The following is a 72,089-nucleotide window of genomic DNA, read 5'->3' as shown; positions in this document are numbered from 1 at the left end:
AGGAGACTCATGAAGAAGGCAAGTTTCTATCTCTTCCTAGAAGGCTCCCTCTATCAAAGAGGGAAGGATCAAGTGTGCAAAAGAGTACCAATTATCGAGGAAATACCAACCATTCTAAAAGGTTTGCATGAAGAGGCATGTGGTGGTCATTTTGCCCAAGAGTTAACCGTGAAGAATATTTTGCTTGCAGGGTATGTTTGGCCAAGCCTTCATGTGGATGTTCAACATTGGTGTAAAAGTTATCACAATTGTCAGATAAATGGAAATAGAAGATTGGTACATGGTCCAAGGAAGATTGTGCTAGCAAATGGATCCTTTGAAAAGTAGGACATTGATACTATGGGTCCTTTGCCTAGGACAAAAAATGGTAAACTCTAGATCTAGTGGCTGTAGACTATATGATAGATGGGTGGAAGCACAAAGTGTGGCAAGTGAGCAAATTTGTTTACACTCATATTTGTTGTAGATTTAGCACACCTTTGGATATTGTCTCTGATAATGGTCCAGGGTTTAGAAAGGGCTTGCTCATAGAGTTCTGTGAAGAACTTCACATTCTACATCGTCACAGTACACCCTACTATCCCAAATCAAATGGTTTGGTAGAAAAATCTAATGGTGTCATTGCAGGCATCATAAAAAAGATGGTGAAAAATAAAACAAATTTTTGGGATGACTTCTTGGATGGTGCCTTGTGGGCATATCGAACGACATATAGGGAAGACACAGAGTTCACGCCATTTCACTTGGTTTATGGCCAAGAGGCTTTGCAGCCTATCGAGCTCAACATCCCAATGATACGGCTTCATGGTGGCAGAGGTGCACAAGATGATCAAGAGGTATGGACGGATCAACTTCTTACATTAGTGGAGCTTGAGTGGAAAAGAGAAGCATCTTACGAGTGCTACAAGAAGAAAGCTATACAAGCAAAAGAAAAACTCGACAAGAAACTGAAGGACAAAGGCATCAAGGAAGAAGATCTTGTGCTAAGGTATGACAATTGACTTGATAATAGTTTTGATGCCAAGTTTGAAACTAGATGGCAGGGGCAATACATAGTCAAGAAGACTTTCAATTCAAGTTACTATCAGCTAATGGACTTGAATTATAAAGAGCACTCCAGGAAAATAAACGGGTATCATCTGAAGCCCTATTTGAGTTGCCTTCTACCAAAGGATCTACCAAAGATCTGTCAAGAGGAAGCTTTCTCATGTAAGTTTTGTTGCATGAAGCATGAGTGTAACTTGAGCCAAAATGCAACGGGGCCAAACGATTCAAAATCTTGTCAAGGACTCAGAAGCACTCTCTATGGAAAAGATGCTTTATGATGGTACATGAATATACCATCATCCTGGGGGAGGTCTAATGATAGACGTTTTTGGCTATCCAAATTGCCAAAGTGAGCTACCTCACCCTACCAAAATCACCCAAACACTGTGGCTATCCGTACCATTTCATTGTACATAGGCGTGTGTGAGTTAGGGGACTTTCCCCATATCTTCTTAAAACCCTCAACTAACTAGTCACTGGGCTAGTTGAGTCAAAAAATATATATATATATATATAAATATATATATATATATTATGGTCCATTTTTGTGTAAATAGTTCATTGTATATAGAGCATAAATTTAGAGATTTTTTATTATAATTATTTTGGTATTTATTTAAATATTCTACCTAGGTGTGCGTTATTTGTCTATGTATGCTATGTACATTGACTCACAATTACCACAATTTTCTTACCATTTTGCATACTCTTTATTCCATATAGAAATATTTTTATGCAATCTTCTCTTATTTTTGGTGTGAATCCACTCCAAGGAAAAACCTCAAAAAATACCTTTCATTATCAGTCTGTAAGGTTTCCACTTTCTGAAACCTTAAAGGTTGTATAAAGCTTAATCAAACTGATATGATTATTGAAAAAGCAATGTAGAATTGTCCGACCATGGCAAATATTGGTATTTTTGGAATCTTAAGCACGGCAAACCCCGGGCTAGAAATTTTCAAAATTGAATTCCGATAAAAACTGGCATAGTTATGACCCCTGGAAGTTTACACTGTGAATTGAGTAAAATAGGTAAAATTGAAGGGTTGCAGTAATCATTTAAGCATAGACTTTATTAAAGTCCTCCTAGATATTTACAAGATATTTAACAATTAAGCAAAAATAGGTCAAAATATAGTATAATTGATATTTTAAAAGCTGGCAGGTAATGGGAGGGTCATCACTGACCTGCCAGGGACTCATTTAGCAGCAGGGGTCGTTTTTTGACTTGTAGGGGGCCGCTTGAATTGCAAGCAACTGCTTTTTTAAGCCTGTGAGAGCTTAAGAGTGCCAGAAAACTATAAATAAAACCCCTAGCTTCACATTTTACACAGACTGGGAGCCTTGATACTCTCTCTCTCTCATCTAGAGAGGACACTACGTAGAAATCATTAGAGATTAATCTCTAATTGATTAACCTAAACGGTAATTAGTCTAATCTTTCTTAATTAGCAAGGTTAGATTAAGATATTTGTTAATAAATCAAAGATTAGGCATATGTATGCTCCTCAAACCTCTCTTAATTAATTAATCTCTGCTGATTATTAGAATTAAGCTTAGTAATACTAAGCTAATTAATTATCCTATTATAATAGGACTGAAATTAGCCAAATTAACCATGAATTAATGGTAAATATATTAATTAAAATTAGATTAAGTTGAAGTAATTATCAGAGATGCATTAGACAGTTATTAATCTAGAAAAATTATCCTATAATTTTTTGAGAAGTTTTCCTAATTAATTAGACATAATTACTCTGTTTTTTGAGCAATTTTAATAAGAAAAATTAGTAAATGGATTTCATTTGTTGTGATATATTTATCAATAGTTAATTAGGTATTCAAGAACCCATGATAATTAGGAGAAGCTCAGAAAAATAATCTAGCTAATTAATTTAGCAGAAATACTGTGTCTTCTGAGTAATTTAAATAGGAGAAATTAGTAAATGGATTTCAAATGTTCTGATATATTTATCAGTAGTGAATTAGGTGTTATAGAACCCGTGATAATTAGGAGAAGCTCAGAAAATTAATCTAGATTATTAATTTAGCAGAAATACTCTGTTTTTTGAGTAACTTAAATAGGGAAAATTAGTAAATGGATTTCAAATGTTGTGATATATTTTTTAGTAGTTAATTTTGTGTTAAACAACCCGTGATAATTAAGAGAAGCTCAGAAAATTAATCTTGCTAATTAATTTAGCAGAAATACTCTATTTTGTGAGTAATTTAAATATGGAAAATTATTAAATGGATTTCAAATGTTATGATATATTTACTAGTAGTTAATTAGGTGTTCAAAAACCTGTGATAATTAAGAGAAGCTCAGAAAATTAATCTAGCTAATTAAGTTAGCAAAAATACTCTGTTTTGTGAGTAATTTAAATAGGAGAAATTAGTAAATGGATTTCAAATGTTATGATATATTTATCAGTAGTTAATTAGGTGTTCAAGAACCCGTGATAATTAGGGGAAGCTCAGAAAGTTAATCTAGATAATTATGTTAGTAGGAAAATTTTGATTTTTAGACAATTTAAATATGGAAAATTAGTAAATTGATTTCAATTGCTGTGATATATTTATCAGTAGTTAATTTGGTGTTAAGGAACCCGTGATAATTAGGAGAAGCTCAGATAAGTAGTTTAACTAATTATCTTAGTGGAATTACGCTATTTTTAGTGGTAAATTAAAGAGGAAAATTATTAAATCATACACTATAATTACATGCTATTTATTAGAGATGTATTGTGCCAAGGTTAGAAAAGTAGTATAGATATTTATCTAAGTCAAATTACTCTATTTTTAGCTAAAAACTAAAGAGGGAAATTAGTAAATTATGCTATATGATTACATGCTATTTATCAGAGATATATTATAGGGTAAAGAGGCCGTGATAATTATGCCAAGGTTAGAAAAGTAGTATAGATATTTATCTAAGTCAAATTACTCTATTTTTAGCTAAAAACTAAAGAGGGAAATTAGTAAATCATGCTATATGATTACATGCTATTTTTCAGATATATATATATATAGGGTAAAGAGGCCGTAATAATTATGTCAAGGTTAGAAAAGTAGTATAGATATTTGTCTAAGTCAAATTACACTAATTTTAGCTAAAAATTGAAGATAGAAATTATATAATTATGTTATAAAAAAATAAGATAATTACCAGAGGTAAAAAATATCCTTATCCACTTGTGGTAATTATACCATAGTTTATTGGTGAGGTTAGAAAATTATAATTGACCAAAAGTCCTATTTTTAGCGAATGATTAATTAAAATAAATAGACTTTGTGGTCAAAAGTTTTTAGGAAAATTATAGTAAGTGTAAACCTATGATATCAAGTTAAGGAAATGAAATCTTTAAGAGAAATTAATTACAATAAATATTAAGCCCAAAATAAGTAGATTATTAGCTTAAAAGTTGATGGGAAAATTAGGAAAAAGATATAGAAAATTATAAGAAAGTTAGGAGAGCTTAGAAAACCCTTAGGGAAGCGGTGAAAAAAGTTATCATGCCTATATAGACAAATAAAAAATTACTAGGTCAAGAATTTATCAATTAAGACTATAAATTTAACCTTGGATGGGTTACGATTGAATACAAAGGTTAAGTTTAGATTTTGAACTATTTACCTAATGATTAGATGACATTTTTATAAGGATAAAAAGTTATGATACCAAAAAGAACCCGAGCAAATCCTACATCTGATGATGAGGACGTAGCTTCAAAACGAACTAGAGCGTCGCACGACGACGAAGCCAGGCCTAGTAGTAGGCCTACAGAGGAAAGTCTTCAGGCGCCAGCGCAGCAGCAGATGGCCAATCAATCCCAGGTGGGTGTCCCATTGTTCAATTAAATCTGATAATAGGTAAGAAGGATAAACTGATTGAAAACGGAAGGTAACTTCCAACGTGCATTTGTTTATAATATAGGAAAGAATTTTTTGGGTTAAAACTGGTTGAATTAGGAAAGATATGTTTGATCATCCTTAAGACAGCTTGTCTCAAGACACCTCCGACTCCTTGATATAAATTGATGATAATGATTGGCTTTCTAGCCACGGTTAAGTCGGTTACCCCCACGAACGATGAGTTTCTACTCCGTGTCATGTCTTGATGTTTCTACATAAGTTAGGATACCGTTTTTATCCTAGGGGAGCCGCCCGGTTGTATGGGCAACTGGTTTGGTGTATGGGCACCCGGAACCTTGGGTGGGGGTTTATCCACTCCGGATTTGAATAAGGAATGGGTGTCGTTTTTCACCCTTAGGTGGTCTTGAGACAAGAAGAGTACTGGTCATGGTTATTATGGATAATGTTTTGATTGACAGTACCCTGTCTTAAGTTTAAAGATGTCTGTTTTCTAAAAGAATGCTTTCAATACTGTCTTCAAGGAATTACCGTGATGAAACGTTAAAAGAAACCATTAATTTTAAATGTTAAAACAATGTGATAGTAAGATAAATGAATTGTGTGAGTGCGGGGTGGTAAGTGGGGATTGACTAAGGTTGTCAATCATGGACGGGTGGACATGATTAGTTAGGTAACTATCCATTCCCGCGCACTAAAACGTTTTAGAAACTTCTCACTTGGAAGAGGAATCCACCAACGACTGTGCCCTCACATATGTTAGAGAAAAAAGCGTTGGCTAAGGAAACCTGGCTAAGGAAACCATAATCTGAATAATGAAGTTATAGGGCCGGAATAAGAATTTGTTTATAGGCCGTATTGAATACGTTGTCCCGTTTTCGTTGCGAGACAGGACTAGGTCTTCTTCTAAGGCTATAGACCCAAGCCATTGTCAATGGCAAAGGTTTATTCCTTGGATTTTTCTTGTCTAGAGACTCCGATTTTTATAAGACCTAGAGACCTGTCAAGGATCCCATCCCGATCTTGGTGTAGGCGGGTAGGGGACCTTACACAGTCGTTTCCTTTCACTGAATTCCTATTTCCTACAGGTATTCTTTCTTACCTCTTGTCAATAAATATACATCAATAAAACCAAATGAGGGCCCTCCTCATTTGATTATCTATATTTTTATATATTTATTATATATATATATATAGCGAATACTATTCTAGATTCCATGTATTGTTTATATATACTAGCTTGTTTTTTTCCATCATATCCATATACTATATTTATGCATTTTAGGTCATGCTCTCATGCAAGCAGGGGCTTACCTTTGGAGCCTTATGCAAATTCAACAAAAGGGGGTCCACTGAAGACTTTTTTGTGAGAAAATTGGCTATTTTTTTGGGATTCTTATATCCTTCTCCACTCCGAATTTGAAGTGGTACTTTGAAGAGAAAATGTGGACCAAGAGCTGAATAATCACCTCAAACTTTTTGATAACTTTTGGAGCTACCACTGGTGAGATAGAATTTTTTGTGTTGACCCCAGTAGTCTGCCCACTTTTCTCACAAAGTAACCTATAGTCTTCTCTCACCTCCTTTCCTACTTCCACACACACACACACACATACACACACACACACACACACACACACACATATTTCTCTCTATTCCTCACTCAAACTTAAAACTTCCATGTTTTTCTCTCACCCTCTTCACCATTAGCCTCCCCTCTCACACCCGTAGCTCTCTTTTGAAGCTCTACCTACATCCACCATCTCCATATCTCTCTCTATTACTCCCCTATTACAATTTTATTCTACCCTTTCAAGAATGCATAGAAAATAAGCAATCTAACCATACTTAATCTCTGTAAAATGGGGTTTTTCAATCAAAAAAACCCTCGTTATCTTTGTGGTGATTCAACTATGGCGACGGCATGAAAAGAAGAAGAAAAAGAACGGCGGTCACTTTTGACAATCTACGCACGAGTGAGTCCAAGATTCCTCAAGGATTCACCATCTCAAGGGTACACCCATCTCATTCACCCCTCTTTTCTCATCCTTCAAGTTATTTTACCTATTGTAAATATATTACTAACTTTTTCTAATGATTACTAACACTAACTACTAACCTAATAACACAAATACCCATTAACCCAACTCTAAAAAGCACATTCCCTCAAGACATGTACATATAGTAAAAACTCTTTTTGTCTCTCTCTCCCTCTCTCCTTTCTTAAAACTCTACTTTCACCTTCTCTACCAAAAATAATACGCTCTATTGAGCCCACATCCATGACTCAAGCAGACAAAGAAGGCCCGCAAAGTTTTGATATTCAGAAAAAATCGTAATTTTGATTTGTTAGCTTGTAAATAAAGATTTCCAATAATCTTTATGAGGGGTCTCCAACCTATAAATAGGCCCCTCTCCTTCTTGTAAAACCATCTTCAACATCCCACATAGCACCCCAACACTCTATGCGTGAGGAAAGACTTAGGCATAGCAACCACTTTGTGAGTCTCACCTTTGGTGTGAGAGAAGCTTTCAAGCTACACATTGCAAGTGAGAGAGCGTGATTTCAAAATATCAAAACCACTATTCTATATGTTCCTCCATCATCAATAATTGAGGTTTGGTGCATCAAAGACTTGATTCGACGTTCAAATCTTTGTCCTTCCACTTGTGCAATACGGTTTGGTGAATTCAAAGTGACTTGTGTATTTTAAGTTTCTATCATTTGATCTTGTTTGAGAAAGTGTTTTAGTGTGTTTTCATTGCCAATTTTGTGTCCATTGTAAGAGGGTATTGTGGTGAGAGGCCTCCCACATCCTAAGATAGTGTGTGTGTGTTGGCAATGTTTAGCATTCACTAAGCATTGAGTTAGCTTTGTACAAGCTCTACGATAGCATCCTAACGAACCATCTCCATTTGCAAGTCACAAAAAAGGTATTATGCAAGTTCCATTCCTCTCTTTCTTCCCTTTGCTCTGACTCTCGCTTGCGCCATTTGGTGTGTGTTTTTGTGTGAGATTGCTTGTGTGTGTTTTGTTGCACCTCCTCTTGGTTGTGACAAAATCTCTCTTGCCTCCTAGTTCGCATCCAATAACTAGGTGGTGCCCCTATCTTGCTTGGGTTTGGTTGTGGGTTTGCTATTGTGTTGTGCTTGTGGTTGTCCCAACCCCAATTGAGCAGCACGGGAGCCTTGAGGGGTGTCTAGAGGTGGCCTCTCTTATTGCCCGCCCCGGACCGCCTCACTAGAAGCATCCTATTTAGCTACCCATTGATCTTTACTTGGTTGGAATAAGATGTTTTCCTGTGATGAGGCCTCATAGAGCTCCACGTAACATAAATCTCTACCGTCATTCAAAAAAGCATCCTATTTAGCTACCCATTGATCTTTACTTGGTTGGAATAAGATGTTTTCCTGTGACGAGGCCTCATAGAGCTCCACGTAACATAAATCTCTACCGTCATTCAAAAGAGCATCCTATTTAGCTACCCATTTATCTTTACTTGGTTGGAATAAGATGTTTTCCTGTGACGAGGCTTCATGGAGATCCACGTAACATAAATCTCTACCGTCATTCAAAAAAGCTAATTGTACGCCACAACAACTCCTTCGTTGCAGACAGCACAATGTTTTTTTTTATCGTGCCATGTCATTGGAAGCTTATCTTGGTTTTCTTCCTATGTTGGACACTTCAAATCCATCAGCATTGCAGCAATATCTCACAATTAGGCAGACCACAAAATCCCACGGCCAGGGACTGTTGAACCACCTCAAGAGAGACCATGAACTCCATGCTGGTGCTACAAATGGCGCCTTAACGAAGGTGATGCCGTTTTCAAATTGTGGGCAAAGGCTAAGTATCAGTGTGAGCTTGATGCTCTACAACAGTTGTATCTTCTATTGCACATTGGCTAGGCCACAAAAGCCCACGGTGAGGGACTCTCCAGAATAGATGTTGCATTTGACGAAGTTGATGCTGCCGACAAAATTGTGGGTAGAGGCTAAGTATCAGACTACGACATGTTGGCCAAGCCACAAAAGCCCACGGCTAGGGACTACCTCCATACAGGAGCATGATTGACTGCATAGAAAAAGATTTGAATCGTCCTTAGGAAGATACCATGCCAGAAACAAGAGGTCAATCAAGTAAACACATAATTGAGCATCAACCTTCAACCTTCCCTAGATTTCTTGCACAACACAGAAGCAGTGGTGATGGTAGACATGATAGAAAGAGTGAATGCTATAGTCAAGACAATGTCATAAGTCATAGAAAAGATGATGGAGATTGCAATAGACATGATCAACACAATGATGGAGATCATGCTAGTCATAAAAGTAAATCTAGCCTTTCCTCCATGAGGAAAATAGACCAAAAGACAGGTCAAGATCTTTTATTGATGAAAAGAAGCTCATTGCATGAATGAGTAATCTAATCCCACTTGTACAAATCAACCTTCATCATTGCTCTCCTAGGCAACCACTACAGAGAATGTAATCATAATGGCCTATTAACTTTGAGAGTAGCGGAAATTAGAGAAGTACTTTTATAAAATTACTTTGTAAGCATAGCGGGTGAACTTAATTGATGGTAGCAACATAAACATAGCGTTTGGTTAACTTGGCATGGACAATACTTTTGCAAGAGAGAGGGTTTAGAGAACATGACAATAGTTGAGGACCGGATTTATGTGGAGCCAGTCCCCCGTCCACGGTCCCTCGTCCAATAGGCATTTGTATTATAGTTTCTCCCATCAAGAGAGACTTGTTACAATACAATATTTGTGTTCCTTGTGACCTAGGTGATGCAATGAAGATGGAAAGCTTCATGCATCACGAGCATAGCATAAACTTTGTGGAAAGCATTAACTATCCCAAGCCTCAGTCCCAAGACCTCAAACACCTTCAAAGGTGGAGAGAGCTAGCAGGGAATGAGGGTAGGGAAGAGGAAGAAGAAACATTTCATAGGAGAAATAATTAGTTCCTCACTTATCATCACTCTTCTTGCTAGCATACATAATAGCATAGTAGTGAAGATGGCAAGATTAAGCATTGAGGCATGGCTCTTGGTTGTATTTGCATTCCATAGACAAGAGTGTTGGTGTAGGCTCTCAACCTCTCTACTTGCTTGGAGAAGAAGAGGGAGCTCTTGCACTTTCCACAATACACAATGAGAGAGAGAGAGAGAGAGAGAGAGAGAGAGAGAGAGAGAGAGAGAGAGAGAGAGAGAGAGAGAGAGATTATGTGTGTGTGTGTGTGTGTGTGTGTGTTGGGGGGGGGGGGGGGGGGGGGGAGGGAGTATATCCCTCAAGAAACCCCCTAGTTTGATTTGGCCGACCCCCCCATGTAGCTCATGCTTGAAGCTCATTGGACCCCTCCTGGCCTAGCCAATCACAAGCAAGGGCATATCAAGCAACAAGGGTAGCCTTGGGACAAGTGTCCCCCTTTCCCCTTTGAGAGATAGGACTTGATAAATTCTTAAACAATTAATTTAATCCACTAAATCATTATTGGACCCCTTGGAAGGACAACCAATAAGCTTTAGGCACACCATGAGGGTAACCTAGCTAGGGGCTTGTCATGTGTCCCTACTTGCCTCTTGGGCAAGGGGTGCCCTTTGGAAGAGAGAGTGGTCAAGAAACCACCCCCCCTTCTTGCATTGCTTGCCCCCTCCTTGTAGGGATTTGGTTTGACTTTTGTGACACCTCAAGCCCCTCAACCTTGGGCCCAGTTCTCACCACAAGCTTGGCACTTGAGCCCCTCAAGCTTGGGTTGGGTTCCCACCTCAAGTACAACCCTAGCATCTCAAGAATGACAAGAGCCTCAAGCATCAAGTAGTTCAAGAATCTCAAGCATCTCAGTCATCAAGCATGACAAGCACCTCAAGCTTGGGCTGGGTTCCCACCTCTAGCATAGTCCTAACTTACCTAAGGTCAAAGGACTTTTAACACTAACTATTGGAGGTAGTCAATGAAGCTAACCCTAAGGTCTTTAAGCCCCATTGGTTAGCCTTGCTCTTTGACGTACCATATCTCATTTGGATCCCTTTACCATTGGCCCCGTGTTGAGATAGATCTATAATCACATGTCTATATCCTAACCCTTGTTTCGTCTATTCTCCCACATTAAATTATTAGTTTAATATGAGAAAATAATTTTTATTGGTTAGATATTATATTTTATGACATTACCTCTCTCTGGAAATCATAGTCATCCTTGAAGCCTTAGTCATTAGTTAATCTTTCTTAGCGGGTAGAGGATCCCTTTTTACCCTACAACATCTTTCCAAGATGGATGACTGATCCATTTGGTGCTTGGGAGACATAGTTGCCACAAGCATGTCTGTTCTTTAGTCCATTTCATTCTCCCAAGTAAAGTGACAAATTCTACTTGGTGTTTGAGAGACGTCGTCGTCACAAACATGATTCTAAGCATGCATACTATTTAAATTTGTGCACAATGAAAAGAGAACTAGTCTTATAAGATAAAAACATTGGTCATTTAAAAGATATTTGTATGTTTGCTTACTCTAATGTGGCACTGTAAGCATTGACAAGGTTGATACTATCCTTAAGCTGTATTTCCTTGCATCCATCTAGCATCTTCAAAAGGATAATTTTTGAACTTAATAAGATATCGTCAGATAATCTTACCATGTCATAGTACCTTGTCTTCATGCCGAAGGATAGCTTTGGATTGTGGCACCTCTTCTTGGTGTCCCTGAAAGCTGTGTCAGCCATTACAGTATCTCCCATCTCAAATGTTTGAATGCCCAACTTGGTGGCCAACTCCATTGATATGAAGTTGTGAGTAGAGCCAGGGTCAACAAACACGATGAAGGCATCATGCTCCCTTACCTTTCCCCAAGCATAGGGGAGAGATGATCCTTTGCAATGAGCATCCTCTTTTGGAGCTTCCATGGTGGAAGTCCTAGGAGTCTCATTGCGAGCATTTTTCTTGGGGCAAGAACGATAGCCATGTCCTTGCTCCCCACACTTTGAAACCACTTATGGTCCTTGCGAAAAGCTTCAAGCTCTTCAAGAGAGAGTTTGTTTTGCCTTTGTAAACCCCCTTTTCCTTGGACCGTTTGTTGTTGTGTTGTTGTTGGAAGTGCCTTGGGATGAATTTTGGGCATTGGTTTTCCCCTTTGCAAATTCCCTGATACCAATGTAATGGTAATGGTCTATTAACTTTGAGAGTATTGAAAATTACATAAGTACTTTTACAAAATTATTTTGTGAGCATAGCGGGTGAACTTACTTGATGGTAGCAACATAAACATGGTATTTAGTTAACTTGGCATGGAAAATACTTTTGCAAGAGAGAGAGAGTTTAAAGAACATGACAACAATTGAGGACCGGATTTATGTGGAGCCAGTCCCCCCTCCAATAAGAATTTGTATTATAGTTTCTCCCATCAAGAGAGACTTGTTACAATACAATCTTTGTGTTCCTTATGACCTAAGTGATGCAATGAAGATGGAAAGCTTCATGCATCACAAGCATAACATAAATTTTTTGGAAAGCATTAACTATCCCAAGCCTCCGTCCCAAGACCTCAAACACCTTTGAAGGTGGAGAGAGCTAGCAGGGAATGAGGATAGGGAAGAGGATGAAGAGACATTTCATAAGAGAAAGAATTAGTTCCTCACTTATCATCACTCTTCTTGCTAGTGATGGCCGGAAATGACATGCCATATGGGGTGGACTCTACACCACACATAGCCTAAACATCCCCAAGCATCATCTCAAGGTGGGAGTGATCCATTGGGTAGGAAGGGGCACCACCTAGCATAAATGCGGCTAGGACGCATACATACATGACCTAGGGTAGCAAACGTGAAATGCTCTCTAGGTAAACAACATGAAATGGTGGTGTAACAACCGTTCACATGTAGAGAATTGCCTGATCATTAACCATTAGCGTGTGCACAAGAGACGTACGTGAAAAGCTCGCGACAGGGCATACTGACTGGCGAAAGAGGTTGCACATGATGGAGCACAAGTAGAGTGATATACAAGAGACGAAACATCCCGTAACCATGGGAAATGAAATAGAAAAGGACCCCAAAGATCAAGACAACATTACACCGTTTATTGGTGATGAAGATACTTACAAGTGGTGGTCTTGATGACTACAAACCTGGCTCTTTGCATTAGGGATGTAACATGGAATGCGAGCGCCATATGGTGCATGGCGAGGTTTAGAGTTAGCGGGAGGGTTAGTTGAGGGGAAACAGTAAGACGATGCAGCCACCAATGACATCACTCACCAATGTTGAGAGCGGGCCAAGGTGGCATGGCGTTGATACCTTCAATCCAAGCATGCTCATGTTGCTTGGTGGGAGAGTAGCGACTACTTCATGTGCATAGAGTGGTCGTGATTAGTAACTCAACGTGGTGTGGTGAATCACGGGGAGAATGGTGATGTTGCCAATGCTAAAGTGCCCAAGAAAAACTTACAACCAAATATGATGCCATTAGCTCTCGAGCATGGGTGCACACGTGCTTAGTGGTGCTTACAATGTGGAGTGCATGGAGCTAGTATGCTCCTCCGTCACTTGAGTGTTCTCTCTTTTGTGTCTCTTGTGTCTGTCTGGTGTCCCTTATACTAAGTGGAGGCCTCTTTATATAGGCTTAAGAGGTGTTCCTTAACTTACTGGTTACTGCAAGTATCCCTTGGTCGTTGTAGGAGATCTAGATGCCTCTCTAGAGAGAGAGGAAAGAGTAGGATGGGAAGATTTTTTTACAATCCACTAGCCATGGCTTGGTCATTAGGGAAGAGTGGGAGTTTTAGGGTATTTACACGGGTTTTGTCGATGGTTCGGGTGGTCGGTGTGAAAGATGTTGGTTGAAGCTAAGTCGTCTGTGCTCTGCTTGTGCCGCATAATAATTTATTGCTTCTTCTCTATCCAGCTGTAGTCTTTCCAAGTCAATGATGTGATCTCTCAAATGCACGTTAGGCTGTTGGAGTTGGCTTGCCATTACTCTGAGGCTTTGTAGCTGCACTACAATGGGCAAGATTGCTTCCTTACCAAATACCAGATGATACGGTGTGAATCCCAAGGATGTACGGAATGAGGTTCTGTAGGCCCACAAAGCTGGTAGTAGGTACTTATCCCAGTCTCCCGGATGATTTTTTACATGCTTGGGAATAATTTTAGAAACCATTCCATTCACCTTTTCAACTAGGCCATTACATTGAGGGTAATATGGTGAAGAGTGCCTCCTTGTAATGCGAAGTTTTTGCATTAATTCTCCTACCAAGTCTGCTCTGGAACCTGGCCCTCTATCAGAGAGATGATCTCTAATGGTGTGCCAAACCTACAACATATGTGCTCGTAGATAAACTTAGCTACCTCTACTGCTGTGATTCTAGTAGTGGCTACAGCTTTTGCCCATCTAGTCATATAGTCGACCCATGATGATGATGTAAAATTTTCCTGAGTTGGCCCTAGGAAATGGTCCTATGGTATTGATACCCCACTTTTCAAACAGTCCATATGAGAGAATAGGTGTCTGTGGTTCAGGCATAAGTGACCTAGTGCCGGTCTTTTGACACAACTTACACGTCTTGCACCAGTGGTGTACATCTCGGTTGAAGCTAGTCCATATGAATCCAGCCTGCAAGATTTTCCTACTTGTTATGTCTAGGGCAAAGTGACCACCATAGACCCCGTCATGAAAACTAGCAATTACTCCCTTGATTTCATGAGAGAGAGAGGGACCTTCCTGAGTATTTGGTCCTTACCCTTACAGTACAAACTGTCGTTGATGAGCCGATACCTTGTGGCCTTCCGCGTGAGCCATTGCTTTCGTCCCTTTGTTAAATCCGATGGCATTCCCCTGTTTCCAAAAAATGCATGAAATCAGGTAAGGCATCACTACCTTGAAATAGAGGGAGCTTTAGCTTTATAGCCCCAACCACCACTTCTTGCAGTCTCTCACTTGCTAGGGCATCTGCTTCATGGTTTTAAGTCCTTGGGATATGGTGTATTTGAACTTCTTCAAACTTACCCAACAAGGTTTTTACACCACTTAAGTGATTCCTCAAGCTAGGATTCCTGCATGTCCATACTCCATTTACTTGCCTTACCAAAAGTAGAGCATCCCCAAATACATTAAGGCGTTGGACCCCTTGCGAAACGCACCATTGTAGACCCTTGGTTAGTGCTGTGTCTCAGCTTCATTGTGAGAATGTGAATCTAATAATTGGCCCAACAAAAATACCTTTGTCCCTTTGTCATCAAAGACCACTATGCCTGCAGCTGCTTTGTCGAATGCTTGCTTGTAGGCTCCATCAAAGTAGAGAGAGTGTGCTCCTTCTACCATCGGTGGTATTGGAAGTAATCGAATTTCTTCCCCTTTAGATTTCTTCTCCTTCCTTTCAAAGCCTTGGTAGGTCATGAGTCCTCCCAAGCTTGCCCTTGTCGTGCTTTCAACTTGTACCGTGTAGTCAAATTCTTGCAGACGAACTAGCCATTTAGTAATCCTAGCAGACACATCCATGTGTTGTACAACATAGGGAAACATCTCATCCGTGGTTAGAATCACAAATTGATTAGGCAGTAAATATGACCTAAACTTTGATTAGGCAGTAAATATGACCTAAACTTTGTAGTTGCAAATCTAAGAGCTAGGACTAAGTGTTCCACATGGGTGAAACCTTTCTCTGCTGCTGCTGTCATCATTCGACTAGAGAAGTAGATTGGCCTCATGAAAGATGTCGTTGTATCCTTTTGGAGTAGCATAGCCCCCAATGAGTCATCACCCACACTTGAGGCGACATAGAATTTTTCATCCCACTTAGGTGGTGAGATAGTTGGCAGGGTGGCTAAGACCTCCTTTACCTTGTTGTAATGATGTTCACTTTCCTCGTCCCAAGTGAAAGTTGATTTTTGAGTGAGCTGTTGTAGTGGTAGAACAAGTTGTGATAGTAGATGTATGAATCTACTCAAGTACCTCACTTTTTGTAAAAAAGAGACCAGTTGACGTGCGATTGTTGGTGAAGGTAGGGCTATGAGTGCAGATACCTTACTTGGATCAGCGTTGATACCTTTTGCTGAAATTTCATGGCCTAGTAGAATGACTTTACTCTCCCCAATGTGGCATTTATCCACATTTAATTGCCCGCCTAAGCTTTGCAACCTGGCCAAACCTTTAGTTACCTTTTCTAAGTGTGAAATGCGAGAGCTATATATACAAAAGTCATCAATGAACACTCTTATGGATGTTCCAAAGAACGGTTGAAAGACATATGTGACATATCTTTGGAATGTGGCAGGTGCATTTGTGAGACCAAATGGCATAACTCTACATGCAAAACAACCCCATGGCATAATAAAAGTGGTTTTTAGCTGATCTTCCAAGGCTATGCGTATTTGAAAATATCCACAATAACCATCACACAGGGTGTAGCATTCAAAACCCGCTACTTCATTCAAAATTTCATCCAAGAAAGGGAGAGGGAAGTGGTCTCTTTTTGTAGCTTCATTTAGAGGTTTGTAGTCAACGTAGACCCTCCACTTACCATTCTTTTTAGGCGTCACTACTACAGGTGAAACCCACTCTGATTTTTCTACAGGATAGATGAACACTGCTTCTAGCAGTTTCCTTACTTTGGCCAAGAGTGCCTTTTCTTGTATGACCCTCAGTCGTCGTAGCTTTTGCACAACTGGTTTGACCCCTTCCTTCAGCTTAATATGATGTTCCACCACTTTAATGTGTGTGATTCTTTCATAGTTTTGTCAATGAACAGGTCAAGAAATCTCATCAACATGTGCAAAAAACTATCTTTCTCCTCAAGTGTTAATTCCATGGAAAACATACCCTTCAGCCTACCTTCTCCTAGGCCAGGTGATTTGCTCTCCTTTTCATTGCGTTGCCCTTCTGTTGACGGATTACCAATTGTGCTTTCCCTTTGTGGATCCTTTATGATGATACCCATCACATCAATGGAACTGTCGTTTTTGTTGGTGGATGTGGTCTCCTCCTCAGAAGTGGAAGACTCGCTAGTCTGCTGATGTTTCCAGATTCATTTGCTTCTGCTTGCCAATCTTCATGTCTTAGTAGATTGTCTCCCCTTTCTTACCGTCATGCGTAGAAGGTCAATGCCCCAGTCCTATTTTGCCTTCATGGCCATCAACCATGGCCTTCCCGAGATTAGTGGATAGCCCTCCCCCTTAGTAGGCATTACAAAAACATCTACCTCTACCTCAGTGTTGAAAGCTTTTATCTTCACAGCACTTACCACACCTACACATTTTACTTTTGCGTTGTCTGCCATTTTTGCCTTGCATGGAGAAGGCCTGTCAACCTCGAGCCCTAACTAAAGCATCATAGCTTTGCTCATCACACAGATTTGTGCACCTCCATCAATGTAGGTATTTCCAATCCTCTTTCCTTTTATGTTGACATCGATAGTTGGAAGGATGTCGTCCATGTTGCAACCCGAAATTGCTCCGGCTACCTTTGCTTTGGAGCGTCTTGTACTTACCATTTTGGACCATTGCCATCTTACCTTTGGTGCGAGATGTAGCATCTGTGGCCATGTAATCTTTGGTCCTTGCTCTGCCACATCCAATGTTAGATCATAGGGCTTAGAACTTTCTCCTAACTGGAAGTCGGTGATGCCCAATTTTCATCGTGGCGTGGATAGCCTCTTGCTAGTCTCTCCTCTCATGCTTCTCTCATCATCTGATTGTGTAGCTTTTTCCATCCTAGCTCTTTTCACAGTCATGGCTTCAAATGGTTCTAAAAAGGTTACCTTCTCCTTAACCTTGTCCCTCTCCTTTGCTCTGGGTGGATCCACTAGTACGGCCTTTCCTTTCTCTTCTAGCTTTATGATGTTTACATGGCGATCAGGTGGTGGTGGTGGTGGTGGTGGTGGAAGAGGTGGAATGGATGCTTGTGATGGTGTTTGGGGTGGACGTAGAATTTTTGTTGGTGGGGCTGGTGCTCAGGGTGGGGGTGTTCTTTCTCTAGGGGGTGACAGTTGGTTCCTCCTACCTCCTTTATTATAGTTTTGTCGTGGTTTGGGGCAGTAGTACATACCGTGACCATCTGCTCCGTAGTTATAGCAGTGATACTCCCTGTTTTGTCGTCGTGCTCTTCTTGGGTCTTGATTCCTTCCTTGCTGTATCAAGTGGACATACAAATTCTGCAATTGGTCAGTAATATGGGCCAACATATCTTGTTGGTCATCTCTTACCCCAAGATCTGGTGGTGGTGGTGGTGGAATGGTGGTTGTCGTGGTTGTTGGTCTGCGCGATGTTCCTGCTTCTGTTGATTTGGTTTCTTTGGCTTTCATTCGCAGCTTCTTGTCCTTAAGGCGACCAATCTCAACGGCTAACTCATACGTAGCCGGGAACCTACCCTTCACCTTCTCCTTGAGAAGCGGCCATAAGCCATGCGTGAAAGTGTCTTTCTTTAGGAAATCGGGTGCAGCTTCCCCCCTTGCCAGTGACTCAACCCACCGTTCCCACAAATCCACAAATTTGGACTCATAGGTGGCATATTCTAAAAGACCCTCCTACTTCAAGTCTCTCAACTTGTCCCACTTCTCTGAAGTGGTACCTCCCCCAAAGCACCTCTTAAAAGTGGTTTTTAAGGGCTCCCAGTCATCCTTGGTTGCTTGTGGAAGTGCATTGTACCATGATCTAGCTTCTAGCTTCATGAGATGCTTAAAGATTCTAACCCGGGATTCATCCGTATCTTTGTTGTTCACTACACATGCTACTTCAAAGTCATCTAGGAAGTCTGTAACCAAGTCCTCCCCCTTCTTTCCTTTAAATGTTGGAAATGCTACACTTGCCATGATTACTGAGAGAGAGCTAGAAAGACACACTGCTTAGCTTGCCAAAAAAAAGTTTTTTTCTTTTTCCTTCTTTTACAAGGAGGCGTGCATACCCTCTTATACTAGGACATAGATTAAAACTTCAAACGGTACATTGCCTTGTACAAAAGGTAAGACAAATGGCTGATCTGATGCCAGAACCTCAAAAAAATGCTCCCCACCCAGCATGGTGTCGATGACGTGCTGGTACTGAGCCTTCAAGTCCAGTATTACCTTGATTGAACGTACTCATGTTGGTATGTGTGATCTATCATGAGGTAGGTTGTACTGATTCATGTGAAGCTTAGAGGTGCTTAGTCACTATCCAAGCTTGTGGAAGAGGGTGATGTTCTTTCCTGAAACAAACTCAGTAGATCCCTAGTCTCTCTAGTAAGAGCGTGAGCAAATGCTTTCGTTATTTGTGATGCAGCATCAGGTGAGACTTGGAAACTGACTATGATAATTACCTCGGTGTCTTGAGTTACCCGATTCTCGAAGTAGAATAGTGTTGATACTCTATTGTGCAGAGCTCCCTCCATCTTGTTGTTGCGGGTTGGTTGTAGGTTGCGGATATGGTTTCGACCTTCTCCTTCTTCTTCTTGGCACCTGGCCTATGTATACCCACTGAGTTTGGTGTGTTGGTTGACTCTCCCATTGTAAATCGATTACCGTTACGCTTGGTACTCAAGCTTAAATGGAGATGCGGAGTTCGTCTAGTTGTGCTTGGAGATCTTCTTCTTCTGTCGTCCAGTTAGTGAATCCTGCTATCCATTCATCCATCCACAAAAGTTTAGGGATTTCAATCTTGTAAACTGGAGGGTTTCATGAAAGGATCCTCGGTGGGGGCACCAAGAAAATGATGGCCGGAAATGACATGCCATATGGGGTGGCCTCTAATCCACACATAGCCTAAACATCCCCAAGCATCATCTCAAGGTGGGAGTGATCCTATGGGTAGGAAGGGGCACCACCTAGCATAAATGCGGCTAGGATGCATACATACATGACCTAGGGTAGCAAACATGGAATGCTCTCTAGGTAATCAACATGAAATGGTGGTGTAACAACCGTTCACATGTAGAGAACTGCCTAATCATTAACCATTAGCGTGTGCACAAGAGAGGTACGTGAAAAGCTCGGGGCATACTGACTGGCAGAAGAGATTGCACATGATAGAGCACGAGTAGGGTGATATACAAGAGATGAAACATCCCGTAACTATGGGAAATCAAAATAGAAAAGGACCCCAAAGATCAAGACAACATTACACCCATTATTGGTGATGAAGATTCTTACAAGTGGTGGTCTTGACAACTACAAACCTGGCTCTTGGAATTAGGGATGTAACATGGAATGCGAGCACCATATGGTGCATGGCGAGGTTTGGAGTTAGAGGGATGGTTAGTTGAGGGGAAACAGTAAGACGATGCAGCCATCGAAGACATCAATCACCAATGTTGAGAGCAGGCCAAGGTGGCATGGTGTTGATACCTTCAATCCAAGCGTGCTCATGTTGCCTGGTGGGAGAGTAGTGACTACTTCATGTGCATAGAGTGGTTGTGATTAGTAACTCAACGTGGTGTGGTGAATCACAAGGAGAATGGTGATGTTGCCAATGCTAAAGTGCCCAAAAAAAACTTGCCACCAAACATGATGCCATTAACTCTCGAGCATGGGTGCACTACGTGCTTAGTGGTGCTTACAATGTGGAGTGCATGGAGCTAGTATGCTCCTCTTTCACTTGAGTGTTCTCTCTTGTGTGTCTCTTGTGTCTGTCTGGTGTCCCTTATGCTAAGCGGAGGCCTCTTTATATAGGCTTGAGAGGTGGTCCTTAACTACTGGTTATTGCAAGTATCCCTTGGTCGCTGTAGGAGATCTAGATGTCTCTCTAGAGAGAGAAAAGGTAGAGATAGAGAGAGAGGAAAGAGTGGGATGGGGAGATTTTTTTACAATCCACTAGCCATGGCGAGGTTATTAGGGAAGAGTGGGGGGTTTAGGGTATTTACACGGATTTTGTCGATGGTTCGGGTGGTTGGTGTGAGGTTTCAGTGTTGTGGTAATCGGTTTTTGTCGTGAGAAGCCGAGATGTTATGTGTTACCTCCTTTCGGTGTTGGCCGGGGCATGCCTTCGGCACCACTTCTTGTTTTGGTGTTGACGACACGCGAATTGGCCGCCCTCTTTCCCTTGATGTCGATGTCGATGTCAATCGTTTTCCTTCTTCTTTTTTTGTTTTTTTTGTTGTGAGTTCGTATATGCGCGTGTGCATATATGTGTGTATGACTGGTGCTGTGTGTGTGTATGTGGATGAGCGTGTGTGTGAATATAGTGTGTTCGTATGAGTGTGTGGGAACGGGAGTAGGAGGGTTTTTTTTTTAAAAATAAGGTGCATAATATATATATATATATATATATATATATATAGTGTGTGTGTGTGTGTGTGTGTGTTTTAATGTGAAGGGAGAGAGTGCGCGCGTGTGTGTGTTGTGAGTGTGTAGTGGGAGAGTTAGTGTGTGATGGGAGAGAGAGAGAGAGAGAGAGAGAGAGAGAGAGAGAGAGAGAGAGAGAGAGAGAGAGAGAGAGAGAGAGAGAGAGATTTCAGCGCCCTATGGGCTGCGCCTACGGGCCTGTCTGCGTCCACACCGAGAGCGAGAGAGAGAGTGTGAGAGAGTGAGCGATGGCAGGACTGAGAAGGTGAGGGAGAGGATGAGGGATTTGAGGGAGAGAGAGGTCATCTCGTGCGCCCTATGGGTTGGTCCGAGGGGACGCCAAGGGGGGGGGGGGGGGGAGGTGGTAGCGGTGCTTTCGGTCGTTTGAGCGAGGAAGGGGGGGGGGGGAGTTTAACGAAGTCAATGGTGAATATGAAGGGAAAGGGAGGATGCATTATTATAGCTCCCCTTATGGGTTGTTCACACACCATGAGAGACAACGAGGGAGAGGAAGGAAAGAGAGAGAAAGAAGGGGGGGAAACAGAGGTAGTGAGAGAGGAGAGAGATGGGGAAATGAGGGGGTCAGGCTCAGCCCGTTGGTGGAAAGAAAACAAGGGGAAGGGGAGAGAGTCGTGTGTGGGGCAAAGAAGGGGGGGGGGGGGGGGGGGGGGATCAGAGAGAGAGAGTACGGATCATGATGAAAGAGAGGGAGATTTTGAAGAAAAAAACGGTGTCCGCCATTCATTCCCTAGAACCTTAGCTCTCTGGCCGGGGGGCTAAAGAGCAGTGCGGACAACCCAGAATCACTAGCATACATAATAGCATAGTAAATGAAGATGGAGAAGATGGCAAGCTTAAGCATTGAAGCATGGCTCTTGGTTGGATTTGCATTCCATAGCCAAGAGTGTTGGTGTAGGCACTCAACCTCTCTACTTGCTTAGAGAAAGAGAGGGAGATCTTGCACTTTGCACAACACACAATGTGTGTGTGTGTGTGTGTGTGTGTGTGTGTGTGTGTGTGTGTGTGTGTGTGTGTGTGTGTGTGTGCGGGAGAGTATATCTCTCAAGAAACCCCCTAGCTTGCTTTGGTCGACCCCCCCTTGTAGCTCATGCTTGAAGCTCATTGGAACCCTCCTGGCCTAGCCAATCACAAGAAAGGGCATATCAAGCAACAAGGGTAGCCTTGGGACAAGCCTTGGGATAAGTGTCCCCCTTTCCCCTTTGAGAGAGAGGACTTGATAAATGCTAAAACAATTAATTCAATACACTAAATTATCATTGGACCCCTTGGAAGGCCAACCAATAAGCTTTAGGCACACCATGAGGGTAACCTAGCTAGGGGCTTGACATGTGTCCTACTTGCCTCTTGGGCAAGAGATGCCCCTCGGGAGAGAAAGTGGTCAAGAAACCACCCCCCCTTCTTGCATGGTTTGCCCCCTCCTTGTAGGGATTTCGTTTGACTTTTGTGACACCTCAAACCCCTCAACCTTGGGCCCAGTTCTCACCACAAGTTTGGCCCTTAAGCCCCTCAACATTGGGTTGGGTTCCCATCTCAAGTACAGCCCTAGCATCTCAATCATGACAAGCACCTCCAGCATCTCCATCATCAAGAACTTCAAGCATCTGAGGAATCTCAGTCATCAGGCATGACAAGCACCTCAAGCTTGGGCCGGGTTCCCACCTCTAGCACAACCCTAGCTTACCTAAGGTCAAAGGACTTTTAATACTAACTATTGGAGGTCTTCAATGAAGTTAACCCTAGGGTAAAGGGCCCAACTTAAGAACATCTAAGGTTAAAAGCTAGTAAGAAGGTCAAAATTTTAGATTTTTAGGCAAACAGGTATCCAATGGCATTAGGAAAGAAATGGAATCATTTTGGGGCCTTTTAGCTCTAGTGAGAGAATGCTCCTTAGCCAATAGGAAGAAGTCTAACATTACGTTGAGAAAACCTTTTTTCTCATTTTGAAAATGTCCATGAAAACCATTGTGGTGAAATTGTCACTATCATCGGAAATGTAAGGCGCTTGATAATGAGGTCTTGCACAAGCCTCGAACGCCTTTTTATGACCTGTTGTTTCTATCCTATAAAATGAAGTACTTGTACTTGTGCATTTCCCACAAGTATCAATCACCTTTTTATGAAGTACTCGCAATTTAAATTCGAACAGATCATACTTGATAGTGATTGATAGGTACTATTTAAAACTATGAAGGAGTCAGAACCAAGCAAATAGAGGCCTTAAGGGGTCTCTAGGACCTCTATTCGCTTGGTTCTAACCTCATGAGGCCCTAGGCTTAAGATATAGCATTTTTCAAGCCCACAGATGCATCCGGAACGTCCAAAAACCTTAGGATAGCTCTTTAAAATGCTGAAATTTGACGTCTCTAGCTCAAGATATAGCATTTTTAAGCCTAAGGCCTCATGAGGTCAGTACCAAGCGTATAGAGGCCCTTGAGCTCATCGTACATCACATCAGTCATTAAGATTCACCGACAGAAATTTTTGTGTACACTTAAGTTGGGCTCTCGAAAAGCATTTTGTACGAGCATGCATTTAAGTGATTGAGTAAACTTTTATGTCTGTACTATGAGAAATAGAATTTCAAAAAAAACGTTTTGCATTTTTCATAATTACCTCTCTCTATGCTGAGTTGGCTTTTCTTACATGGCCCAAAATTGAGTCCAAGTTTCTCTTAATGGGAGCGCTAGGAGGCATTCTCCATGTAGCAATCTAGACACCTAGGCTGCAAGTTTTTTATCCTTTATTTTTGGTGATATTTTAATCTACAGTGTAACAAATTTGGGGGTGAATAAGAGCACTATCCCCACCCCTTCCACGTTGGAGAGAGGGAATAGGGAACACACTCAGCATACAAAATACTTGCCTCTCTATAGCCCAGGGATTCCACATCACCCCTAACCTCTCAAAAAACACCTTCAAATTGGCTTATTTGCACTAACAACTCCGCTTTAACATACAAAACAACTACCTCACACCTTGCAAAAAACACCCACAACACAAAAGCACCCACACTGCTGAACTCACCCTTTCCAAATCACAAAACACTCCTAATCTGCCCTCTTGGTAGCACCTTTCGAGCTGCAGGAAAACCCTCTGCAAGCAATGGCCAATACACTAAGAGCGAGAGAAGAGGAGGGGGATTGGGAGAAGCAACACACGAGGTAGGGGCAAGTGAGTGGTATTATTGCATAGAGAGTAGTACAACCAATGTATGCAGCTTCAATGGCAAGCTTAGCAACACAGAAGCTTCAAGCTTTCACTTACTCACACAGGCAAAAAAGCCCTCAAATTTTTGCATTTACAACCTTTTATAGGGGTACCTCTATGAGGCCCAAAAAAAGAAAAAAGGGTGAGCTTCACCTCCAGTGGCCTTCACTTAGAGCTTCTTTTAGAATTGGATTGCATTGCCAACACTTGGCATAGTTCACTTTCGGAAATATTTGCATGGTATGCACATTGGGCTTTGGTCCTCTCCCTTTGGCCGGCTGGACTTCCTCCTCTCTTGGCCTTAGAGTGCTCTTAGCCTTCCACTTGTCGGCACCTCTTTCTGCAGTGGGAACCGTTCCCCGTCAAGGCAATAGCGATGTCGCTATTGGGGGGGGGGGGGGGGGTACAACCCCCTATCCTCAAAAAATTCGGCCCCTTACGGGCACGGGCACACCCGCTTACTTCCTACCACGTCATCACTGAACGGAACCACCACACCGCCATGCGGCCACCCGCAGGCGCCACACCTCTTCCCAGCACCGCCGGTTCACACCAAAACTGCCGCCGCATCCGCCATGCGCAGCGCCATACCAGCACCCAGCGCTTTCGCCATAGCCATGGGGAGGGGAGCTCCCCTCACTCCTCTTGGATGCTTATGGGAGGGCCACGCCCTAGATTATATAGTGCGGCCTCCGGGCCCCCGACTGCGCATGTGGGTTTATACTCCAGCCACATGGCGGCTCCATAAGCCATGACCCTCAAGGGCTTCAAAAAAAACAAACCCCATTATTTTTTTCGCCCAAAACCTTTGCTACTTGCCTTTGCCTGGCTCTCTTCCACTGCTCCAATCTCCTATTGCTAAGCCGCAACAACCTTCTGAAGCCCCACTTTCTCGGCTCCAACCACATCCTTCGTCTCTGCATTTTGACTCCTCGGCATCCTCGAATGAGGGCCTTCAAAAATGGAAAAAAACATCTGCAACCTGCTTTAGACAAAGACACCCAAACTTCCGACTGCCATATCTTTCCGCTCCGGACTCCGTTTGGCATACCGTCACTTCCTTCTAGCTCCGTATGATGTACACCCTGCTCTAGAACTTCATCGAGGCTCAGAAGATGCCAGATGGCACATTCTCCAATGTAGTCAAGTGGGCTCAAACTCGACCCCAGGAAAAACTTCCAATGACCATATCTTGCAAACCAGGGCTCTGATCCGCAGTCCGAAAAGACGAGTAGGCTCCATGAATTGAGCTCTACACATCTATACCTCAAGTTCCACTTGGATCACATGTCCCCAACTGCCCTATCCGGCAAAAATCTGCAAACCACTAAAGCTTTAACTTTCAGTAACTTGGGCTCCGTAGCTCGGTTTGATGAACCATCTGGACCTGCTCCTTCAGCACTTCAAGCTCTTCATTTCTGTACCCAAAGGCTGCACTTCGCATCTCCTTCACCTGCTACCCCAATTAGCCTCTTATGGAGCCTTCCCTGGCCTATAAGCCGCATCATACACTTCCGCTGCTACCTGCCATCCCCAGATCTTTCTAGCTGCTCCAGTCCTTTTCCATGCTTCTGCTTGCCTGCACACATCTGTCCATGCCACCTTATAGAGTCGACACACTTTGGCTGCACCATCATTGCCCACCCCCCTGTTGAGCATTTATGTTGAACCACATAAAAGCTTTATTCCACTATAAAGTGCAAAACCTGGCACACACTATGAGAAAACTAAAACCATATGTACATTGTTTTATTGCACCCTATTGCCAAACCTTCAAGTGGGTTGCCCCACCCCCTGCATAATAATCTGATGCACCGCTGGCACTAACTCGCTTTCAAAGTAGAGCTTGAGAAGAAGACCATTTATCCTGTGTTTAAGAAACCGACCATCCAACCTAACTAGTGCATATGTACCATTAGGAAAAACCTGATGAACCTTGTAAGGCCCCGTCCACTTTCTCTTGAACTTCTTCTAAAAAGTGAAGTCAAGATAACTCTCGTACTTCATCACTAGATCACCCTTCTCAATCTGCTTAGCTAGCAAATGCTGGTTGAACTTTGCTACCCTCCTTTCTCGTTGCTTCATATAAAAATCCGCCGCTGCCTCACGATCCATCTTCAAGGTTTCGAGACTTGTAATCATATCCTGCAAAATATCCTGATGAGTTTTATCAATTCGCCATAAACCTTTGAGAACCCCTAGTTGCACATGCACAGGCAGGACCGCTTCCTTGCCATATACCAACTCGTATGGAGTGAAGTTGGTTGCCACTTTATATGAAGTCTTGTAAGCCCACAAACATTTATCAAGGTTAGATTCCCACTCTTCAACCTGCTGGTATATATACTTCGTAAGCATCTTGACTATCTGCCCATTTGCACTCTCCACCAAACCATTGCACTGGGTGGTATGGAGATGAAAATCGGTGTTGAATCCCCAATTTGTCCACCAGAGCATGCACCAACTTACTTCTGAATCCCTGTCCTCGATCTGATATAAGCACCCAAGGCACTCCAAAACGACAACATATGCAATCAAATACAAACTGAGCAACAGTATGCGCATTTACCTCTTTGACTACTTTAGCCTCGACCCATCGTGTAAGGTAGTCTATTGCCACTACCACATGAATTGGGCAATGGACCAATTGCATCCAAACCCCACTTTTTAAAGGCATCATGTGTGATGATATCCCCTTGTTGCTCGGCTACCAGTCATCTTTCACCCATCACTTGGCAATGATGGCACATCTTGCACCAATAGTGCACATCTCGCACCATAGAAGGCCACCAGAACCCACTTCTTAAGATACGAAACAAAACTTGACTCTTACCCTGATGACCGCCTTCCTCGCTCCAAGACCATGCCAATCTCTTCTTTGTAAAGGACACGACGTAGCACCCCATCTCGACCGTGCACCATAAGATCTTCACCAACAAGAGTGAACCTCTTAGCCTTTTGAACAACTCTCCTCTTTTGTAGCTTGGAAAGCCCGCCTCTTCCAGTCCTTGCTTGACCTCTGTCCATAACACTTAAATGCAACTCTTGCATTTGCTCAGACAAATCTTGAACTGTACGTACCCATTGTTGAGGAACCGTTGATGCCCCTTGATTGGGCTGATTCTCCGCTTGAACTTCTTCTCTCGAGCTCGAAGCCGGATTGGGAACCATCGCCTCATATCCCAGTGCACCTTGCTCGATCTTCTTCTTGATTTTACGGCTTTTAGACCGCGCAATGGCAACTGCCCCGTAGTTAATTCTCCGGGCCCTCAAAATCTACATTTTCACGAACCTTGGGATGTAAACAAGACATAAACTTTTCCAATTTAAAGTACTCACCACCATTGACCAACTGCATGGCCACTGCAAAATCTCTCCAGCACTCTTTGAAGCGGGCGAGGAAGACACTAAATTCTTCATTCACGGACGCTTCAAATTCTTCAACCTTGCATCCAAGTCGATAGGAGACACCTCTTTTTGAAAGTCTTGCAGAAAACGGGCCCGCAATGCCGGCCACATAATTCTTGGCTCTCCCTCCAACGCATAGAACCATGTCTTTGCTTTTTCGTGCATCAAGAACGGGATCGTTTGCATCTTGCTAGCTTCATCCTGTTACCATATACATGTGGTAGTGATGTGTGTGAACACACTAGGACCGCCGGGGCATTTTTTCCCTCTTTAGGAGGTTTTTTTCCCCGTGCATTGTATATACGCCCATCACTATAGGGCTATCTATCTTTCCATTGCACACTAAGTAATACACTCTCTATTGTGTGCCTTAAGCTTCCTTCGTCTTCTCCAAGCTGTGTGTGTTTCTCTGCAACCCTAATTCCAACAATTGGTATCAGGGCAGGTCACGTCCTCCCGGGGTTAGTCGCCAGCTGCTCCAACACACGCCTGCTCACTTTCTCCGATTTCAGTGAGCTTTGGCGAGCGTTCGCAGGTCGACAAATATTTTGGGCAAGCTCAAAGAGCTTGGTCTGCCCAGAATTTTGATTTGGGCTCATTTCGGCCTCCGTTTCCACTACAGGCAGTACTGCACAGGCTATTTCGTCATTTTGTGCAAAATTTCTGTCAGTGTTGTTTTCTGCATAACAGGTGCCTTATAGTCTTCTACAGTTTGTGTTATATAGCACAGGTTGTTCCCGCTCCATTTCTCCTATTTTCGGGCAGTTTTCACATCAGGTGCATCATTTACCATGGCCTACAACAGCAATACAGATGTGTTCAAGATGTTTGCTGCTGAGGACAGGTTGGATGGGGACAACTACCCTATGTGGGATTATATGATGCAACATGTTCTTGTGTCAAAAGGTGTCTGGAACATTGTGCAGGGCATTGATGTACGTCCTGGTTCTGAGGATGTAGGCGATGTTGAGGATGTTGCAGGTCTTGCTGCAAGGATTGCAGCTGTTAGAGTTGTTTTGCCTACGGCAGAACAAGCTCGTTGGGATGTTAAGGATGCGCAGGCTCATGCATTGATTGCGTTGTCTGTGAAGCGCACCATTGTTCCTCACATCCGTTCAGCAAAATCTGCAAAACAGGTTTGGGATATTCTAGCAGGTCTTTATGCAAACCGCAATGAGGTTAAAATTGCTTTGCTGCGTAAAGAGCTGGAGTCGAAGATTATGCATGAGGAGGATGATATGGACACTTTCCTTGCTAGTGTCAAGGATATCAATGAGCATCTTATTTCTGCAGGTGAAGTCATTTCAGACAGTTCCCTTGTGCAGGCTGTTCTTGATGCCTTACCAGATTCCTACCAGACTTTTGCTAGTACTTGGAGACTGATGACCCAAGGAAATCCAAAAGTTGTCAAGTTTGATGCATTATGCACATTGCTGTTGCAAGAGTCACTGTCCAGAAAAAACAGGACTAGACAGTGTGCAGTTGAACAGGCTTTTATTGCTTCTCAAAGAAAGGGTGGTAACAGCAATGCAGCCACTTCTTATGGTTCTGCTGCGAGTGGCAAAAATTATGTTCCTAATGCTTCTGCTGGCAGCAATTCGTCTGGAAATTTTGGTGATAAGGGCAAAAAGAAGATGCGTTGCCATTATTGTAAAGCCAATGATCACTTGATCAAGCCATTGTTGAGTCTTCAGTGAAAGGAGACTGTAATGGTGATGTTGATGAAGCAACCTACTGTGGCCACTTCGAGTTGTGAGGCTGAGTACAGGGCAGTCTTCACAGCTACGGTTGAGTATATATGGCTCAGACGCCTTATGGCCGATTTGGGTGTTGGACAAGACACTGCCAACACTATCTACACTGACAGTCAGAGCGCATTGGCAGTTGCGAGGAACCCAGTTTTTCATGCTCGCACAAAGCACATTGAGGTGCATTACCACTATGTCAGGGAGAGGCTCTCAGCAGGAGAGATCAGTTTGGCTTATGTGCCAACACAGGACAACCTTGCAGATCTTTTCACAAAGGCATTGTCTCGTGAGAAGCTTGAAGCTTTCTGCAAAGCTTTGGGCTTACTCCCCTTTGTGGATTGATCCTGTCGTCAGGGCATGGCACTTCCCTTTACTCATGTGCCAGCTCTCGTTCACCGCATCACTCCAGGGGGGATTTGTTACCATATACATGTGGTAGTGATGTGTGTGAACACACTAGGACCGCCGGGGCATTTTTTCCCTCTTTAGGAGGTTTTTTCCCCCGTGCATTGTATATACGCCCATCACTCTAGGGCTATCTATCTTTCCATTGCACACTAAGTAATACACTCTCTATTGTGTGCCTTGAGCTTCCTTCGTCTTCTCCAAGCTGTGTGTGTTTCTCTGCAACCCTAATTCCAACACATCCGGCATATGCAGCGACAGCATATACAACTCAAAATCGGCGATCCATTCTTTTGGATCTCCTTCTCAAGCAAAAATCGGTCCATAACTATGTGTTGCCATCTTTCCTTGATGGAAATAACTGTCTTTGATCAACACCGACGAGCAATCAGCTGCTCCTCAGTGGGGGCACCAGAAGATGGAGAGGGGGAATAGGGAACACACCCAGCACACACAATACTTGCCTCTCTATAGCCCAGGGATTCCACAGCACCCCTAACCTCTCAAAAAACACCTTCAAATTGGCTTATTTGCACTAACAACTCCGCTTTAACATACAAAACAACTACCTCACACCTTGCAAAAAACACCCACAACACAAAAGCACCCACACTGCTCAACTCACCCTTTCCGAATTACAAAACACTCCTAATCTACCCTCTTGGTAACACACGAGATTGGGGCAAGTGAGTGGTATTATTGCATAGAGAGAAGTACAACCAATGTATGCAGCTTCAATGGCAAGCTTAGCAACACACAAGCTTCAAGCTTTCACTTACTCACACAGGCAAAAAAGCCCTCAAATTTTCGCATTTACAACCTTTTATAGGGGTACCTCTAGGAGGCCCAAAAAAAGGAAAAAGAGTGAGCTTCACCTCCCGTGGCCTTCACTTAGAGCTTCTTTTAGAATTGGATTGCATTGCCAACACTTGGCATAGTTCACTTTTGGAAATATTTGCATGGTGTGCACATTGGGCTTTGGTCCCCTCCCTTTGGCCGGCTGGACTTCCTCCTCTCTTGGCCTTAGAGTGCTCTTAGCCTTCCACTTGTCGGCACCTCTTTCTGCAGTGGGACCCCTCCCCCGTCAAGGCAATAGCGATGTCACTATTGGGGGGGGGGGGGGGGGGGGGGGGGGGGGGGGGGGGGGGGGGTACAACCCCTTATCCTCAAAAAATTCGGTCCCTTATGGAAACGGGCACACCCGCTTACTTCCTGCCACGTCATCACTGAATGGAACCACCACACCTCCATGCGGCCACCCGCGGGCGCCACACCTCTTCCCAGCACCGCCGGTTCACACCAAAACCGCCATCGTGTCCGCCATGCGCAGCGCCATACCAGCGCCCGGCGCTTGCGCCATAGCCATGGGGAGGGGAGCTCCCTTCACTCCTCTTGGATGCTTATGGGAGGGCCACGCCCTAGATTATATAGTGCGGCCTCCAGGCCCCCGACTGCGCATGTGGGTTTATACTCCAGCCACGTGGCGGCTCCATAAGCCATGAGCCTCAAGGGCTTCAAAAAAAACAAACCCCATTATTTTTTTCACCCAAAACCTTTGCAGCCTGCCTCTGCCTGGCTCTCTTCCACTGCTCCAATCTCCTATTGCTGAGCCGCAACAACCTTTTGAAGCCCCACTTTCCCGGCTCCAACCACATCCTTCGTCTCTGCATTTTGACTCCTCGGCATCCTCGAACGAGGGCCTTCAAAAATGGAAAAAAACATCTGCAACCTGCTTTGGACAAAGACACCCAAACTTCCGACTGCCATATCTTTCCAAAGGACTGGAGCAGCTAGGAAGATCTTGGGATGGCAGGTAGCAGCGGAAGTGTATGCATGATGCGGCTTATAGGCTAGGGAAGGCTCCATAAGGGGCTAATTGGGGTAGCAGGTGAAGGAGATGCGAAGTGCAGCCTTTGGGTCCAGAAATGAAGAGCTTGAAGTGTTGAAGGAGCAGGTCCAAGTTTCTTCTCCTGATACAAGTTTCTTTTCATCATTGCATGGGATGATCCGAGCACATCCATTCTTTTTTCAATCTTTTTAGGAAGTGCTTCATGTTTGCCTGGATTGAAGTCGTAATCATTTCCTGCTCTCCCTCCCTGATTGCAGAACCAAGTTCTTGTGATGCCCTTGTGGTTTAGCTGCTATATTCATACCTCAAGGATGTGGGCTACTGGCATTTTTTGGAGGAGCTCTAAGGGTTCTTCGAGGGTGGGTTGATTGCTCAACCTCAACCAGGCTTTGGCATACAATAACCACGAAGAAATTGTCATAGCGCCAATCAAATAGTGCATCAGAAGGAGATTATGCCCAATTAAGCAGAAATAGGGAATGGGTGCCTCGCCCAGAAGGTGCTTTACCCCAACTACTGTCTTCATTTGTCCATGTTTCTATTCATGTCTTTAACCTGTGGATTAATTCAACATATTAAGAGGTAGGTTCAATGAACTAAACACGCATAGCTTTATAGAACAATCGATTTCTATAGCAGACATAGCCAATAGTTGCTAGAGTTAACAATCACTTACAATGAACAAGAATCTGTGTAGTAATGTACAAACACGCACGCGCAAAATGCACAGCATGTACACATCCACCCACTTACATACATGCTGGCAGGTACACATGCACACATGCACTATTTTGCGTGCACACAAGAACATATGTGAGTTGAACATATGCACATGCATGCCTGAATGCATGTGCAACAGCATGATATATGTAAAATCTTACTCTCAATTTAAAAGATTGTAAATTGGCAGCCTGTGTGCATACAAAAAAGAACATAAGATATGAGTTGACAAGAGGATGAGCTGTTGGAGAGGATAAAAGGGTCACGGTGGATTTTGTACCTTTTAGTAGGCTTGCATGTTTCTACTTCAATTTGTTAAGTTTTTGGTAGTCGAGGGTCAACAAGGCTTGATAATGACAAAGAAATGCTTTGTGGTATTGGTTCTTAACTCATACTAAGATTTTGTTGCTATTTTCCCACAATTTCAAACTAATGTATATCAATCTTGTTTGACAGCTACACTGGATGTGTTTCACGCTGGTTATGCATGCATAATCGTGCTGACTATACATGATTCAACGGTGAGTATTATCTCACTCAGCAATTGTGACAACAAATGAATGCATGTTAATTTTGTTTGACAATTGTATTGGATTTGCTTCATATTGTTTGCATACATAATCCCGCTTGTTGTATATGCTTCTGTCGAGTATTGACTTGCTCATCAAGAGGTTGTTTTGAGAGGTGTTTTAAAGAGGCGTGAGCCCTACTGGAAGTAATGAAATAATACCTGTCATCTTTGCATAGTGTATTTTGTAGTTGTTCTACCGTTACCATAGCTGAAAACTTTATTCACACTCACACACAACGAATATCAAAAACAAAACAGACTGCTATATAGACCTGTCATTGTGACATTGTTAAACTAGAATGAACATCTTATAGCTAGCAGTCTTTAATACACTCTTAATACGTTTTGAGCACTTTTTCATTACAAGATTGGGAAGTTTAAATTTGCATAGTCGCAACTTCAATGACAAAGGCTAAAGAGCATGGTGAAAATGGGTGTAGTTACACAGTTTGGTATCAAATTGGAAGTGAGCAAAAAGTATGTGACATGAGTAATGCTCTAGGCAGACATAGTTACATGGTTTGGGATTGATTAAAAAAGGTAGCAAAAATGAATACTATGTGTTGGAGATAATTCCATAAACTTTCTACACCATAAACAAAAATGATGCTTGACGCTGAGACCTACGACGCTTTAGCAATTTGGCTTTCCTTGCCAATGCATGGAAGGGTTGGTCAATGTGAAGAGGCCTAAGATAAAGACCATTGAGGGAACCCTTCTCCCAAAGGACAGATCGCATAAGTTTTTCAAACTGTTGCTGTTGTAACTCCCAGTCCCTCCTAGAAAGTCTTGCTGCTACAACATCCTCCTTTCGTTGGGGGCGACGTTCATCCTTCTCGGAAAGAGATTGATGCCTCTTTTTGTCTTTCTTCATTCTTTTCTGTTCTCTTGCTTTTGTTATCTCCTCTTTTTTTGCATTTTTTGCTCTCATACTTTCCACATATTGCGATGATGTAATGATAAGGCTGTTTCTATAGTCTACAAAGACGTAAAAGATCTAATATGCGGCCTTGCTCCTTTGATTTGTTAGCTTGTGCTACTTTGTCTAAAAGAAGATCATTAACATTATGTGTTGTTGCTGGAATTTCATTATGCTGTCTCTGATTTTTGGAATGTTGACTTGCTTGATGTGCTCCTGCTAGATTCCCTTGATGTTGGATTTGTTGATTTTTTTCTACACTCTCTTCATGCTGACTATGTTGAATGTCTGAGTGCTGCTCTATCTGATGTGCTGCTGTTGAATACCCTTCATGCTAGCTTTGTTGATTTTTTGCTAGATTCTCTTCATGCTGTCTCTGTTGATTTCTTGAATGTTGACATATTTGATGGGCTGTTGCTCGATATCCTTCATGCTATCCTTGTTGATCTTTTGAATGTTGTTGTCCACCTTGAGGAGGTAGTCAATCCATGACTTCATTTATAGGGTCAAATGAATTACAGAGCTCTTCCTCTGTCAGATTGTATCTCGTCTTGGAATTTTTTCATGTCTGGGGGTGGTGTTTGGAGTGATATTAGCCATGCTTTGTAGCGCATGCACCGCCTCACCTTCCATGGAGGGTACTTCAATGCAATGTGAAGTCAAATCATCTTCCATTGTTGGCAGCTCTTCCATTTCTCTACTTAGTGGAGTGTTGGGTACTTGCAACTCGTCTCCATCATTCGCAATATTCTCATCTACTATTGCTATATAATTGCAAGGCATACCTTCAAATTTCACTGCATTTGGATCATGTGGCCAAATTCCTGTTGCCCTGAACGCGGCCTTTATGTTATCTTTTGTTAGAGAAAGTGCTATAGCTTTGGATGCGGTTGCTAGTTGGATTTTTGAGGAAATGAAGGGTGATTGTTTTCTAGGTATTGTGCAAAGAAAAGTGGGCTTTACATGAACTCGTCCACAACAACAAACTCTTCCTCTGTTGTGATGAATAAGTGATGAGGTGCAAAGAAGGTCAGCAAGTTGTGGATGTTGCTCTATTAGACACCATTTGCATTCACATGGGGCTTTCAAGGCCATTGATTTTGCATGTTACAACTATGTAGTGGTGGGGGCTGCCTTGAATGTATAATGTGTAGGTAAACAAGGGACTGCACTTAAAAGAAGGTGGTGTGGATTTAGGACAATAGCTAGGAGGTAAATGTGCATGCAGGCTGGTTGAAACAGAGATGTGTCCAATGCGCATGACGTAGAAAGGTGCAGTTTGTATGATGCAAGCTGTTCATTTGCATATATGGTGCTGGGAGGTGTATGTGTTGGGGGGATAAGAGAACTCTCTGGGAAGTGTATATGTTGTGGGAGAAAGAGTGGACAGTCTAAAAGTATGAGTGGACAGTCTGGCGTAGTTTAAGTAATCTTGATTAAGAAAATTGCAAGTGCATCAAATATGCACCGTTGGTTGATTGTATTCTGTTGGTAAGTCAAATTCATGCGAGAGAAGCTAATTGGTTTGTAGGTTCGCGCTAAATAAATTTTGAATTAATATTTGTCTTGAATTAGGTGCAGCAATTACTTCAATCAGAACGTTCCTTCATGAGTTTGTGAGAGAAGAGGAGTGAGTTCAGTACGTTGTCATCATGATTGCTGAAACATGTGCACTCTTATTTTGTGCAGAGATGGAACTGATTCTAGAGAGACAGGGAGTCGGCTACAATGAGGATGGGCGTCTTATTTTTAAAATTAGCCATGTAAATACTTTCCTTTGACTGGTTGTATTTTGGCCTAATATTGGGCCCCGATAAAACTCTAAGAGTGTACTTCTTTTGAACCCTGTTCAAGAATTGGCCCCTTTACCCTAAGGTCTTTAAACTCCATTGGTTAGCCTTTCTCTTTCACAGACCATCTCTCATTTGGGTCCCTTTACCATTGGCCCCGTGTTGAGATAGATCTATAAGCACATGTCTATATCCTAACCCTTGTTCTCGTTTATTCTCCCACATTAAATGATCGGTTTAATATGAGAAAATCGTTTGGATTGGTTAGATATTAGATTTTATGACAAAGAACCATCTCACCTGAGAGATGGTAAGCCAACATTATTGCGATAATGACTTAAATACGAAATTAAATAGACAAACTCACATGTTCGTGGCACACACTTGAAGCATGAATATCAAATTATCAGAGAAAAATTTAGGTTCGTTATCTTGTTCTTGAATACCATGACTATGTAGTAGAAAATGGACTACGAGGCAAGGCACGGCTTTTGTTCCTTATAAATTTTGGAGAGACACAGTGTCAACTCTCCACCATACTGTTGTATGGCACTAACGTAGACCATGCACGCAACATTATCTAATTTTTTTAATATCTTAAATTTTTCATGGCGTGGAAAGTTTAACTATTGTTCTACTTTTTCTCGTAGTTCATCAAAGGCAAGCCTTTTGAAGTGCGTAATTGTTCAAGCGAAACCACTACAATTAAGGTGAGTGCTCTATCTTGATGTATACTCTGCACTAGTAGGTTACACAAAAAAAAGTATTTATTGTAACGTAACAATTACGGAAGGATTTTCACATTTAGAAATGTGTTGAATAAAATTCTTGAAATTTCATCTTGATGTGTTATTGGATAAAAAAGTTCTCCAATAGTGTTGTACTATATCTTGAGGAAATAAATGAGGCCAACCAAGCAAGACTAGTTGGGCTTGTCCATGGTGATGTGAACACCCTAGAAAGCCTTGTCTTCAAAGTTCTAGTCTCTGCTCAGTGCTTCACTATCCTCACCATGAGGAGTCTCAACTTGCAAGACAAGTTCCAGTGCCAATGACCCTACGAGGGCCCCTACTTGAAGCGCCCATGTACATCTTCCTCGTCTCCTTGCGTAGCATTAGAAATAGGTTACAACAGTAATTGCAGGACTACTCAACCTTAAGATAAGTCCTTGTGATCTTGTGAGTGAGGCAGCAAGCAATTACGATTACAGCAGGCGTTTCCAAGATGGCTCAAGACTTGCAACTCTGTAAGATCCCTTTGCTAAGATTCTAATCCGAATGGTTTCTCTCTCTCTCTCTCTCTCTCTCTCTCTCTCTCTCTCTCTCTCTCTCTCTCTCTCTCTCTCTTGCTCCTATGTCTATCTATTGGGAGAAGACTGCGTGATAATAATGCAGGGCCACAACTACTAAGGCCCATGTCACAGTGGGCCACCCCTCCCACCCTCTCTTTGTGTGCCCTAATCCACGGTGCTGTCACCTTAGTTTATTATTTAAAGCTATTTCTTCACTGCATTGAATTGTTATGGCAGAAGTATGTCCCTACGATTCATTTTTAATCCCGCTTTAAGAGGAATCTCTAAGAGATGCCTTTCTCTGTCCTCTTTATCCTTCTTTGTGTACTTTTCTCTCGTTAAGTGCCTCTGTGTGTGTGTGTGTGTGTGTGTGTGTGTGTGTGTGTGTGTGTGTGTGTGTGTGTGTGTGTGTGTGTGTGTGTGCGCCTGCGTACTTTCTATTGCATGGTTACCAATTGTGCACCTCTCTCTCTCTCTCTCTCTCTCTCTCTCTCTCTCTCTCTCTCCAGACTTTGACAAATAAGTAAAATAAATACCTAAAAGACAAAATAAATAGTGGGATCACATTGGGTAGTTCACTTGAGATATCAAAATTCTAACACCCTCTCTACAGCTCATAGTGGACATCAATAGTGAGACCACCCCAAAAGTGGCCACCAAGTAGATACACCTCAATGTTGCTACCCTACCTTAAATAATGCCATCTTGAGCATCGGTTGCCTTTATAGAAAACTTGAACTGTAGACCACACTACGTGCACTTATCTCCATTCATGAACTATGAACACATCACGTCCAAAATATAATACTCCATGAGATGTAGAACACATCATGTCCATGATCCGACCAACAACAGTGGATTGGTGCACTCATTGTCGTATCGCAGGGGACTTGCTATGCACTGCGTGTGAGCCATTAAGGCTGCAAACACGCAACCCATGTGCGGGGAAGCTTAGGAATGCAATGTGTGTCACTCACCTCTGTCTTTCTGTTGTTGCAGGAATCTAGTGTCGTCTGACGAGGGAGCCTCACGGCTCAATATCCTCGCCACTGCCGATGCCACTGCAATGCTCTCTCTCTCTCTCTCTCTCTCTCTCTCTCTCTCTCTCTCTCTCTCTCTCTCTCTCTCTCTCTCTCTCTCTCTCACACACACACACACACACACACACACACACACACACACTCCCATAAGCACACAGTGGAGAAGGAGATGGAGATGAGGCAAGAGAACTCTCTTTAGCATACACCTCTCAAAATGTGGGATTAAGGTCACAATGACCCTTTTACATGAGTTTGGCCCATTCACACATAGGCGTCCATACTGGCCAATCAAAGTAAAAATTACTGTCAATTGAGATATGTGGTCCACCTCTCATTGACAATTACCCAATCACCTATAGGACCGACAAGCCCAGTCCCTAACTCAAAACAATGTGATATCCGTGGATGTTAACTGGGCCAATGTCCAGCCTCATATTCGCCCGGTGCTGACTCCACTGCATGTCCCATAAAAACATCATCACAGGGGTCTTCGTCATTGGTTAACATGCCCCCCTTCCTGATATGTAGATTCCGTCCTCGGAAGCTGGGGAGGTGAAGCTCATTCGTCGAGGTGGTAGAGCATTTGGGATAGATTTTCTACACAACAAATTCACTGTGAGAGTATACAAGCGGAACTATATGACAATAAAGCATGAGGGAAATATAAAGTACATGAGTAATTTTGCAAAGAATTATGAAATGCTACACTGCCATTAAGGATAAATAAATTGTATTTTGATGAAAACAATCAATCAAGAGTTTTGGACTTATGATGAATCTATCAATTAAGTAGGTATGGCTAAGGTTAAAACAACTACTATAGTAGTAGAAAAGTTAGAAAGATTATTTGAATGCAAGAGTCTCCAAGTGTGCCTTTTAGCTTTGATTAGCCAACTAAATCTCACAACTCCAAACAAGAGCTTGAATTTTTCACTTTAAGCTTAATGGAAATTCTTTTTCATGTTCTTTTTTTATTCAAAATTATTTGTTGCGTGTGCTTATTTTGTATGTCTGGGACTTTTTGCTTTTCAAAGAAAAGCGCTTACATTGGGAACCTTGAGGGCTCTAGTACCATAGACAATACATATGAATGAAGTACCAAATCAAGCCGGGATTTTTCTTCTAGCTTGAGATTTTACCTTTGTGGTACTTTTTCTTTTTGCTTCCATTTCCTTTGTATTCTCACAAGTGTCTTTCGTTGTTGAACTGGGCAAGCTTCTCTATGTCTAAAACACTCATGAGGTCTCAAACACCCAGATAATTTTACCGACTAGGACTAGTGGTCAAGTAAATGAGTTAACCTAAAGTCGCAGCCTCCTAACCTCAAGGCTCCTCCATAAGACTAAACTCTAGTTCATCAACCTAAGCAAAGACAAATTTATATAGCTAGAATGAAAAATAACAAAACATAACTAAATGCACTTAATCAAACCATGGAAAGCCACAATCAACAAGTATAAATATCCACCAGCATGAATCATAGAAAGTAGTACACATGGAGGTATGGAGTTGCTCATTTTGCCGAAGCAAATGTCCTCAGTCATGTCGATGGAGATTCATATAAGTTCTACACAACAATATCAAGCAAAAAGGCACTATACCTTGAGGAGCCATGTCAGTGTGAAAAGACCAAAACTCATGGAAAAGACCATACCTCATGGAAAACAAGCTGAAACAAAATCTAGACCCCTAATCTACCTATCTATTATCACTTATGGAATCAAGGGAAGAGGATATTATATAGACCGGGTGGCATCCCTAAGGCTAGGCCTCTATCCTCATCATCTAGATAAACAAAATTATTGTCAATGAGGCCATAGTCTTCCTCAGATTCTTCATCATCTTCGTGTGCACATATGTCAATCAAGAACCTCGCTATGTGTGGATTCTCATCTTGTGCAAAAGAATATGCATGTGCCATTGGAGAAACATTTGTTACTGGGTACGGGTCACTAGTAGTCCATAGACGTATTAGCCATTCTAACTCCTCGATTTTTTTCTCACACGGGAGTCTCTCTATCAAATCCATTCACAAGAAGTACAGGGTAGCATATATGAGACACTTGATAAAAATGAAGAGGGTATCTTTCATAAAAAATAGAAGCGCGTGCCTCTGGTGAACTAGCCATCTCTCTGAGCACCGATAGATTTGGTTAGGTCTCTAAAACATGAGGGTTGTTTCTTATGTTGCTTGATGTGATATGGTACATTTGGACTATTTGTTGGGTCCGATAGGGTGCACTCTCGTTGTTAGTCGCTCTTGCTCATTTACTGTTTTTGTTTTTGTTTTTTTTGCTAGTATAAATATAAGGCTATGTATATACAGTCCCTCAATTGAAGAGTTGATAGGTCAAGGAGGAAGATTAAGAGGGAAGCGAGTGAATGATGGTTGTAGTAAACATTCCCCCCTTCCTAGAGGGAAGTATAAGTATAAGGCTATGTATATACAATCCCTCAATTGAAGAGTTGATAGGTCATGGAGGAAAGTTAAGAGGGAAGCGAGCAAATGATGGTTGTAGTAAGCACTCCCCCCTTCCTTGGGTAGATCATACTTTTTGGAAGGTTGTAATCAGCTTTTGAAACCAATCATTCCAAGCTATAACGGGTAAAGTCTTTCACCAATAGTTTTTCACCACCCTAGGCACTTCATCAAGTTGCAAGGGTGGTAAGGTACTCTCCCATGATCTTACTTGCAACGTTGTTGTAGGTGGTAAACTTACAATGGGAGGTGCAAATTATTTCTTGTTTGTATGGATATTTATAATGGTAGGTGGAGGTTTTGTCAAAGCTTGTATTTTTGTAGACGAGCTACATGAAGAGTTGGAATCTTCATTTGACTTCCCTGTTCCTAAGCTAGGTGTAACAAATTGTTCTTTCTTCGGTACCCAAACTAGCTCTAGAACGAGTGTGTAGCATTCCGTGATTTTTTTCCTTTTCGTGGTCTTCAAATCGTTTTGGAGTTACAAGATTTGGCCTACATGGATCTTTAGTAGTGACAAGAGAGAACACAAGGTACGTTTAGTTTAAGTACCCAGATTTGATCATTTCTATCATAGTAGCCTTGGGATTCTAATAGTCTCTAAGGAATTCGATGTAACGTTTCCTCACATTTCTTGGGGCGAGTGGGGCGTCTCTCACGAGGCTTCTGTTTTGAACCAGATTGACCATTGAAAGTGGTTGTCAAAGAAGATTTAGGGACCCACTCGTATGTTGCCCTTGACAAATCACACTGATTCTTGGGTGCTTCATTCTTTGTTTCAGTCACGGAAGTTGAAGCTCTAAAGGGTTGTGCCATAGGGATAGATGTTTCAACCTCTTGAATATGCAATTTTCCATTATGTGTTCCCTCAAGAGTCAATAACTCAGGGACTTGCTTGAGTGGCAGGACTGAGAATTTGTTTCTATGTCATGCTACTCCCCGTTCCGCAATTGATAGTACACTTGGTTGCAAACATCCACTTATGTCCTAGGTTTATGTTGCCCTCCATAGCACCCGCAAGAATGACCAAAAAGCTTTGAGCCACTTTCCCATTGTCATAACTGACACAAGTGTGCAAGATTTCAAAGACGATAGTTTTCTTCTTGATAATACCCTTGACTTGGATGGTACTTTTGGATAATGATGACTTTCCTGACTCACACCACACTCCATAGGATAATAGATTATGTTTAGCTCCTGTGTCCAATAAAACGTTATACAGCACTTGCCCATAGGTGCTATTTTACTCGATGGGGTATCATAGAGGTGGGTCAAAATCTTTCAATTCGTCCTGTGATTTGACTTAAAATGCATGTGTAACTCCAAGTCTGGCCTCTCGTTGGTGCCTAATACGTTGTTGTTGCTCTTGAGCCTCGGCTTGAGCTTGTATCTTTTTTAATTTTGCTTGTGCCTTGGCTATCTTTTTCTTATGAATGGCACGTAGCTCCTCTTGGCCTAAAGGATTATAGTATCTTTTAAATTTACTTCCATTGAGGAATCCAATGGTTTCCACTCCACCAAAAGTTTCCACACAGATGGTACCTTATGGGTGATTTTGAATACTCTATATGGTCATTTTCTCGCATATTCCAGCTTTTTCTTCTTGTTACACACTCCATACATAATAACTTTATCCCCAACCTTGATATCCTTGTTCTTTAAATGACGTTCAAACCATTTCTTTTTCCTATCCTTGTCCACAAATGCATTTTGCACAGCCAATTGCCTCTCTTCATCTAACTGCTCAAGGATATATGAACCTCAACTAAAGGGTTACCATCCCAACCTTCATGTGAAGCTACTTGAAGACTAGGAATGACAAACTCCCATGGCATAACTGCTTCTTGGCCATATACCATTTTGGCTGGTGTACAATTAATAGCCACATTATACAGAGAGTATGATAAGCCCATAGATCTTATGTTAGCTTCAAATCCCAATCTGTGCGATGAGCCTCTACCGTCTTGGTCAAGATAGAGATTAAATTCTTGTTAGAACTCTTAGCTTGGCCATTTGCTTGTGGATAATAAGGCTTATGGTGGGATATCATGAAGCTTGTAGTGAGTTCCTCCCAGGAGATTCACCATGGAAAACTTACCGCACCACGTAAGTGTAGGGGAGGGGGGTTATTTTACAAGCTACATAAGCGTATAAGTTAGGGGTAGGCCCCCAATAATTTATCTCCCAGGAGTTCCTCCCAGGAGATAAGGTGTCAACTTATGGTGGGATATCATGAAGCTTGAGTGAGTTCCTCCCATGAGATTCACCATGGAAAACTTACCGCACCACGTACGTACAGGGGAGGGGGGTTATTTTACAAGCTACATAAGCGTATAAGTTAGGGGTAGGCCCCCAATAATTTATCTCCCAAGCTTAAAAATAAGGGAGGGGGGTATCATATTTGGGTGGAGGGGAGACCTGACCTGAGTTGATTACTTGTAACGACTGGTCACCGGTGTGCACTAGAACTTGGATGAATTTTGGGGAAGTTTTTTATGAGGTCACACATCAAATTTTGCATCAAGCCGGTCATGGATAAGGGTTGATTTGGAGCAGGTCAAGGGTTGATTTACACTAGCTTTGGATGGGTCAAAATTGAACGAGTAGCCAAAGTGACCAGGCTGATCAGGCACATAGTTTGAAATTCAAACTAAGACACATTGAGGGTACATCTAGTTATCAATAGAAGTGGTTCCGTAGTACGTTGCCAATCACTTTGCTACACACTCTCTAACTAGTTTTCCTCAATTAGATCATGTGAGACCTAAATTTTATATGTAAGATAGGGGTATAATAGTTTTCTTCATTGATTGTTGTATAAGCGTAGAAAGGGGGGTCATATTCCCTAATATAAGTCGTATATAGGGTTTTTATAAAAGTTGTTGGCTTGCAGGTGGCATCCTATTTTGTATATAGAGTGAATCCCTTGGGGAGTTCCTTTATCACTTCATTTATAAAATGAGTGCCATCATTGCTCACAATTTCAAAGGGCAATCAAATTGCGTAATATTGTTCTCAAAGAGAAATTTAGCACTTCACCTTGCATTAGCCTTGTGTGTCGCCTTAGCTTTTGCCCACTTTGTCACATAGTCAGTCTCGCAACAATAATATATCGGAATTGAGTGTTACGGGTTGCCGGACTAACTGGGCCTACAAAGTCTAAACCTCATTTTTCAAATGGTTGGATCACTTTAATAGGATGTAAGTATTTGATCCTTCCGTTGTGTGGTCTTGTAACATTGGCATTCATCACATCTCTTTGCAAAAGTGATGTATCCTTGAATAAAGTGGGCCACCAATAGCCTGATTGCAACACCTTCTTAGAAGTTAGTTGTCTTGAAAAATGTCCTCTAGCTATGCCCATGTGTGATTCTTGTAGTATGTACAAATACTCATCTTATGAGCACATCGTCTAAGAATATCATCCTTCCCTAGCGTGTAGAGAGTACCTGCAATTAGAAAATAAGGTTCACATTCCTTTAGAAGATTTCGAGCTATATCCTTACGAAACTCCTGGGTGGCTCAGGCATAGTCTGAACTAGGAATAGGGAAGTATCGGGCTTCATCATCGATTCTAGTGGGGGGTTCACCATTGGGTATACAAGACAAATGATCATGATATTCCTTTTACCGGGCCTCACCATGACGGTAAAATCAAACTCAAGAAGTATTAATAACCATCATGTAATTCTTCCATGGAACATGGTTTGTTTACTAGATACAACAACATTTGATGATCCACATGAAAAACAAACTTGGTGGCAAGAAGGTAATAGCAAAATTTCTTTACTGCATAAATCATAGCTAAACATGTCCGCTCTGTAGTGGTGTAGTTCCTCCCGGCATCATTCAGTTGGCAACTTGCAAAGCTAATGGGGTAGTCCAATTATGTTCTCTTGGTTGAGCTAAAACACACCCAATAGCAAAGTTTGATGCATCAATATGCACATGGAAAATTATGTTCCAAGCGGGCACTCGTAAGATTGGAGCACTTGTCAGGGCCCTTTTTAATAATTCATAGGTATGGTCACACTCCTCAGTCCAGTGAAACTCGATAAGAAGCTTGTAGAAGCAAAGCTCAAAATAAACCGTCGAATGATAACCAACATGCCCCATGAATCTTTGGACTCCCTTATAATTTTTAGGTGGTGGTAAATTAGCAATGGCTTTTATTTTGCTTTCATATATGGAAATCCCATTCTTGGACACAATATGCCCTAAAATGACTCCATGATTAACCCAAAATTGGCATTTGAAAGGGTTCAATGAGATGTGATACAATGTGCACCTTTCAAACACTTTTCGTAGTCATGGTAGATGTTCTTTCCACGAAGAATAGACACAAAGATCATCTAAAAAAGCTTCTTAAAACTCCCTTGAATATTCCCTAAAAGCACTGTTTATTAATCTTTGGAATGTAGCAGGGGCATTAGTTAAGCCAAAAGCCATAACACAAAATGCGAACACTCCAAATTGAATTATAAAAGATGTTTTAGCTTAGTCCTCTAGCACAATTGTGATTTGATTGTAACTAGAGTATCCATCCAAAAATCTATAAACTTCCTTTCCTGCGACTCTCTCAAGCACATGTTCCGAATATGGCAAGGGGTAATGGTCTCTTCTAGTGGCAGCATTAACCTTCTTCATATCCATGCACACTCTGAGTTTCCCATTCTTTTTTGGCACAATGACTATTAGAGACACCCAATTCTAAGTGCTCAATAGGGTATATGAATCCACATTTGATAATATTTTGAGTTCTTCCTTAATAATCTTTGCATACTTAGGATTCATTGGGTAGGACCTTTGTTGGACTGGTTTAGCAGTGCTAATCATTGGATTGTATGTTGCACTATGGAAGGTGGAACTCCCTTCATGTCATGGTACGTCCAAGCAAATATATCCTTGAATTCCTTGAGGAGCTCCTTAAGTACAAATTCCTCAGTCTCTTTCAGGTCTTGGGCAATGAAAACAGGTTTGGAGTCCTCACATGGGTCTGTTAACTCTATTTCTTTAACTACCACCGGACCATCATAGACTCCATTACTTTCATTAGTAGGTGTTCTTTGGGCCTTTGTATACACAACCTTACGCTCCTCCATGGTGTAGGATTTGAAATGATCAGTTTGCAGGGTGTAAGTCCGTGGGATCTTGTGGTGTTGTGGACTATAATTTTTCTTCCACTTCTGTTAGTTATTGAGCTAACTCTCAATTTTGGCATCTCCTTATAGTACGGATCAACTTTGGCTTCTCTGCGGCCTCTAACTATGCAATGCCAATGGGTTGTGGGCTGCACCACATGATGCTTTGAAGGTATTCAGTTCAATTATCTACAAACTTCTGATGACATCACAGGCCCACATATAACTGAGCCATTCTGCGGTAGATTTCTTTTCATTTATCCTAGCACATACATTCACTCGATATCATAGCCTCTTATATTGCTTACTTCTCTTGTTTGGTTTTTTATTATGTCCGGTCTATACTGCAGAGTTGCTAGATGAATCGTTACTCTTGTCTTCTCCTTTCCGGGATAGATTGTCATCTAGGGTATTGCTGGACCTTGAATGGTTTGTCCCCTCATTTTCACCAATATTTAACTCAGATTCCTTGTCCATAGAGTCAATTTCAACTTCTGATTTTGACTCCAAATCATGTGGGCTATAGTCTTATGAGACTCTATTGGTTCCACTGTCAGTCAAGCCTTCATTTTGTAGGTAATCAAAAGTGATATGCATTGCTCCTATCATATTTAAAGTTACAAGTTGTGGCACTTCGTCCCCCTCAGGTGTTACTCAAGTCGTCCCTCTATTTCCCCAAGTGTCTATGGTCCGTTAGGTGGACCCAGTCCATGTTGTCAGACTCGGTCATTCCAAGTAGAACATCCATATAAGGGGAATCTTCTCCAATATCAGTGGCCTTTTTACACATGTAATAATATTGCAATGGGGCTGAGTGAATTTTGGTGTCAGATTGATGGTCAATTATAATTCTGTTTCCTAGAGGATGTGCTTGATCAGTCACAAGATCAACACGAATGATAGATTCTTGGAACAATAAATAGACATGGTTTTTAGACTAGTCATGCACCATTTTTGCTTCCCTCATGAAAGGAAGTCCTAAGATCATTTCAAATGACATAGTGTGCTTGGAAAAATCCATAACAATGAAGGTGTGCCTTACCTTGTGTCCAAGGACCTTGATCTTGAGATCTTATAGCATCCCAATAGGTTTAACGATGGTCCCATTGGCCATCTTTATCACTATGTTTGTAGTCCCAAGGTGAAGTCTCCCCATAGATACCCAATAATTTTTAGTTACAATGCTAACCCCAACACCCCACCCCCCCCCTCCCCCCCCCCCCCCCCTCCCGCGCCCCCATCATCAAGGATTCCCTTCACAGTTAATCCTTTGGTAATGATTGGTAGGGTTGCATTGGATTCATCGGCTTCAAAGTACTGTCCTAACTTCTTGACAGGTATTTCAACAACAGAGTTCTCATCCAGGTTGGGTTGTGGATGTAAGGTTTCCTCCTCTACTAGCACTTCATTAGACCTATCTACCGGTGAAAACTATGGTAACTCGCGACCTTTAGTTCTCCATTGAGGAAAGGTCAAAGAGCTAAGAATAGCTCGGGGTCTCCATATAGTTTAGACATGCTAATGGTTCTAACTTCTGCAGCCATGAAATCCATCAATTTGACAATATTTAATGGAAATTTTTGGACTTTAGTCCCTTGATATGGGGAAGATGGGATCTCCATTTCTTCAATAGGGTCAGGTAATCCCTCTGTAAACATTCTCTCCAACAAGAAGGTAGTACGTCCACTTCCCAATGACTTAAAGTCACTTTCTTCTAGGATGACACTAGGTATGGCTAAAGGTCTATGGTCTTTGTGAGGTTGATTTTGTGTAGGAAACATTGTGTCTGTAATTTGGATCTTCCTAGGTGTTGGTTCTAGCTCCCTTTGAGTCTCTTCTACCAAACTCCTTACTTGATTGACTCGCTCGATCTCCTCTATAGGGTTTGGGTAAGTTTTGATCTTCTTCCTATGTTCCATGGGTTGTCTCCATTGTGGCTCATCATGATCCTCCTTGTTTTTTTCTTTTCTAATAGTCGTTTTAGTTTCCATGGTATCACCTGAATCAGAATCATTTTCAACATCGTTCATATACACGGGGTTGTCACCAGTCCCTATGTTAGTCTTTGAACTGGGGTTTGACTTCGTCCCCGGAAAGAAATGGACTCATTTTTGGGCCTTTTAGCTCTAGTGAGATAATGATCCTTAGCCAATAGGAAGAAGGCTAACCTTACGTTGAAAATCCTTTTGTTTCATTTTTGAAAATATCCATGAAAAACATTTTGGTGAAATTATCATTGTCATGAGAAAAGTGAGGCGCTTGATAGTGACATCTTGCACAAGCGCCGAGCGCCTTTTTATGACCGTCTGTTACTATCTCGCACAAGCATCAATTGTTGGGTTAAAGGCCCGTGTGCCCGGCTGCCCGTTGTTCAGCCGCCCATGTACAGCCATTCATTTACTCATTCATAATAACTATACTCACAACTACACATTGTAGTGTGAGTACCGCCCCGCCACACACTGCGTCTATCTCCTTCTTCGTGCTGGCTCTCTGTGTGTGTGCTCTCCGATCCCAACAAGTGGTATCAGAGCTTGGTAGTGAGAGCATTGAGAGCTTCATCATCATTGTTGAGTGTGTTGAAACTTGCTGCTGTTTCATTGCCGTTTTTCGGTTTCGCGCACGCGCGCATTTCTAAAGAGCAGAAGGTTTTTCTGAGCTTGGCATTGGAAGGTTCAGCACTCCGCGAGTATTTTCATCAGGCGTCCTAGGGTTTAACCCCCCTTTCGGAGCCATTCGTGCCATCAGAAATCCCATCCGAGCTCCAGACTAGGAGCTGCGTTTTTCAGCTCTCTTTGGTAGTTTTCTGCTGCCAGAGCTTCCATAGCCATTACAGGTGCCATTGTTGTAGTGTCTTCCACTTACGTGAGCCCACAGCTCATTTGAGAGTGTGTAGCCTCTTCTTGGAGTGGCCTCATACACACAGATAGAGTGGGAGTTTGGCGACATTGTCTTCTTCGACTACAGGTACAGGTACAGGTGCAGGTACAGGTACAGGTACGGGTACAGGTTACAGGTTACAGGGAGCTTTGGATACAGGTTTCTTCTGTGGTTACAAAACATGTATTTTGACTGTGGGACAGCCATGCATATGGTTGTGGTTTGAGTGGGAGCTTCTACTCTTCTGGGCAGTCTGTTTATGTGTGTTCTTGAGCTACAGGTTGACATCATCTATGTATGTTGATGGATGTGGATATGGCAGTTTGACAGACACTCTTTATGCATGATATTGTGGAGATTTGGTTCACTTATACATAGAGCGGGTTTGCTCTTGCTTGCAGTGTTGCGGTTTGAGTACGGACAGGTACTCGGTTGACAGTAGAGATTGGACTTCGTTGAGCTTGTGCATTGGTTATATGCTCACTTGGATCCATTTATGCTCACGGATTTGTGTAAGCTTGGTCAGCTTATGTCTCTATTGTGGTTATTCAGACATGGAGTATGTTTATGCCTCTATGACAGCTCATTGTTGATGCATTTTGTGGCACGGTTTGCCTAGGCCGGTTGAGTTACAGGTGTCACGGGTTTATGCATTTGTTTGTGGATTTCTACGTACGTTTTTTGACCATATTATGGGCTGATTTATACTCTATGCGTTTGCTCTTTGATTGAGCAGCAGGTGTTGTCAGATTTGCAACACTACTTTGTTGTGGCAGTTTGTTGGTTGGTTACAGGTTTCTCATTGTTGCATTCTTGTTGTAATGGGCACTAAAGAGGACACAGTTTTCAATATTGAGAAGTTGGATGGTGCTAACTTCTCATATTGGAAAGATCAGATTTGGGATGTCTTGGTGCAGAAGAAACAGATTCGACCTCTAAAGTTGCAGGGAGTTAAGCCAGAGAACATGGAGAGGGATGATTGGGAGGAGTTGGATGAGATGTGCAGGTCTACCATTAGGCTTTCCCTTTCAAAGTCTGTTTATTACAATGTGAAAGATGCACAGGGTGGAGCTTATGAGCTATGGCAGCGGATTTGCGATATGTATGATAAGCATTCGGCTGCTTCTATGGTGTATTGGATTAAAAAGCTTATTGATTTGCGAATGGAGGAAGGTGCTTCCATGAATGCGCATTTGAATGAGTTCAATACAATTTTCAGCCAACTTGCTACGCAGGAAATTACGTTTGAGGAAAATGTAAAAGCTATGTTTTTACTTGTCACGTTGCCTGAGTCATGGGACACATTTAGGACAGCCATAAGTAACTCGGTTCCTGCGAATGAGTTGACAAGTACTAATGTGGAGTCTAGTCTTCTCACGGAAGAGATTAATCGAAAGAATAATGCAGGTAGTAAGTCTTCTAGTGCAATGGTTGTCAGAGGCAGGACTATGGACAAGTATAAGTCCAACAGGGGTAAATCTAGAAGCAAGTCCCGTGCAGGCACAAGTAAAAAGGATGTGGAATGTTTTCATTGTGGTAGAAAAGGCCATTTCAAAAAGGATTGTTACAAGTGGAAAAGGGAAAATGGAGATGGTAAGAAGAAAGACCATGATGCTAAGGACAAGCCTAAATCCAATGTCAAGATTGAGGAGTTAAATGCAACACAGGGAGAGTGTAGCTCTCAAGATGACCATGTATGTGCTCCGACTAGTGCTACTAGTGAAGAGCTTGGTGATGTGTTGCTTGCATCCTATTTTGATGACGCTTTTCTTCTCACTCATGAGCGTAGTATGCCTATGGATTGGGTCATTGACAGTGGTGCTTCTTTTCACGTTACGCCTCATAGGTCGTGGTTTCATGACTACGATGCTTCGAGCACAGGTATTGTCAGGATTGCCGATGGGCGTTCTATGCAGATTCATGGCATTGGGGATATTCATTTGGCTATGCCAAACTCTACTACGTTTGTCTTGCAGCGTGTGCGTCATGTGCCGGCTCTTGCAAAAAGCTTGATTAGTGTGGGTCAGTTGGATTCACTTGGTTTCAATGTATCTTTTGGTGATGGAGGTTGGAAGATCACTAAGGGCAGCCTTGTTTTGGTTAAAGGTGCTAAGAGGAATACGTTGTATTCCCTTTGTGTAGCTAGTGTGGCTGATCACATTGTGGGGATCACTGAGCAACCTCATGCTTCTTTATGGCATCAGCGTTTGGGGCATATGTCACTAAAAGGTTTGAAGTTGTTGGCACGTGCGGATTACATTCCCGTTTCAGATTTTGGTGGTTTTGAGTTTTGTGAGCATTGCCTTTATGGTCGACATGCTCGGTCTTCTCATAAGAAAAGTGTTCCACACAGATCTTTGGAAAAGCTAGCTTTGGTGCATAGTGATGTATGTGGGCCGATGCCCAATGCTTCTCTTGGAGGTGCTATGTACTTTGTTACGTTCATTGATGATGCTAGCAGGAAGGTATGGGCATACCCCATTCGTAAGAAGGATATGGTGTTTGATATATATTTAAGCAATAGTTGGCTCTTGTTGAAAACCAATCAGGTTGTAAGTTGAAGTGCTTACGTACGGACAATGGGGGTGAATTTATGTCTCATGCTTTCACAACATTATGTGTTGAGAAGGGTATACGGCGCGAGCTTAGTGCTCCCTATACACCTCCTCAAAATGGTGTGGCAGAGCGCATGAACAGGACTATACAGGAAAAAGTCCGTAGTATGCTTTCTATGGCTGGTTTGTCAAATGGATTTTGGGCTGAAGCTGTTGCCACTTCTGTGCATTTGATAAATCGTTCACCTAGTGTTCCTTTGGGCTTCAAAGTGCCTGAAGAGGTATGGACAGGTTTGCCACCTTCGTATGGTCACCTTCGTGTTTTTGGCTGTGAAGCTTATGTACATGTACCTAAGGCAAAACGCAGCAAATTGGATCCAAAGAGCAAGAGATGTATCTTCTTGGGTTATGGTAGCTCTGGTGAGATGGGTTATCGATTGTGGGATCCTATTGACAGGAAGATTGTGCGCAGCCATGGTGTTGTTTTTCATGAGGACTCTATGTATAGAGCATCACCGCGAACGGTTGAGGTTCGGCGTGTGATATTTGAGGAGGATGGTCATCGGTATGATGGTCCCATGGCTGCTCGTGGGCAGCCCATTGACCCTCAAGTGGGAGATCAGCCCTTGTTGGGAGATCATGTAGATGTGGGACAGCCAGATGCACCTCCTGCACAGTCTTTGAGGCATTCAGAGCGGCGTGCAAGACAGCCTCAGCGTTTTGTGCCTTCTATGGATTATGTATTGTTGACTGATTGCGGGGAGCCATCATGTTATGATGAGGCCATGTCTAGTGTTGACAAGCTCAAGTGGGAGCAGGCTATGCAGTCAGAGATGGATTCGTTGATCCAAAATAAAACGTGGGAGCTTACTCCTTTGCCAAAGGGTAAGAAGGCACTACCATGCAAGTGGGTTTACAAGATAAAATTGTGTTCAATGGATGCAAAGCCTAGGTACAAAGCAAGGCTTGTGGCTAAAGGATTCAAGCAACAGAAGGGCATTGATTTTGACGAGATCTTCTCCCCAGTGGTGAAGATGTTTACTTTGCGTATGTTGTTTGCCTTGGTAGCTACAGAAGACATGGAGTTGAAGCAAATGGATGTAAAGACAGCTTTCTTACATCTGGACTTGCACGAGGATTTGTACATGGAGCAACCAAGTGGGTTTGTTATTCATGGTTCAAAGAAGATGGTATGCCGGCTTCTTAAGACCTTGTATGGGCTGAAGCAATCATCTCGTGAATGGTATCGTAAGTTTGATGCATTCATGAGTTCATTGGGTTATATACGCAGTTATGAGGACCCATGCCTCTATACTCGCAAGGCTGCAGATGGTAGTCTTATTGTTTTGGTTTTGTATGTGGATGACATGCTGATCGCAGGGAAGTGTATTTCTGATGTGGATGCCTTGAAACATAGGCTACATGAGACCTTTTCCATGAAGGATCTTGGGGATGCCAGTCATATTTTGGGTATGCGGATCACTCGTGATCGTTCTTGCAAGATGCTCTTTCTTAGTCAGAAAGAGTACATTGACAGGGTGCTTGAGCGTTTTCATATGGAAGGGGGGAAGGCCATTAGTACCCCGTTGCCTCCATATGTAAAACTCAGCCATGATGACTGCCCTCAGACAGATTTGGAGACTACAGAGATGTCTCAGATTTCCTATGCGTCAGCTGTTGGTTCCTTGATGTATGCCATGGTGGCTACGCGTCCAGATCTTGCTCATGCAGTTGGTGTGGTTAGCAGGTACATGTCTAACCCGGGCAAGCGTCATTGGGATGCAGTGAGAGGTATTCTCAGATACTTGAGAGGGACTTCAGAGTTGTCCCTATGTTATGGTGAGAAGGATATGTCTGTTTGCGGATATACAGATTCAGACTATGCAGGGTCAGTGGACTCGAGGAAGTCTACTAGCGGCTATGTGTTCACAGTTGCAGGTGGATCGGTTTCGTGGGCATCACGTTTACAGCCATGCGTTGCTTTGAGCACTACAGAGGCTGAATATATGGCTGCCACTGAGGCTGCCAAGGAGGCCGTATGGCTCTCACGACTAGTGGGAGATCTTGGTATGGCTTGTGATGCTCCGATTCTACATTGTGATAGCCAGAGCGCCATAGCATTGGCACGGAATCCTGTCTTCCATGCGAAGACAAAGCACATTGAGGTGAGGTATCACTTCATACGAGAGGTGCTAGAGGACAAGCGCATAGAGCTTGTCAAGGTACACACTGACGATAACCCTGCTGATCTACTCACGAAGTCGTTAGCCTCACAGCGGTTTGCACACTGTAGATCGCTGATGGGTATGGCTTGACTTCTTTTGTTGTACTTTGGCCACTTTAAAGGCACACCCCCTTTAAGTGGGAGATTGTTGGGTTAAAGGCCCGTGTGCCCGGCTGCCCGTTGTTCAGCCGCCCATGTACAGCCATTCATTTACTCATTCATAATAACTATACTCACAACTACACATTGTAGTGTGAGTACCGCCCCGCCACACACTGCGTCTATCTCCTTCTTCGTGCTGGCTCTCTGTGTGTGTGCTCTCCGATCCCAACATCAATCACCTTTTTATGAGGTACTCGCAATTCAAATTCGAACGGGTGTACTTGATAGCGATTGATAGGTACTATTTAAGACTGTGAAGGAGTCAGAACTAAGCAAATAAAGGCCCATGAGGGGTCTTGGGGGACTCTATTCGCTTGGTTCTGACCCCATGAGGCCCTAGGCTTAAAACGGTGGTAGCTTGAGCTAGAGACATCGGATTTTAGTGTTTTAAAGTGCTATCCTAAGGTTTTGGACGTTCCAGATGCATCCATGGTGTTCTTTATGTATTTTGAAAATGTCTCTTATGTGTTTTCTCTCATCGCACATCACATCACTCATTAAGATTCACGGACATGGATTTTGGTGCACACTTAAGTTGGCCTCTCGAAAAGCATTTTGTACGAGCATGCATTTAAGTGATCGAGCAAATTTTTTCGTATGTACTATGAGAAATAGAATTCCAAAAAACTACTTTTGTATTTTTCAGGATTACCTCTCTCTATGCTGAGTTGGCGTTTCTTACAGAGCCCAAAATTGAGTCCAACTTTTTCCTAATGTTTGTGATCTCTTCCTTTGTGTTTTCTTCTTCTTCTTGGATTGGGTGATTGAGGCCATGTCTCTTTCTTCAAGAATATAATTTTGGTTTTGGAGCATGGATCGTGTGAGTACATTTACGGGTACCACCGGTGTACTTTGTGACGGCGCCTCAATAATCTCAATTAAATTCAATGGTGTGATCCTTGGTGCATTCGGTTTATTAGAAAATTGGGCAATCAAATGATCTATGCCACATCAATTACACATGAGTATCGGCATTGTAGATGTGCTCCCTTGATTGGTATATACTAGTGTGGCATTCTTTTGTAGTCTAATAGGATAGTCAGCTAAACGATGTGGACCTCCACACTCATAGCATTGAATAAGTGGCCTCTTAGTAGTATTGATGTTTTGACCTCTTGCTACAAGAGCAACTACTTGATAAACAGGTTTGACTTGTCCCTAGTAGTTCTCCATGTAGTATTGTGGACACTCTTCAAATGCATCCATCCTATAGAAAATATTAGGGTCTATATCTTCCTCACAGCCTTCCAAACAAGCACTAGATGGCTCGCAACCCATATGATTCACAGGGGTGACTCTTGGATGTGGGGGTTACAGTCCTAGCACTGGACGTAGTAGCTGTGTAGCTAGAGCAACATTCTAGGCTCTAGGAAACATGTGTTACGATATTTGTTCAACAAATGGGGCAGGCATCAATGCAAGAACTTGAGGTGAATCCGTCTAGGCCAAGGGTAGTCTATTCGCCATCACACATTTGAACATTATACAATCCTTAGCTTGGTGACCGTGCCTACCACATGCATTGCAATTCCCGTTGAATTTTACTCTAAATGTAGGGCATTCACTAGTGTTATGTGGACCAAAGCAAAATGAGCACCATTGTTGTTCCCTTATTGTTTATATATGATTCTTTTGTGAGGCACGATTATCTCTAAGACTCGCCATGTGGTGGCCCAAAGTTCATGTGTGTGGCCCCAGGCATAGCGGACATAGGATATGACTTGTTAATACTAGATGGTATGGCCCCACTAGAATGAGTACTTGGATAGGGTGGTTGTGGAGTGTAGGATGTCGAAACCATTGGGGTTGTGGGAGCTACATGGGTATGAGGGCCCATAGGTACATATGATTGATGTACACTTGTAGGTATTGTTGTGGGCATTGTGCTACTATGTAATGGTGCTTTACTCACGAATGAGGTCCAAGGTGTACTTTTTGGTGGGACAAGCATAGTGGTCGTAGATTCTTTGAGGGAAAGATGAGATAAATTTGGGAATGTGAAACTATTGCTTGTGGGTTCAGAGGGTATCGAGACTCCATGCAAAACAACATATGAAGGATCAATGGGACTCACTGAAGGAGTCTCCATTTGTGATAGGGTTGGTCATTTGACCTTTCTCATATCCAAGAATCTCATAGGACCCGTCGAAGGAATGTTAATTCCTTGGTCTTGCCTCCCTAATTGGATGGCACCATGGATAAAATCAAAGTCATCCATTGCTGCTCCTCTAAACTTGTGGCCCCAAACGTGGATTGTACCACCTCTAACCACCCACAGGGTATTGCAGCATGTGTACAGATCGGTCAACATCTCAATTTGTAGGTCGTACTCTCAATTTTTTGTGAGAAATATCCCCTCTAAGGTTGGCGTGCTAGAGGTTCCCCTTGAAATGGAAGCATTATAGCTCCCCATCGCCTGACCCTTCGTGACTGCTACACTCGATTGCTTGACTAGCATGGTTGTTGTTAGAGGGATCTTCCCTTTCATGGCTCAGCTTTGTTCTAGCATTTATAGGTTCTCAATTTTCCTCTCCCTTGTTGCTTGCATATATCGTTCAATCTCTTGCACTTTGGCAAGACTCTTACCATCGGGTAGTAGAACCTCAGGGGGTGATGACTCGGTAGGGTCTTTAATGAGTGGAGTAGGTAGGATATCAACATGGGCACCCTTGGGGAGTACAGGATCTACATGAGAAGTGAAAGGCAAATATATCCCCACATTGCCCTCGTTCACTTCACTAGTTGTGGGCTCCGAACGGATGGCTCGACTAAAGCTCTTTTAACCAGCTAAACACGCTACACCCGTGCCATGGAGCAAAGGCATGCATGTCTTGACTTGACATTTGAGGATTTTGTTTAGGATATCCCTTCATCACATCTGAGCCAGAGGAAGAGTCACTAGCTGCTAGGTGGGGGTCTTGAGTAGTACTGCCCTCGGTTCCCGTTGATGGCCTAGAGCCTAATGTGGAGGGATAATGGGTGCCCGTATAAGCAGAGGCACTCTCTATATTCTCATGCTCTAGCACACAACCAGAGCATAGGTGCATGTCACCTTGGCACCCTATAAGTGTTGGTGAGTGCCTGTAAAGGCCGTTCACCTAGTTTTTTGGGTGTTTTGCAACCCTGGGGGGTGCACTATAATCATGTTAATGTCTAAGGTGAGTCCAAAAGGAGGGATTTTAAAATGAAAAAAATTTAGGTAATCTAACAGAGATACATTAAAATAAGTGGTTTCTATATTCAATTTTAAAAAATATCATAAAATAAGGGATCATTTTATTCATTCAGACATGTTAAAAGAGGTGTTTTTTAATACCCCGCGAACGCACGTTATATAGGGGGTATTGAACGGCGAACCCCCTGAGTTTGCAACCCGGTTTTACTCTTAAATTTTTGAATTTTTTCATCTTTTTTTTTAACCAAGCTATGGAATATAGCATGTGATAGCTCAAAAGGAGCGTCTCGGTCAGAGGGACGTGGCGTGCTTTACATCCCTAGATTTGGTTAGTTTATGCTCTCAAAATCCTTGAAATAGTCTTTTACTAGTTGGGCACAAGACTCAAAGAAGTCCAAGGGTGCAAGTGTTAAGGGGAGGGAAGAGGACTTATCCCACATGCTCTCATTCCTCTTGGGGGAGTAGACTATATATATAGTATTGAGTCTATACTATATCATAAGATTGAGGACTGACGCCTGGGCCTGGGCTTGGGGAATGATCATGATCCCGATCCTTCTTTTAACGCGCGTTTTTTTGTAAATTATTTTCGTCTTCAGATTGCTTTTTTTTTTTGAAATTCTTCAAAGATTCAATAAATTGTAAATTGAAAAATAACAAATTATAGATTTTATACAGAGGATTGCAGCATACGTAATAAATTACAAATTAAGTAAATTTTACATTTTGAATAATGTTGAAAATACAGACCGTGCAAAAACTTATTGTAAAACACAAAAAAATGCAAAAGACGCAAAACTCTGATGCAAAATAACAGATCTAATCATAATCCTAACCTTCCCTCAGCCAAACAACAAATTTGCAAAAAGCATTAAAATTTTTAAAAAAGCTATAAAAAGGACAATAAACAGTTGCATCACAAGCTAAACGCACAGCGCCTCCCCGACATCGGTGCCAAAAATGTCATATCGCAGGGACTTGTTGTGCGCTGCATGTGAGCCACTAAGGCTGCAAACACGCAACTCGTGTACGGGGAAGCTCAGGAATGCAACGGTGTGTCACTCACCTCTGTCTTTTTGTCGTGCAGGAATATGGTGCCGCCGTGAAGAGGAAGCCCACTGACGTCGCTGCTCAACTGCCTTGCCATCGCCGATGCCGTCGCAATGCTCAATCGCTCTCTCTCTCTCTCTCTCTCTCTCTCTCTCTCTCTCTCTCTCTCTCTCTCTCTCTCTCTCTCACACACACACACACACACACACACACACACACACACACACACACACACACACACATACACACTCCCGTGAGCACACAATGGAGAAGCAGATGGAGATAAGACAAGAGCACTCTCTTTAGCAAGCACCTCTCAGAATGAGGGATTTAGGTCATAATGAGCCTTTTACATGGGTTTGGCCCCTTCACACATAGGCGTCCATATTGGCCGATCAAAGTAAAAGTTAATGTCAATTGAGATATGTGGTACGCGTCTCATCGACGATCACCCAATCCCCTATAGGACCGATAAGCCCGGTCCCTGACTCAAAACAATGTGATATCCGTGGATGTTAACTGAGCCAACGTCCAGCCTCATATTTGCCCGGTGCTGACTCCACTACTTGTCCCGTAAAAACATCATCAGACGGGTCTCCGTCATCGGTTTACACTCATCCATAGTATTTTAGATACGTCTGATTGGTTCCTTGCCGGATGCATGTGCATTGAACTCCGACCTATAGGTCCAAACACCGATAACTTGAACTCCAACACAAGGGTCCAAATTAATTATATGGAGCACAATTTTTCCCTCTCTGCCACTCACAAGTCTCTCTCTGGTGGATGAAGCTAGTGGTGACACTTGCACTTTGACTAAAAATCAGATGTCAAGGCCATCATGGCCGCTGCCACATGTGCCATGCCGATCTCCTCTGTCAAATCTTTATGATTGTAATCTTTGTCTAGCTTGCCTTTGACTTTGTCTATTTGTGAGTTCCTGCTTTTTCCTTTGGCTTCAAACTCCCAAGCCAAACAAAGTATCCAATCATATTCATAACAATTGTGGTTGTACTTGTGGGTACCAAGGCAACTAATTGAGTACTAGTACTACCATGCTTGTCAAGCTGACCTTTGCCTTTGTCCTCTGGAGAACTCGGCTATTTGATTTTGGCTTCACACTCTCAAGCCAAACAATTTTTTATTTCCTGAAGAACTGTGTCAATGCATAGGCCGCTAGCTGGATGGTTGATATGCTATCCATAGCCACTTGTTGGTTTTGGTCGTTGTCGTCACAGGTGCTTGAGCAAGTGGGGGCCATGATGAAGTTGCAAGATCTAGAATTTCAGGAAACCTTCTCGCACTCCAATGGCAGCTGCACGAACAAAGCTATAAAATTTGCAAGCAGTTCCACTTCTCTACTATTCCCAAGCTGCTCGGCACCGGCCCCTGCAATCCCTCTCTCCAACTTCAATTTCCTACCTCTTCTTCTCCCAAGACGCTCCGGGAAACTTCCTCTCTTCATCTCCCAAATGCTTCACAATGCTTCACTCCAGGTTGAACCTCTTTCACACCTCTCAAAGGGTGCCCACACAAGTCCCAAATACTTCTCGAAACTTTTCCCAAGGAGGTGACTCCCAAAAATCACTCCAACACACCCATTGCAAAAACAACATTTCAAAATGCTAGGTTGCAGAGGGAAAGAGCCAACGTCAAAGTTATGGGAGTCGATGCTTTTGGATGCGTTTTAAAATGCTATGGGTGGTTGGGGGATCTCGACGGGCATTTGAATGCGAGTAGGCGTCTCAAGATGTAGGCAAGGAAGAGCAAGTTGCCGCTAAGTCACCAATGGTTGTCGGACAATGTTTTGATACGCTTGCAGGGACCACATGTTCGATTAAGCAACTGCAAATGCTACCAAGCGTTTGAACAATGTTTTGAAAATTGATAACGCTTGTAGGGACCACACATCCGGTCAAGCAGTTGTAAATGCTACCAAGCGAGCAACAGAGGAAAGATCGGTGCCGCTTTGTACTGCGTTTTAAAACACCAGAGGCAAAAAAGTGCATCAACAAGGGTAGGAATGAAACGTCAGCAATGAAGGTGTGTTCTTCTCTTCTCAAGGGGGTGCTCCTCCACGCCAAGGTGCTTCAATCACCAAGCTACACCAAGTGCTCTGATACCACGTCAAAGTTGACGATGCGGAAGCGTAAAGACCAAGGGGAGTGAGCATGAGAGAGAGAGAGAGAGAGAGAGAGAGAGAGAGAGAGAGAGAGAGAGAGAGAGAGAGAGAGAGAGAGTCATGAACTAATCAACCTTGGCAATGAATAATTGAATGTGTATACAATGGAGGCAAGGGGTTGCTTACATAGAAACCTCAGTAAATTGCCCTACCCAGCCTTTAACAAATAAGTAAAATAAATACCTAAAAGACAAAATAAATAATGGGATCACATTGGGCAATTCACTTGAGAATGCCAAAACTCTAACATGGTAGGGGTGAGGAGAGAGGGGTAGGTAAGAGCAGGGGGTGAGAAGAGGGGGGTAGGTAGGGGTGAGAGAAGGGGAGGGGGTGGGTAGTGGTGAGAGGAAGGGAGTGGGTGGGTAGGGACGAGGGTGAGGAGAGGGGGGTGGTTAGGGGCGAGAGGAAGGGAGAGGGTGGGTAGGGATGAGGTTGATGAGAGGGGGGTGCGTAGGGGCAAGATGATGGGAGGGAGTAGGTAAGGCGAGGGGGGTAGGTAGGGACGAGGCAAAGGGGACGGGGTGGGTAGGGAGGAGGTGATGAGAGGGGGGTGGGTAGGGTCGAGATGAAGGGAGGGAGTGGGTAAGGCAAGGGGTAGAGTAGATGGGGGTAGTTAGGGGCGAGCGAACGGGAGGGGGTGGTAGGGACAAGAGGAAGGGAGGGGGTGGGTAAGGGCGAGATGAAGGGAGGTAGTGGCTAAGGCGAGGGGTGGAGTAGAGGGGGTAGTTAGGGGAGATCGAAGGGGAGGGGGTGGGTAGGGGCAAGGAAAAGGCAGGGGTTGGGTAGGGATGAGGGGTGAGGGTGTGTGTGTGTGTGTGTGTGTGTGTGTGAGAGAGAGAGAGAGAGAGAGAGAGAGGGGGAGGGGGGGGGGGGTTTGAGGCTAGCTAGGGGGATCAAAGGTTCTGTTCCTCAAAATTACCAATCCCTACAGCTGTTGAGCACCACAAGCCCTTGTGATCACTTATCCATTAGTTAAAGTAGCTTGTTGAAGACAATACTACAGTTGTTTGCTTTTGTAGTGAGAGTTTTTGACTTGCCATGTATTTAGGTCTTTCTTCCACAAGGCTGCCAAATTACGAAATGGCAAATCGAATGTCTGTTACAGTATCCAAAGATTTCCTTTCTGTAGCTTGAAAATGCCAATACTTATGTGTAATCATCACTGTGGCATAGATCAATTGAATGCCCAATATTCTAATAATCCAAATGTACCAAAGATCACACCATTAAAATCTATTGAGATTATCGATGGAACACCACAAAATACACCTATTGTACCAATAAATGTACTCACATGGTTGATGCTCCAAAGTTAAAGTAGTTATGATCAAGCTAGGGGTTAGTGTACTTGCCGGTACACCCTCTCATTTATTTTCCTAGGATGGAATTAAGGATCCACATTTTAGTGGTCATCTCTCTTAAGATGGCTTTAAACCTACATGGTAAGGATCATTTTTAGCACGTTTTGTTCGATCCAAGGTGTACAACATGGTCTAAGAGATCATGGAGTTCAGTTTAGCTAGTGTGTGACAAGGTTTATGGGGGTTGTCTCTCCTGTAGCTAAGCGTTTTCGATTATCTTCACACACAAATACTACTTATACTTGATAAGTGTCATTTTTCCTGAGATTATTATATGATATATATTCTACATGTGGAGAATATGAGTCTTTAGAACTGACATTGGCATCTTTTTCTTAATTATATGTCGCAAAAAAGTCCATATGTTCTAGTCAAATGTGTTTAATAAACTATTTCAAGCATGTCGTATCGAGACCAGTTTCAGTGGCCAAAAATTGTATGATACTTGCCACTATAACAAGTACTATTAAACAACATTAATGGATGGTTGTTTTGACTATTTAGGCTGTAATTTTTCATGCCTATTCTATGTATAGTAAGGGTATGTTGTGTCAATGAAAATGTTTCATTATCTATACCTAAATGTGGTTTATGATCACATTCTAATCACTATGGTGCAAGGAGGGAAGTATTTAATTCTTTTTACAAGAGATATTTATACATCTACTCCCTCAAGTTTCATGTAAGCTACGAGAATAAACCGTTCCAAAAACGGAAATGGTTCATATAAGTTTTTGCTAATATTTGCACAATAGGTGTTATGGGCCCTTGTGTTTAGTGGCATGCAAATTCATGTATTTGGCTGCTTATGAAGCTTTTTCAACACAATAAGTGCAGTAACTATGTGAATTTTATGGTAGATCTACCAATCACCATACGAGAACATGACTCAATATGGGTGATTGTAGCGAGGTTGACTAAACTTGAAAGTTTATTCTAACCAATTCCACCGTAAAAACTCTAGACAATGTGTTATTTACAACCACTCTGCATAGGTTATATGGATTTCCTATAATAATTTGCGAGTGATCCTACGCCCACGTTTAACAATCACTTTGGGAGGGCTATTGTTAAAGTCACCTCGTTATTAATATTGTTTATCATTCAGAGACTCAAAAGGGTTAACCAAGTGCTAGAGGTAATGATACAAGAATATGTTAACATGAACAAATCCAATTGGGAAGAATATCTCTCTATTTTGAAGTTTGCTTATAATAGTGCAAAGCATATTATGACTAGGTTTGTTCCCTTTATGCTTATGTACGTCTTTCAACCTAGATCACAACTTATGGTGGGGTTGGCTACAACCAAGTCAAGGACTTTATCTAGAACGATATGAATTTTTTGTCATTTGATCATGTCAAAATGTTTGACATGCACATAATGGTGGGGTTGGCTACAAACAAGTCAAGGACTTTATCTAGAACGATATGAATTTTTTGTCATTTGATCATGTCAAAATGTTTGACATGCACATAATAGATATAAGAAGTATGCTGATGAGAAACATTGGCAATTACTTTCCCCAAAATTCAAGAAGAGGTTTGGTCTATACACTCGCGTATTCATCCAATTGTTATGGACATCGTTTATACACATGCTACATAGTAAGGGATAACAATGTTTTCAATCAAGATGTTCTTGTTGGTTTCATTGAACCTCCCACTCAAACATATTCTCGCCTATCCTCGTATAGTTCAAGTGGAAAAACATTAGTGCTCTTAAAAAGAAATTCACCACTTTTGTTTTCAAGGAAAAAAATGCTTCTCCAAGGGGGAGTAATGTTAGGCCAAGGATAGGACTAGGAGGGCACAACCCTAGCAAAGTGTTGGCTATGCATGCATTGTCAAGGGGTCTCCTAATGAAGGACCGGATTGCCTTTATAAGAGTATGGATGGGTGGAGATGAGGATGTTGTAGCCCCTGCCTTTCACTAGCGATAGACTTTTTACAAAATTAGCACCAAAAAATGTGAAGACCTCTTCAAGCCTTGTAAACAGGACTAAGAGCTTATGCACTCATCTTTTGTTCAACTTCTGTCCAACCAAGCCCAATTTGAAGATGAAGACAAGGTTACAATCCTATTCAGTGCATTATCATAGGAGCATAATCAAATTGTGGCATTCTACAAGGAGAAATATTTATTCCAAGATTGGAAGAAGTTACCAAAGCATTGCATGAAGAGGAAAGAAAGATCAACAAGAAGATTGGGTCCCAAAGATTTGGAAGCTTTTGCTATTTCAAAATATAAAGTCAAGAAAGGTGGCAAACGTTGTGAGATCAAAGCAAAGATTTTTATCAAAAAGGATTTCCCTAGTTGTAGATGCTATTGCAAGAATAACATAAAGCTTCAAAATAAGTCAAAGAAAAAAGGAAGGTCATCCATGTTAAAGAAGAGGAAGGTGCCACCTCTTATGTCATGGTAGACTTGTATCCACATATTGTATTGCACTCTTGTTTTGTTTGAGTGCCTTCTTGTACCTACTCATTTTAGGGGGCCAATATCTGGGTATGTCTATTGATTGCTTTCTCTTATACCTTTTAGGTGATATTGTCATTGAAGAATGTATCCTTGTAGAGGTGTTGAAAACTAAAGGGATTCACCAAAATTGCATTCAAGGTTGAGAGAAAGACATAAATACAGTGAGAGTGGAGCATACTCATCAAAAGTTTAAATGAAGATACTAACACTTCGCATTGAAACTGTTTCTCTTTCATAGAAATTGTTGGATGTCTCATCTATATATGCATTCAGAGGCCAAAGTTTTAGTATGCCATCTCAATACTGAGTTTATTAGTGCATAGCCCAATTACTAAGCATTGGTAGTCAATCAAACATTTTTTCCACATTTCCTACTATGCTTTTATTGGATCCCCAAAATGGGGAGTTAAGATATATATGTGCCTGCAAGCATGCACATGTGATCTGTGTGTGGCATGTGCATGCACACATAGACAAAGAGATGTTAGAAGGGAGATCACATTAGTGTTTGGGAAATGGCACTGATGAAAATTGTGTCGCTTTAAGATTCAAGAATGCTGGTTGGGAGCAAGAGGAAAAGGAAACCTTCTGTTTAGATTTCAAGAAAATGGTGTAAAAATAGGAAAAATAAGTTCAATTTGTTTTTGGAAAAATGTTAAATAGAACTTAGGTATGGATTTGGAGTTGACTTTTCTTGAACTTTGGATCACATACTTGATTGCTATTAAGTGAAGGGATGATGAATATAGACATCCATTGGATTGTTGATTGAACTTCAGCTTTTATTACCATTTTCATGCATTTTTGGGCAAGTTACAACCATATTTATTGAAATGTCTAGAGTGTCTTAAGAATTTTCATTTTATACGAGTGTCCTAGATGAATTGATGGAGATGCATTGGAATGTGAGCTATAACAAATTTATGTAAGCTCTAAAGCTGATTCAAAACGATTGGACATCAAGAGCATCGCAGTATTGACTCGATTGCACAACAAAAATGCTCCATTCAACTTTGTTCTCGTTCCCTTAGTATTTCGACCCCCATGTACCTATCACAAAAATAGTCATGATTTTAAGCTACTGATCTAAACTTTTCTTAATCAAAATTGATGAGGTTCAACTTTAAGTTTATGAAGCTGGTTAGTTGATTTTTTTAATGGTAAATACAATCCTTTTTTAAAATCACATATAGGCCATTTTTAGTAATCACCATGACTATAATGTGAAAAATGAAACAACCTAAAGCGTTTAATTGAAGGCGATGACTATAGAATATGGTTTACAAATCCAAATGGATGGAGTTTGAATTTTGATTTACCTTATAATCATCATATAGCCATTAAAAATCCTTAAAATGTTGCTCAAAATGTAGCTACTACACACTTACCAACATGTACTCCAATCTCCATATGCTAGTACGATGACATTGATGCATTAATTTCACACTGTGTTTGTCTCCATGGGTGTTTAAGCCGGTGTGTCCATGTGTGTGTGTATTCATGCATTTGCACAATATACGCAAATGATATGTGTGCAAGCTATATATGGTTGTGTGCATGCGAATGCAATTGAAGCGGTGCAAGCTATACGGTTTGTATGTTGTTTTAATAAATGTGATTTAACTACAAATATAAATTTAGCTTATTTTGTGTAAATACTATTGGTTGTTACTTTCCCAATCCACATGTGCTTCAGTGTGTACATATGTGTAAATTCTATTTGTGATACCTGCCGAGCATCATAACCGTGGCTTGAGGATTGGTGCCGGGGGAGAAATTCCATGTGGATCCATCGATGATTCGAAGAGCATCAACTCCAAGTACATGGTAGGTTGGTGAAACAACACGGCCTACTTGGGAGCCACCATGGTAATGCCAAATAGTTGTAACCGTGTCACGACAAAATTGCTCAAGAGAAGTGGAATCATTAGTGTGTTTTGGAATATAATTGATTGGTAAACTGCTAGTGAGATTAAGAAGAAACGCAGTGGAAGTTTGTGGGTATCGAAAATCTGTGAATGATCCAGAATTTATAACCTGCTTTATCCATAAATCGAGTATTATCATACAAATAGGCCATTTTTCAAATTGCAAGGCACCTTTACAACTCCATGGATCCCCAACTTTAATTAACTCCTCATAATCTCTCTCTCTCTCTCTGTCTCTCTCTCTCTCTCATGTTGCCTCCTTGTGGGACTCTTACAACAAGGAGAGACTTTATCAAAAATGGCACTAGCATAATGATGAGACATTTTAGATTTGATATTAAAAAATTTAGAGGGAAAAAGAGATTTGATATTACAATTTTGAGGGAAAAAGATTGTAATTAAGAAAGCTATATGCTTAAAATAGCTTCCAAGATTTAAGATTTTAGCTATATCCTATAAAATTTACACATAGTATGGGCAGATCTCAATAGAGAAACCTATGAAAATGGGTAATTTCTCCTTTGGTGGCCTTGAAAAAATTTGATGCACAGACCATATCACTTAATTAACACAAGCATTGCATTCTCTCACCCAATATGAAGTCTCTCTTCAATAAAACTCAATTAAAACTTCTTGTAGAGAAGACTGAGGATCTCAAGGTCTTTTTATACATTTGGAGTACTCTAGTATCAAGGATATATTTTCAGCAAAAAAGATATCCCCCAAGCCCCCAAGAATGTTTGAAACACAATTCTTTTTCTTAGTTTTTTTCTTTTCAATTGCACTAACAATGATATTATTGACTCTGTTTATAGGAATCTACTATGATGCCATTTTTATGATTTTTCTATATAGCTTTGAAGGATTATTGATGATTCTATAGGTGGTGGTAGTTTTGTGGTGCATCTCAAAAAGGACAAGCAAGAAAATCAAATTAGGAAGTTTGGGAATTTTCAATAAGCTTGGACTTTGAGTTTGATGATCTCTCTCTCTCTCTCTCTCTCCTCCCCCCCCCCCCCCCCCCCCCCCCCCATTTTCAATCATGAGCTCTCTCCCCTACACACATTCCTCTCCCAACCACAATAAGGACTCTCTATTGTGATGCTCACTTCCACAGTTTATGAGCATCGAGAGTCACTTATCGGCTCCACACACCCCATATGAGGTTGCTTGCACACTGCTATTGGCTACAGAAAAGTGACGCTGTCCAAGGATGGGCGGACATCGATTTGTTGATAGCTCACAAGATAGAAGCGTCAAACCAATAACGTAAGGGAAGGAGCTAGAATCGCTAAATAAAGAACACTCGGTGTGTAACACATGCCTACCCACCCCCAAAAATGAAGGGCAAGCAAGGCGGCAATGTGTATACGCCCTGATATGTTTCTTTTGGTTCCATATGTGATATTTGACCTTCAAGGATGATAATGAAATCTCTCTCTCTCACTCTCTCTCTCTCTCCACACGCATATCAAGAAAGAGTAATAAAATGGGAAGATTTGAGGAGAAAAGGAGTGACCTGCTCAATGGTTTGGATGCCTTGCACACAAGCTTGCAGATCAGCAGGGTCCGCAAAATAGTTGAAGGTGACGGCAGGGTTGTCGCTAACGTTGGTGGTGAGCAGGCGAAGGTTGCCATTGGACAAGGGCCCGAAGACCTTCTCCAGAATGAAGCCTCCTCCAAGTGCCGCTGGGTTGTTTGCTGCTACCGCCACTTTGAGTTGGGCCACAGCTTCCGCTATCCTCTCCTGTGTCCGCTCCCCTGGTGGGTATGTTGCCAGTTGCCCTATCTGCCATGCCCACCATTGTAAATCATCTTATTAAGAGCCCACGTTGAGTGTCAAAAAAACATGTGTGTGTGTGCGCGCCTCTCTCTCTCTCTCTCTCTCTCTCTCTCTCTCTCTCACACACACACACACACAGAGAGAGAGAGGACCTCCTCATAGTTTTAACATGGTAAAGGGCTCTCTCTCTAAAAATACGTGTATATGTGTGTGTGTGTGTGTGTGTGTGAGAGAGAGAGAGAGAGAGAGAGAGAGAGAGAGAGAGAGCAAGCATTAGCACATGGAGAGGAAGGTCGCCGGATCGGCGAGCTGATGAAGCTACCTGCTGGTCGGCTGAAATCGAGGTGAGTGAGCACATGAACAGCCCAGCCAGAGAACACGAGGAAGAGAACACACCATCGTTGGCAGGAGAACCAGAAAAGGACAAGAAGAGCTGCGTTGCAATGCATTCATTGGGCCGACCAATTTTGTGCCAGCTGGCTAGAAGAGGTAGGCAATGAGCTTTCTCGGCAAGTGGCCAGCTAAAAAGTGTACACCACGTCAGCTAGTGAGCCAGCGGGCCGGAGCCCACTCCACCTTTATGCTCATTTTGAGAGAGAGAGAGAGAGAGAGAGCCCTTAAACATTTTAACATGGTATAAACACACTCTAATGCCGGTTTTTGCAAGGATTGACTTTGATCTAAGGCCCTACCGATAGACCGATAGACCCTCTAGAGTCTAACGGGCCATAGGAACCAGGAGGGAATGAAAAAGTGCATGTGGAAGGTTTATGGAGCTGGTATAAAAGACACAGAGAAACGCCCTTCAGAAACCAAATAGCTTCTCTCTCTCTCTCTCTCTCTCTCTCTCTCTCTCTCTCATACACATCTTCAGTTCAACTCTCATCGGATAGATCTTTGAGGTCTCTTGGGATAGTTTCCCACGACATTAAAAATTCGCTTCTTCTTCTCCTCTCTCTCTCTCTCTCTCTCTCTCTCTCTCTCTAAGTTGTTGTCTTGACCATTTTACAGCACCGTGAAGTAGGTCACCCTCAACAATCAAAGCCTGAATATTTTGAGCTTGGGCCACATGATGTAACATAGCACCTTGATTTTGGGTTCTCAAAATTAACCTAGCATGGACAAGTGCAATGCAAGGATGCAGTTAGAAGTAGGGATGGCACTCAAAAGTGTCTGCACAAAGCTAGGCATGTCTTGGAGACATCAATAGGGACCCTCGGAATCGAGAGGGACTACAATTGGGTAGTGGGAGAGACCTAGCAACTCAGCATCATGGCAAGACGTCGTCATACCTAGGGTGCGTGCTTGGAGATATCCATCTGTACATGCAAACTTGTTGTTTGTTGTGTACTTTTTTCAGTCAAATTTCTTATGGCTTTACTTTGCATCTTCAACTTTCCATGGAGGCTATCAGAAGCCTCACCTTCTTATGGATTGGAAGCTGTGTTGACAATGGCTTATTAGCTTAGGGGAGTTCCACATGCTAGGGTGAGCTACACCACCCCCACCCCCCAAATTTAGAATTCACAATCATAATCGATTATCCGCACTAATTTAGAATCTTAATGCTATCCTCGCCTTCGCCAATGATGCAATCAAGCATAACAGCATTTGTCAGACACTACCATCCAAAAGTGCTTATCCACTCTAGTTTGGAAATTTGAGGTGTTATGTATCCCTCTATAGAGAATTGGCAGTTTTATAGTAAGGCTTCTTTCTTTTAAAGTAAGGATAACCTTAATATGTTAAACTGCAGTCTCCGAATCTGTTAGCGGGACTGTTGTTATACATACTTCTGTTTTGTAGTCACCCTTGTTTACCTCCCATTTATCTCAAGGTTGATGACTTGAAGAGGACAATGTCCTGGAAAATTTAGAATAATTTGTGTTTTGTGAGCATTAGTAAATTTTGTAACCTAGTCATCTCTCTCTCTCTCTCTCAGAGATTTCTTTACACTAGATATGTACACCCAAAAGAACAGACAAAGGAGCAGCCAACAGTGGAGAGGTCTACCCGCACTACTGGCATTCTCATAGACCGAGCATTGGAGCTAGGGAGACCTAGACGACCCCGATGGAGAAGAGGAGCCACACAGTTTCGAAGGAGGCTACAGCAAAGGATTCGAGCCATACTTTTTCATCGTCCAGAGTGTAGATGAGGATGGATCTCTATGAAGATGGATCTCTACTTCCCTCCCATATTGTCTACAAATTGTACTGCTTAATTCACACATTTCACGCCTTTCACCTTTCACACCTATCAGCTTAGTTTAGGATTCCGCAGTATTTATATTTTGTTATCCTAGTTTAATTTATTTTGTTAATCTGACTTTGTATCAGATACACCGCATTGTCACTTTCTGGTCTCATAGGTCACTAAGGCCTTTTGAAGACGTTAATATAACATTTCATTTCTCTCTCTCTCTCTCTCTCTCTCTCTCTCTCTCTTAGAGATAGAGAGAGAACCTGGGGAGACATGATACCAAGGTAAGGTTCAAAATCATCAGAATTGGAGGTTGCACCCGCATAGCCACTTAGACCACTTGCTGCCTCAATGAAGCTACCAAAAGGGGTGATTCCCACGACTTGGATGAGGTCGGTTTCAACAGGGGTGGGGGAGGGCACAAAGATGGCATTCATGGGGTTATCGGCCATTCCAGCACCTACGCCTGGATTATCGACCAACACGGAGATGTTAAATGAGCGAAGGTGCTCTGCTGGTCCAATGCCGCTCAGCATCATCAATTGTGGAGTTCCCAAGGCCCCTGCACATAAGATTATCTCACTTTGCCGAGTGTTTCTCTCCAAATAAGCTCTATGTGTTGATCCCGTGTTATCTGTGTATGCTACCCCATATGCTAACGGTTGATTTCTACCTGTAAAAGAAGACACAAACTACTCCATGTTATCAAAGCATTGGCATGTGATGTGTGCTCTAGAACTTTTGTCTATGCATGTTTGTGTGTGTTTGTGTGCGTGCACAAACACACATATAAGTGTGCATGCGCGCTTTCACAACCAAGATTATGAGAGGGAGGGAAAGAAAGAGAGGATAAATATCCACCAGCCAAAGATATCTAAAAGACCTATTTCAAGCAACATGCTACCCTTTTACAAACTTACCCCTTGTGCGGAAAAGGACACGATGCACATTGGCATGGAGGAGGACAGTTATATTGTCGGGATTAGCATACTCAAGGAGGTCTGCTGCGGTGTGGCGATTACCCTCTGCATCAAAAATGGAGCCACCCACCTTAGTACCTACGATGTGGTCGAATGTTTGACCGTTGTAAGGCAATATGCCAACTTCAAGAAGCCCATTTCGAACACCGCTTTGCCATTGTTGCACAATAGGCACATTGGCAACTACTGCCTCCACCCAGGGGTATGACTCATTCACAAGTGTTCCATTCCATCCAAGGTGTGCCACATATCTATTTGAAGTAAAGATAAAGCATGAGACACATTAATACAATAAAAATATATTCTAGTCTCAAAAGCTGATGACACATGGTCCCTCTCTCCCATGTGTGTGTATCTGTGTGCGTGTGTGTGAGCACCTGCGCATACATAGACACATGCTTTGCTTACTCAGGGCTAGCTCGAGAATAGAAGCCAGCATTGAGGCAACTGCTCCCACCAAGGACTCGGGCTCGGGAGCTAATGACACCATCAGTGGAGACGAAGCGCTGGGCAGGTGAGTCGGGGCGATCATCGGCAATGGTGCGTGGGAAGTTCTCCAAGCGTGTGATATTGGAGTTTCCATAGGGCACACCGCCCCTCTCCAACACTAACACTCGATATCTGCTTGACAGAGTGGCTGCCAAGGGACACCCGGCCGTCCCCCCGCCCACAATTATGTAATCAAACCTTCCTTGCAAGGGACTCACCTCACTTGCCTCCTTCACAAATGTATAGTTAGGTGCTGCACAACAAGCTTCTAAGGTTACAACACGTTGTCACCTTCCATCTCTATTTATAAAGAATGGATTGAACATTCCATACACATGCACATCAAAGGTAAACCCTCTCTCTCTCTCTCTCACACACACACACACACACACACACACACACACACAAAAACACATCCACAAGACGTTCTTGATCATGTGTGGAAAAAGGGACTTCAAATAAAATGGTACCTTGCTCCGCATATAAGCGTTGCGTGGCAATGCAAAAGAGGAGAGAAACGAGAAGAAGGATGACAGGCGGGGAAGCCATGGCAGCTCTTGACGCTAACAATAGAAATGTTGCTCAGAATCTCCAATTTATAGGACCAAGCACTCACGCTCTTTTCCTGCTGTGCACAGCTCACGTCAAGATGGTTGCTTGCCTGCTGCTCGCGCTTCTTGTATCCACACTTGCCTAACTTCGTCGAGTTGCACCTGCACTCCTCTCTCTCTCTCTCACTCTCTTCCAGATTAGCAACACTCTAATCCTGGTACTAGACGGTGGAAGTTCAACCCCCACCTAAACTTCCAAAACACAATCAAAAACTCTTTTATTTACTAACATAATACGGCGGAAGGGAGAGCCCTTTAC

At 42.3% G+C, this 72,089-nt stretch overlaps 1 protein-coding gene across 3 annotated transcripts; it reads right to left on the bottom strand.

The window, feature by feature from the left end:
* Positions 1-38,323: 38,323 nt before the first annotated feature.
* LOC147427054 (Glucose-methanol-choline (GMC) oxidoreductase family protein) lies at positions 38,324-71,848 on the bottom strand. Of its 3 annotated transcripts, XM_086498737.1 has the most exons (7): positions 71,690-71,848; positions 71,139-71,472; positions 70,671-70,981; positions 70,014-70,423; positions 67,285-67,554; positions 65,567-65,874; positions 64,599-64,887 (listed from the first exon to the last, which is right to left on the bottom strand). In XM_086498737.1, the coding sequence occupies exons 1-7, from the start codon at positions 71,766-71,768 to the stop codon at positions 64,845-64,847; spliced, it is 1,755 nt and encodes a 584-aa protein (XP_086354863.1). In that variant the 5' UTR covers positions 71,769-71,848; the 3' UTR covers positions 64,599-64,844. The 3 variants fall into 3 exon arrangements, with proteins under 3 accessions (XP_086354864.1, XP_086354863.1, XP_086354865.1); XM_086498738.1 differs by lacking the exons at positions 64,599-64,887; positions 65,567-65,874 and adding an exon at positions 38,324-38,744; XM_086498739.1 differs by lacking the exon at positions 65,567-65,874.
* Between the last annotated feature and the right edge of the window lie 241 nt (positions 71,849-72,089).

The sequence above is a fragment of the Adiantum capillus-veneris genome, chromosome 24 (assembly GCF_014529385.1).
Source record: "Adiantum capillus-veneris isolate H3 chromosome 24, ASM1452938v2, whole genome shotgun sequence".
Lineage (NCBI taxonomy): Eukaryota > Viridiplantae > Streptophyta > Polypodiopsida > Polypodiales > Pteridaceae > Adiantum > Adiantum capillus-veneris.
Note: the sequence above shows the minus strand (reverse complement) of the source record. Positions and strands in the feature narration are given on the sequence as shown.

What these genes read in the sequence shown, in the direction of transcription:
- LOC147427054 (XM_086498737.1), bottom strand. Translation starts at nt 71,768, where the DNA reads ATGGCTTCCCCGCCTGTCATCCTTCTTCTCGTTTCTCTCCTCTTTTGC. An exon ending in TATTCTCGAGCTAGCCCTGA is followed by an intron (nt 70,982 to 71,138) that starts GTAAGCAAAGCA and finishes TACTTCAAATAG; the next exon opens with ATATGTGGCACACCTTGGAT. An exon ending in TTGGTATCATGTCTCCCCAG is followed by an intron (nt 67,555 to 70,013) that starts GTTCTCTCTCTA and finishes TGGGCATGGCAG; the next exon opens with ATAGGGCAACTGGCAACATA.